The sequence below is a fragment of the Nyctereutes procyonoides genome, unplaced genomic scaffold (assembly GCF_905146905.1).
Source record: "Nyctereutes procyonoides isolate TBG_1078 unplaced genomic scaffold, NYPRO_anot_genome, whole genome shotgun sequence".
In the NCBI taxonomy this organism is placed as follows: Eukaryota; Metazoa; Chordata; class Mammalia; order Carnivora; family Canidae; genus Nyctereutes; species Nyctereutes procyonoides.
Window position 1 is genome coordinate 38,992,086 of NW_026575133.1, and position 70,814 is coordinate 39,062,899.

At 56.6% G+C, this 70,814-nt stretch overlaps 1 protein-coding gene across 1 annotated transcript; it reads right to left on the reverse strand.

The window, feature by feature from the left end:
• Positions 1 to 2,172: 2,172 nt before the first annotated feature.
• On the reverse strand, positions 2,173 to 25,724 carry SH3BP4 (SH3 domain binding protein 4). The gene is given in 6 exon segments (XM_055346374.1): positions 2,173 to 4,268; positions 5,306 to 5,494; positions 9,945 to 10,588; positions 10,591 to 12,300; positions 16,643 to 16,888; positions 25,471 to 25,724. Coding segments are annotated over 5 exon segments (2,886 nt in total). The 5' UTR covers positions 16,761 to 16,888; positions 25,471 to 25,724; the 3' UTR covers positions 2,173 to 4,043.
• Between the last annotated feature and the right edge of the window lie 45,090 nt (positions 25,725 to 70,814).

A 70,814-nucleotide genomic window follows, 5' to 3' on the forward strand; every position in this document is an offset into this window, starting at 1 on the left:
TGTGAGCACTGGGTTTCTTTATTTTATGCATTTACCTAATTGCTAGGACTCTACAGCTTTATCCGACTGCCACAGGGGTCCATGGCACAGAAGGGGTTAAAGCCTTGCATCACACCGCCCCAGCCCCACTCCCTGGTTTCCGTAACAGGATGACAGGCTTGCAGGCAACAGAGGCTCTTTCTTCACTTACAAAAAAATTGTGGCAAAAAACACACAACAAAGCCTATCAGCTTAGCCATTTTTAAGCGGTTCAATACAGTTCAGTAGTGAGGCACGTTTATGTTATTGTGCAACCCACCTAGATGAGCTCTTTGATGAAAATGACTGGATCTTAAAAGTGGAAGACTTCTATTATATGTCAAGTCCACCTCCATAAAACTGGAATTTTTTTAACAAAGAAAAATTGGGGCTAAGTGCAAATATTTTAAATACTTAAGGTTTTAGGGAAATGGACACGAAATAGTAAGGTTTACCTACTGAGCACACACTTTCCAGCAGAGGTCTGTGAGGGATAGAGGGACAACCCGGCTTGCTCGCCGCACCCAGCCTCCTCCCCAGTGGCACCCCTGGCTCCTGGTTTCTCAGGCAATGGCCTGTGTGTTGTCAGGTTTCTCTCTGCTTCTGATGCAGCAGCAGGGCACAGCCGGGGGTGCACAGAGCTCGTACTGGCCACTGCATCGGCCAGGCCTGTTTACTGCCTGCCCCCACCTCCACCCCCAGCTGCTTTCCTCATCTTTGAAACTGAAAACAAGGTCATCATTAATTGGAGCAAATCTTTCATAGACCACAGGTGTGAAGCAAAGCCTGGGCACTTGGCTGCATTCTTTCCCCCCCAAAATAATCCAGGTTACTGTTTAGGGTGATGCCATTTCAATCCATTTTACATGAAGTTGAATTTTATTACAGCACAAATCATGGACCCAACTGACAGTGTTTCCCTCGTGCCCAGAAATGGGAAAGCTGCTTTGATGTGTGTACGCTTGAGTTCCATCTCTGCCATGTTTTACCCTTCAAACACTCCAAACACTGAGCTGGCTCTGATGCCCTCACTGCTGGCCGCATGTTTTACATTGATTGCGAACCCAGGACGAAGCCCGTTCTATCTACCTCTTCCATAGCCACGCTATAGGCATTCAGGGATGCATTTCTCTCTCAGAGTCATGGTTGAGTCCCTCCCGTGATACATTCATGGCACCAGGCTCTGGGGATTCAGTGATGAGTTTAGACTTGATGACTTCAAGGAGCTCCAGGTGGTGTTTCAGGGTGGGGGAAGAGCTCAAAGGTATGAGTGTGGCGGATGAGCAAGGGAGTTCTGCAGCTGATGTGCATGGGAGGTGCAGCCAAGGGGGAGCATGAGCCCGGACGTGACCGTACAGCGGGAAGCAGGAGGGGAGAGTGGCCGGTGGCCCAGGTGGGAGGATGATGAGTAGTGAGTAGTAAGGAGAGCACAGGGAGAGAAGGCAAAGGTCCAGCAACGGTTGGGAGATACCAGGGTGCTGGATCTGGTGACCAATTGTGGGGAAGATCCTGGGGCCAAGTCTGGGCTTGGCTGCGGTGTCAGGTGACACAGGGGGTGGGGGCTTGGTGATCACAAGCAATTTGGCACATGCCCCATGTGACATGGATATATGACGGTCAAGTGAGAACCAAGGTAGGAATTTATTATGGACAAAATTGTCTTCCTGGGAAACTGTTTTCTTTTTTTTTCTCAACCGAATCTTTTTTTTGAATATTTGGTCCTCAAATACACCTGTGAATACCATAACTTTATATGCAAATTACTATTGTTTCAAATGTCAAAATTAACATCAACAAGGAACTGGAGATTCAATGCTGGGCCTGAACTCACCACCCTGAGATCAAGACCTGAGCTGAGATCAAGAGTTAGATGCTAAAAAAAAAAAAAAAAAAAAAAAAAAAAAGAGTTAGATGCTTAACCCATTGAGTCACCCAGGTGCTCCAATAAGTAGAGATTTTAATTGAGCTTCTTGGACCCCAGCCTATGGAATATTCAGTAAAAATATAAAAGTCATCTGCTAAACCAATGGTCACCTTGTCATCTAGGGGTGGCTCTTTAGGGGAGGGAGCCATCCATTATTCTATGCACAGATACTTAAACTAGGTTTTACTTGTTTTATTTGGGTACAGAAAAACACACGCACACTTAATAGGTTAAAATATCCAAATAAAATTTACTGCAACTTTTGTAGAATTTAATTTGTGCTACAAGACATGTTGCATAGGAAACTATTTAAAGCCCCTGAGGAAAAATATCCATGGTTTAAGGTGCAACTGGTTTTGTTTCTTCTTTGGGGAGAAGGCGAGAGATGATCTCTGGAAAGAATGAAGGTGGAAACGAGAAGCAGAATTTAAGGTTATTTCGTGTGATGATTGGGGAATTGCATGTCCTGGTTCTTGCAGCATAAAAAAAAAAAAAAAAAAAAGTAGTGTTTTTCTCTGTTGATTTTTTTTTCCCCCTAGCTGGTTGGTCTTCAGGATCTGAATCAATAGATATATAAGAATGTTTCAGCCCAACAGGGATCATACATTGATTACAGTAAGTAATTAACATAACATGTTTCAAGACAGCAGATTTCGAGCATGAGGTCCGGGAATCCCAATGGCCCACAATCACTTCACACAAGCCCACTGCATGTCCCGGCACATTCCTGGGAATCAACTCTTGATTTGCCAAATAATTATTCTTCAATCCTGCCCCTTCCTCCCCTCGGAGCTGCCGCAACCACAGTGCGATCGTGGAAGCCAACACTGCGTGCCCACACACAGCCACGCCGATCTACAACCGTAGAGGTCATCAATGCAACGCTCTGGCAAATCCCTGACTTTAGGTTGGGGAATGTTATTTTAGAAAACGTCCATCCTGCTCAGAAAACCTTTATATTGTACATAAAAAAAGATGGAATCCCCTCCGCTATTATTTCCTAGGACACGTGGGTATGACCAGAAACGGAGAGGGGTGGATTTCATATAGAATGAAGTGGAGAGTTGGCCAGTGGCGGCAGGCACTGCTGCACACACATTAGCGCAGGGCACCCCTCGTGGTGAAGTCTCCCTAGTGGCCACGGGGAGGAGAGCCCTGAGCTGTGCCCCCACGAAGAAACAGGACCGGCGGTGGCTGAAGCCTGCAGGGACTACCACACTGCAAATGGCACACAGTTTTCTTGAACAACAACCTTCATGCTGGTGGGGGCCACCAAGAATGCCAGCTCCCAGCTGTCTTTTCATCTCAAGGGCACCTGCTTGCTCGTGTAGGATTTTACTTTGCCAAATAAAGCTCAGAGAAGGCTTGCATGTGCTCTCGCTGACCGGTTACTGTAACATGAGGCGGAGGTACAGAAAAGAATGCAGGTGAAAAGGGACAGCAGGACCTGGGACATTCTCAGAAAGGATGGACAAGAGCTGGACTCATCTACTGAAAAACCACGTTCCTATTTGATTTACCCTTTTTACAAGTAGAGAGCAAAAGAGGTCCAACACTTGAACAAGCGTCTCTCCGTGCTAAGTGTTGAAATGCAAAGGGTGGCTGGGAATCACAAATGCCCCCAGTGACCTTTAAATACATATATACATCTGTAACATAATTTAAAAAGGTCTTTATATAACATAAAAACCTCAACAGCATCCGCCCCTATTAAGGTGGGTTTCTTTTTCTTTTTTTTTTAACCTTTATGGTCCATTAAAAAAATTAGATACCACCCTTCTCATATGCCTCCCCTCATACTTTAAAAAAAGTGACTTTTAAATTTAAATTTATACCTAACAAATAGAAAGCTATCTGATTGGCAACAACCTGCAGTAGAAATTCCCTTCAGGCCCCCCCGTGATGGAGGAGGACCGTGGAGCATTGTGTGTGCTTGGTCCTTGGGTGTGGGTCCAGCCTCGAGGGAGCCCGGATGTGTCAGAGCAGCCGGCCCTTCCTCCCTCCCCAGCTCCAGGTGACCATGCGCCAGGTGACCACATGGGCCTCCAGGACAGGCAGAGGGCGGGTGCCCCGGAGCAGCAGCAGGTGGACGTGAACCCGCTCAAATCACAAAGTCGTCGTGGTCCACTGGGCTGAAGGCAGCTGCTCTCAGAATGTCCAGCGAGTTCACAAGGATCAGAGTCCCTGTGAGGTGTTTCCAGCGCTTGGTGATGGGGTTCTTCATCTTGTCCAGGCCTATGTGTAGCTCCTGGATGACGTCCCGGTAGCTGTCCCCGATCTGGTGGCTCCAGGTTAACAAAAAGTCATAGGCAGGTTTCCACATGGCCTGGATGGTGGAGTCATCCCAAAGAAGAGGAGGGAGGGGGAAGAAAAGATGAGGGGACAGTAAGAGACGTGATCCTATTATTCGATCCTATTAACTCCAATCCCTTTGCTCATTATTTATGTTTCTCATTGGAGAGTGGGACAAACCCAGAGAAACAGGTGGAACCGACTCTGTCCAGAGCCAGCACGTTTCTGAGGGAAGAACGTGTTTTGTGCGAGTGCAGGAAGGCAGGAGAGTGTCTGAGCAAACACGAAGGGCTTCTCTCCTTACAGACCCTGCTGCGGGGTGCCTGGGTGGCTCAGTGGTTGAGCGCCTGCCTTCAGCTCAGGTCATGATCCCGGGGTCCTGGGATCAAATCCTACATCAGGATCCCCACAGGGAATCTGCTTCTCCCTCTGCCTATGTCTCTGCCTCTCATTAATAAATAAATATATCATGAAATATATATTTAAATATATATAAATATATAATAAATAATATGAAAAAAAAAAAGAGGAAAATACCTAACAATCCCTGCTGCATTTTCTAGGTGGGCCATTTCTTTAGAAATTCACTGTGCTAATAAAGGACGCTCTTATTCTGGGACATCCTCCTTCCTAGGAATCTCAGGCCAAACCCAGCTTTCCAGAAGCTTCCGGCCACCCTTGCCAACAAGAGAGAAGACAAAGAATCTCTGAGGAGGAACCCGACCGGCTCCGGCCAACGTTACCCAACAGAGCCCTGGAATGTCACCAACACAGACCTGGCCAGTGACCGAGCAGGAGTGGCCACCAAGGGCTCCTTGGCACTCTGCTCTGTCTGACGGATGGTCACTTAAGAACGGGACAATCAGGGACGGGCGGTTCTGCGGACACCTCATGCCCAGCGGCCTTGTCAGCGGCAGGGCCCGACTCCCAGCCAATGGCCTTGAGGAGGAGGAGCCGCGCCCCACCCGGGGGAGCCCACCAGGTGCTGGATGCACACTTTCTCAACCTCACCCCCATCGACACGCTGGAAAGCAGACACAGTCGTGACTGAATTCCACAGCCCAGGCTCACCTCACTGTCCACGACCCCGTTCCTGTCCCGGTGCGGGGACTCGTAGGCGTCCATCTGCTGCTTGGACACCTTGGCGAGCTTCTCGGCCAGCTCCCGCCAGCGCTGCGCCACCTCCACCGCCGTGGTCAGGAGCACAAAGTCCTGGATGAGTCTGACCACCAGGCCCTGGCAGTCCATCTTCAGTAAGGCCTGGGGAGGAAGGAGCAGAGCACGAGGCAGGTCAGAGGGCAGGCTCTGCTTTCAGAGGCCACACACGCTTTACCTCCAAAGTTCAGAGGCCTAGAAATGTGCCCCTTGGGCCCCAGCATGGCCGAGGCCCACAGAATGGAGGGAGAGCAATGATTTTTGCAGGGTGGACTGGGTTCGACTGTGCTCTCTCCCCAAATTCACGTCCACCTGCAAAGTCAGAATGACCATATTTGGAAATAGGGTGTTTGCAGGTGTCCTTAGTTAAAGCCACCTGTCCTGGTGGGTTAGGGCAGCACCTCATCCCGTGCCTGGTGGTCTTTATAAGGAGGGAGACAGAGACAGAGGGAAGAAGTTCACACAAGGACAGGGGCAGAGGTGGGGGTGAGGCGGCCCTAAGACAAGTAGCGTCAAGGACCGTAGGAGGAACCAGGAGCCAGAGGCGAGGCCTGGCCAGGCCGTGCCTCCCAGAGGAGGAAGCAGGCCCACGAACATGCCTCTGCTGTGCTGGGCCACCCAGTCCGGGGTGCGTCGCCTCAGCAGCCTGGGGATGCTGACCGACGGGGTGAGGGTGGACGCTACCCTCTACCCTGTCCTGACTCCTGTGGGAGCAGCTGGAGATGGTGATGCTTCACGGAGACGGGCCACACGCCCAGGGCTCAGAGGACTGGACCAGGAGCTCCATGGGCAAGAGGGCTCAGACTGGGGCCTGGGGCACACACCGACCCCTGGGCTCTCAGGTTTGGGGGGGGCGAAGGGAAGCCCCTGTGGAGGATGAGAACGGACAGGCCCAAGCTGAGCCCGGGAGCACCATCTGAACACTTTCTGGAATCGGTAGGACTGCTCCCTTGCCAAAGCTCAGAGAACTTTCTAGTGTGTCTTCAGCACAGGAGTCACCCACCAACTGCGGAGACTCAGGAGGGAAAAGAATGCCCGCCACCCTTCGAAGGAAGGAGGCAAGGGGACCGAGCCTGGCTCATGTCCCCGCCGGGCTCGCACCTGCAGGCGGCCACCTTGGGACCTGCTCCCCCCTCTAGGAAGGGGCCGGACTAGGCAGGCTTCCAACAGTGGGCTCAACGCTCCAACGTATCCCGTGTGACCTCGCACTGGGGGCTTGATGACACACAAATCAAATCAGCCTGTGCAAACCAGCGGCCCACGGATCTGCCCACCGTGAGATGCAAAAGGCTTGTCACCCAAGTCCTGTGATGGTCGCCGGCCGCTACGTGGGCCTCACACCGTGCCCAAGCCTCTGCCGCCCAGCGCAGATGCAGACGACACCCCAACAGCAGGAAAAGTGGGCCCCAGAGGCAGCCCGGAGACGGTTCCTCAGGTGCTCAGATGGGGGGCATAAGCCCGGAGAGGCCAGAAGCAGGAAACATCACCTGGTGTTCTTTCCGTCCTTCTAGGCTCCATCTGAGCACCTGCTGTTGTTGCGCCAAGACTCCGAAGAGCACAGGCTAAAAGCAACCCCCCCCTCGGTCCCCCGCAGCCCCTTCCGGACTGAGCCGAGCACGCAGCCCCCGTGAGAACCGAGCCCGCTGTTCTGCGAGGACGGCGAGTGGCCTGGGCTGAGCAGCTGAGGTCTGCTGCGTCGCCTGCTTGAAAGGGCGCCGCTCATTCAGCCGAGTATCCTCACCTCCGCGTCCCGTTTACACCGGGGGAGCTTGACGAGAGGGAGCAATGGGGGCTCTTCCAGCAACGTGCCGACTGCACAGCTGGACGCCCCAGCGGGGCACTCTCTGCAATTCAGAACAGGGGTGACGACGGGTCACGGTGGTGCTGCCGTGGGCCCGGGGACGGGCACCCGGAAGGGAGCCGGAGGGTGACCTCGTGGTCCTTCTCTGGTTTGGTCTGTGTGGTCTGAAAGAAGCTGCTGCGGGTGGGGAGATATGGGGAGCCGGGCCTGCGCTCGCGCACTGCTCACAAGCCCCAGCAGGCAGGTGCTGAGCTCCCCCATTTTGCAGAGTGAGGGAGAGGCTGCGGCACCTGCACGCACAGGTGGCCCGTCCTGGGTCTGCACAGGTGGCCCGTCCTGGGTCTGCAGCTGGGGCGGGGGGCTCTGCAGTTCCGAGGGCACTCACTGCCCAGCGTCAGGAACGGACTCAAATAAAACAGGGATCTGGGTTAGGCTGACACGTCAGCTATTTACGTTATTTCACAAAACGGTCTGTTCTTACTTGAATTTTGATGCGCTCCGGTGAAACTGTTTAAGGAATAAATACGTAACAGATCTATGTATCAGAACACAGACCACCGTCTAGGTCCACGTGCATGGCAGGGGGACGTCGGGATAAATCGGTAGAATTCCGGATTTAAGTTTCTGTGTAGTGGTGCGTCCCCCTGCCACCCGCTGTCCCGGGGAGGCACGTGGCCGCCACAGGGTGGGGACGGTCGGTCTCCTCCGTGTCCCCGCTCAGCACTGGCCCGCGGCTTCCCAGCGCACACAGGCCAACGTGCGTCCGTGTGCTCGGCCGCTGGGCTCCGGGGGCAGCCTCGTTTTCTAGGCAACAGAACGTCCCAGAATCACGCTTCTGATTCGGGTCGCCCCGGCAGGAGCGAGGAGGGCGTCTCTGTCCCCAGGAGCACCAGCAAGGGCCGGGGATCGCGGGGCGCGGGGTGAACTCAGGGATGGAGGCGCGCGGTTCCCTGCTAACTTCAGGTCTGCTGAAGGGACCGCCACCAAAGGGCAGTTTACGCGTTTTTTTTTTTTTAAAGGACGTAGCCTGGGTGCCACCGGGTCCTGGCAGTAGAAAGCTTCCTGGCAGGAGGCTCTGGCTCTGGCTCTTTTCCCCGTAGCTTCCTCCTTCACTTTCGCGTGCATGTGCATGCACACACACACACACACACACACACACACACACACACGGGTAATCCCAAAAAATCCCGTTTGAGATGATGCTGATTCCAGCAGCGAGCTCGCTCGCCCAGTGGACCGGAGTTGGAGCCAGGTGACCAAACCTGCTCTCGACCAAGGGCCAGGCAGGGAAGAGGTCTTGGCTCTGCGGGCCACGCGGTCTCTGCACCCCCCTGCCCCCCCCACCCCGAGTCCACCGGTGTGGACTGAAGGCAGCGTAGATGGTGTTTGAACCCACGGGCATGGCTCAGTCCGGCCCAACGTCACTGCCAAAAGCAGGCGGCCCAGGAGCCAGTCTGCCAAGCCCTGTTGCAGGAGATGTTCTCGTGAAAAGCCGGGGAGGTACAATTCCAGTTTTGCTGTGAATCCCACCGCGCTTCTATTCCCAAGGTGTGCAGACGTCCCGAGGGTCGTCCCCCCCACATGGGCGAGCGCAGCAGAGCCTCCTGCTCCGGGGCCGCCCAGCAGGAACCCCAGGAGCCACCTCAACGCCAACTAATGCCCCTCTCTGCGGGGTGCGGAGGCTTTTTCTCCCGACCCTGAGAATCCCTCCACACCACCCTCTCCAGCCCCCACCTCCCCTCCCCGAATCTCCCAGTGCACCCCTCTTTCCATCACCTTCCAAGGCTCCAGGGGTTTATTCCCCTCCTGCTTCAAACCCGAAAACAGCCGCCCTTCCCCTGATTCGTATCCTAGAGTAACTCTTTCTCAGAGAAACTTTTCTAAAGAGCCCGGCCCCAGAACCCAAAGACCCCGGCCACAGCCACCACCGGTGACCCCTGGTCGCCAAGCCCGGTGGCGTCACCCTGGCGGCTCCAGCACCAGCACCAGCTCTGAGCGCCGGCCCCAGACGCGAGGCGGGACGCCAAGAGGACGTTATGGGGCTTCTCGGAGCCAACCGGCCAAGACAGGCCAGCAGAGGCAGGTGGGCAGCTAAGAGGATGGAGAACCCGGGTCACGGGAGGCCGTGCGGGGTCCAGCGAATGCTTTCCCCGTTGGCTAGCGGCCCGGGTGTGCCCTATAGTGTGACACCGACGTCCCCCGTTCCACCTCTCACGATCGCGACTCCCAGTCGTGCCGGAGAAACAGAGGCCGCCCTCAATCCCTACTCACACGTGCCAAAAAAGGAGGCAGAGGAGAAACAAGTGAGTCTCAGGGAGAGAAAAACGCTCATCAAAATAAAGCTAGACTTTGGGCCAGCAGCTCTGAACACTTCAGAGTCGCAGATCCTGTCGGGAATCTGACGGACCAGGGATCTTCTCCCAAGAGATCAAAACAGAGGCAGCTGGATCGTGAGTGTCGCTGTGCCCGGGGATCCACCGGAGACCCCCCAGGAGCTTGCAAATCCAGCCAGAAGCCACCTGAACGGTGGGCACCCTCCATGCTGCATCCTGACCTGCCTCGGGGTCCCCCCAGGGGCCCCCCACAAATGCCCATCTCCAGGCACAAGTGCACGCCGAAACCCTGCCTGAGTATTTCGGGGAGCGAAGACGCGCCCAGACGCCGGCCCAGTGACTCGCCAGCCGGACCCACGCCCGATGCCCAGGGAGCGGCGGGGAGGCTGGACGGGGCCCCGGAACCCTGGGGAGCACTTACCATCATGAGCTCCTTCTGGAAGGACTTGCGGTCTTTGTTCTCCGTGTTGTTGCAATCCTCCTTCAGCTTTTCCAGAACGGACGCCACCCGCTCGGGCTCACTGTCCAGCTCCGCCCGGCAGAAGAAGGTGAGCGGCAGGTTCCCGTAGCCCAGGGCGTCGGCGAAGGAGCGCCAGCTGCTAATGTTCTCCATGAGCAGAGTCCTGACGGAGGCATAGATGTAGGTGAGGAACTTACACGGTCGCAGGATCTGCTCGAGCAGCACCGAGGTGCTCAGCTCGGGCCCCGCGAGGAGGCTGGGCCTGGCCTTGCCCACCACCAGCACGTTCTTGGTGTGCACGAGGCCGACCCTGCCCTGGTGGTAGCCGATGTACCACTCCTTGGTCCACAGCTGCCCCTTCAGGCGGATCTTCTCCTCGCTGAGCAGAGCGATGGCATCGCCCTTCTTGTACTCCAGCAGGTAGTGGTTCTTGCTCTGCCGCACCACGGTCTTGAGCAGTTTGCCAAACTTGAGGCTGGACACGGGGCGGTCCTGAAAAGTCGGGTACTTGGTGGTGGCAGCAAACGGGGACAAGATGATCTTCCCGACCTCGTTCTTCTTGAGAAACCGTCTCTGCCCGGAAGGCTTGATGGCACTTTTAGGGGTGGCTGGGGAGTCTGGACGCAAAACTGGGTCAGGATGGCCTCCTGGTCGCCTTTCACCTGAACCCTCAGGGTGAAGTCGGACAGCTCGCCGGGGTTCTGACAGGCGATGGGGAAGATGAGGCGGCTCACTTTGCCCAGCTTCATCTGGAACCCCCTCACCACCTTGGCCTGCTCGCTGGCTTTGACCTCGTAATTGGTCATGTTGGAGAACATGCAGACGTGGAGGTCCTGGGGCCTGGACAAGACGAACTGGTGCTTACCCCAGAGCTGCAGGGCCACGGGGGCAGGGCTGGGCGCCTGGCGGGTGACCTCGCTGACCAGGAGCGTCTTTGGGGCGCAATCATGCCCAAAGATGGTCACCACTGTCTTGAAGGAGGGGTGGATGTGTTTGGGGCCATAGAGCCCCACCGTGATCTTTTTATTGATGAAGTCCCACACCGTGGAAGGGTAGAGAATGTTCGGGCCGTGGGCAACGATGGCCAGGTACATGCAGGGCTCCAGGTTGTCTAGCTGCACCTGGACCGTGTCCCCGTAGCTGTAGGTCAGTGGGATGGGGACATAGGGCCCTTCCTTCAAGTCGCTCCTCAGGCACTGGAGACCCACCGTGCTTTTGCTAAAAATGTCGTTTTTCACCTCGGCCGAAACTTTCATCTCCAAGATGATGTAGGTCTTCACCTCCAGGGTGCTCAGCTTCACCTCCAGCACCGGGCTGACGCTGCTACACCTGTCACTGTTGAGCTCCAGCGGGGGGTCCAGCAGGGCTTTCATGGAGATTTGCTGCGTCTCGCCGGGGGCCACGTGGCCCTCGGGCACGTGGATGCTGATGTTGGTGTCGGGCAGCTGCACGGCACCCCCGGAACTGTCCAGCTTGCACGCGATGCTCGTCTCCACCGCCTGGGTCTGGCCCCAGCCGGGGCTCTGGCCCAGCAAGTCCAGATCGTGGCACGAGCGCGCCAGCTTCCGGTGGCTCAGCCAGGCGGCGCGGAAGTCCTCCCGGCTCTGGAACTGCTCCGGGGCCGGCGACTTCAGGCCCGTGAAGAACCCCGATGAGTCGGGGGCGTCGGACTTGGCCTGGAGCACGGACAGCTCGGACAGACTGTAGGAGCGCTTGCTCCTGAAGAACGGGTTGTCCCGCTTGCCCGGCGCCTCCGCCTGGAGCCGGTTGGTGGCCGGCAGCTCGTCAAAGATGTTGCCCGTGCTGTTCGTGGTCGCGGAGCTGGATTCCGTGAACGACGACGTGCCCGTGTCAAAGAGGAGCAGGTCCACGGTACTTTTGGGCATCAGCTCATCCACGCTGGGCATCGCCGACACGTTCCCATTCAGAAACGGGTTCGTCTGGGCCCCGTTCCAGAAAGGGTTGTTACTGTAGGTTTTGCTCGGTCCCTTGTCATCCATCCCCACCCCGAGCAGGTCCAGCTCCTTGGCCACCTCATCCGGGCTGTCGGGAAGGTTGTCAATCACCCCGCTGTCGCTCAGAGTGGAGTTCCGGTAGTTCAGGGGCTGCACGTAGGACGAGGGGATGTAGCCCATCTCCGTGGTGTTGTGCGCGTACCACCACTCCCCGCCCGACGTGTCCAGGACGTACAGGTGGTCCCCCTTGGAGAACTTCAGGGTGGTGAAGTTGGTTGGGCAGTAGTCCTTGATTGCGATCACTTCCTTTGCATTTCCAAAGGGCGTGGGATTGTCTACTAGCAAGGCACTGGGAGAAGGCACTGCACGAAACACAAAGAAACAGGTGGTGAGCGCGAGGCAGTTAGCAGAAACCAGCCAAGGCCAACGCCGGCGTGGACTCTAGCTCGCTCGGCGCCGCGGGGACAGCTGGCCCGACCCTGTCTCCCTGGGATCGCTAAACTGCCGTCCCACTTTTAAAATGTCTTTTAATCTTTAAAGATTTGATTTTTAAGTAATCGCTACACCCAACGTGGGGCTCGAACTCACAGCCCTGAGATCGAGAGTCTCACGCTCCGCAGACCGAGCCCGCCGGGTGCCCCAGATACCGTCTCATTCTGACCCGGGTTCTCTCACGTACCTAGCTTACCGGAGCGGCCCCTAGGTAGGGAGAGAAGCTGGATGTGGGCGGATTTAGAAACAGCGACGTCCTGAGCAGAGTGACCCACTGCCTGCAGCCAGGGACGGGGAAACGAGAGCCTCAAAGCAGCTCCCCGTGTTGGCGAGCCGGTGCCATGCTCTGGCCTTCAATGCAGGACACAAGAACGGGGTGGGAGGGTTCCCTAGACAAGCCGAACCCGTTCTTCATCGAAATCAGACTTTTGAGGCCAATCTCTTCCAGCCTCCTCTAAAGGCTCACTCAGACCAACCCAGGAGCACCCTCTCCCGCATACCTCGAAGAGCAGAGGCTTATGTCTGGTGCCGTTCACGTTGTTTCCGAGCAAACGTTGAAGTCTGAGAAACCCCAACACTTTAAAGAGGGACTCAAACTAATGTATGGTCCGTGGCGTTGAACTACGTACGTTGCCGGCGTAGACAGTACATGGAGCAGCGAATTAAGGGTGTGTGTGTGTGTGTGTGTGTTTTGAAAAGTAACGGGTAATTAAATACCTAAGTGTTTTCTCTCCCTCCCATACACGACAACGTACATCCAGGGGATGAAGAAAGTTCCTTCGGAAAGGACTAAATAAGCCCCGACCCCAACTGCGCCTTGTCTCACGGAGTTTGCGGATACTCTGGCTTCCTGTAACCAACGCCTGGAAGAAAGGACCGTGTTTTGAGTGGAACTACACCCACATCTTCTCTGCTGTAGGATTAAGGCAATACACATTCTAGCCTAAGACACTGGTCCTCCAAACACACCGTCTGCCAGCGTCCTCTTCCTTTGAAGAGAAATAAGGAACTGAACTGGATTTCCTTTGCAAAGTCTTGGAGAAGAAAGCAGGACGTGTCTATTTTATTTCCACGAACCAGGTTAGAGAGAGATGCTTGGTAGGAAGCTCACCGGGGCGCTGAAGGCCCCACCCTCTGTGCAGGGTGTTGGGGGGAGGGAATGTGGCTCGGGGTCACTGGGCCTGGGACGCAATCCGGGCCTTTGGAAGCCGTGTGGCTTCCGGAGCCTGAGACTCTTTCCCCAACGGGCTCTGGTGAAGATGAGGTTCTCTGATCATGTCCTTAGCATAATGATGCTTACTCAGCCCACGGTAATAAGGACTCACAAAGGGTGATGCTAAAGTGGACATCTCCACCCCCCTCCTCCTGATGTTATTTCCCCTGTGGCACTTATCATTAATCAATATATCACCATATATATATAAATGATAGGTTTACTTATTGATTTGTTGGGAGGGGGCTGTGTCACCCCCATTAGGGTGGAAGCTCCCTTAGGGTCTGTTTTGCTCACAGCGGTAATCCGGGAAGACAGCCTGTCACATGGCAGGTGTTCAGCCAATACTCGGAGAATGAATGCTCATCTCCCATGCACACGACAGAGAGGCCATATCTGCGTAACGGGGTCAGGGTGTTTTCCTTGGCTGTACCGTGCTATACAATTACCCCAAAGAGAAATCTCTCAACAGGGAAGGCCTGGGAGTGAATAAAAACAGCCAAGTCACAGGGAATGCCTTTTGAGCGAGGGGTGGGGAGGAGGATGGGTCAGGCTGGGGTCAGGGGACAACAAAAGATCTCTCTCCCTTTGTTTTTGAGCCATGGGCTCCAGAAATATAAGCCCCTTTTTTGTCTCTTTGGCACCTCTAATGAAAATGTCACATAAAAATTAAGACCAAATGAAAGCCAGAGAGCTTGCCAGCTATTAAAATCTTGTTAGAATCCCTCAGAAGTTATATCCCTATTATGTTCCCCAGAACAATCCCCTCAGAGGGATATTTTTAAAATTAAAAACCAAAAGCTATTAAGCGGGCTTTGTAGATAGCCTAAGAAAATGTATCAATGCAAATTATCGCTTTAGTTTCACCAGACTGAGGAATAAAAATGGTTTCACTTAAAATTCCAGGCACTCTCCTCAGCAGAGAAGGGGGTAATGTACTGCACCCCGAGCATCAGGCTCCTGAGATGGGAAACGGCGCTGCTCCCTGCCGGGCCGCCCGTGGAAGTGGGCTCTGGTGTGAGCTCCTGCCAGACGGGTCCCTCCATCAGTCACTGTCACAGAGCACCCGGGGACCCCCGGAGGGGCGTCCACCCCCTCAAAGGCAGGAGAATCCGTATCAAATCCCATCTTAATGAATTCTGGGGAGCACTGCCCAGACTCACAGCTATCCTTGATTTTAATACCAAAAAATAAAAATTAAAAAAAAAAATTAAAAAAATCCCTGCATGTCAGGGAGTTCAGTGCACTGCGTAATCTAATTTTTTACCCCTTTGCCTCAGTTCTGGTTAATCAAAGGGCAGAGGACTTTGCAGCAGATGTTTTGGCTGGAATAAATCACCACCTTGATGCCCGGCTGCAGTGCTGCCTGGGGAAGTGGGTCCAGGGTCTCCATGGGCATCGAGGCCTCGGCTCACCAGCCCCAGCTCGCATCCCAGATTGTCCCGTTTGTCTTCCCCCCCACAACTGGGGTGTTCTGTTAGGACCCTAACACCTCTCGGGTCATCGTGATTATTTAAAAAATTCAGCTCTCTCAATTCAAGAGCCCAGCCCAAATCCCACAAATGATGCTCACGTGTCCCAGCTTTCCCCATAATTAGCTCGCCTAGAAAGTAAGAGGACAATGCCCATGACTGAACAGTGAGAAATGAATGGTCCCACCATTTACAGCAATACCTGGTAACGCCGCCTCTCTTATTAATAGAATCTCACAACTTCCTTCTCCGTTCTGTTCGTGTGAAGAACATTTAGGGCGATGCTCAGGGCTCCGAGCATACAGCACAGACGGGAAGGGAGAGGTTGAGGATAAAGTGAAGGGAGAAGAGATTAGGAAGAGAGAGAAACGTGGTACGTGTGGTTTTTAGGACATCGGGGAAGAGGGTCACATCATCACCTGGGAGACTGCGGTTTGGTTCAAGAACTATTTATTTAGCACTGACATTGTGCCGGGGCTAAAAAACATAAAGGTCAAGATCAGCTCCCGCTGCTCAGTGTACCCGGGATGGCCCAGCGGGGAACCATGACCCCTTGGAGTAAATGCCATAGGGAAGGCACCTAATGATGACGATGCTGTATCGCGTGGCACCAGGAAGCACCTACCACGGTCAGAATAGACTTCTCAGAAGAAAATGACCCACTGGTACCCATTCTCACTGACTCCGAGGCTCAGGGCGATTAACCCCAGGTTCACCTCTAAAGCAGGGGCCAGCCAACAATGGCCCCTTTATTGTTGTTTTAATAAAGTTTTATTGGAACACAGCCATGCCCGTCGCTTACTGTCTTCTCCGTCCTCGAGCTGCAACAGCACATAATAGCTGGGATGGGACCCTTAGGGCCTGCAAGGGTTAAAATATTTCCTGTGTGACCCCTTACAGGAGAAGCTTGCTGACCCTGGCCCCAGACCACCTTTTCCTCTCTAGCAGTTCTCACTATTTCCTCGGCTGACCACTCTCTCTCCTCGCCCCCCAGCACCCTACCTCAATGTCACCAAAACTCTCAAAAAGAGGAAACACAAACACATCCTGTATGAAAAAGTTGCATTACCAAGGGGAACATTCAAAACCTCCCAATACACCAAACCCCCTCCCCCCAAAACCCCCAAAACAAGTGGTTATTGCTTTAGGATTGGATTCACCGTTGACGAAGTTTAGAGAGCTAAACTTGAATTATCTGGATGGGAACTTGGCAGCCTTTAAGGCGGAGGAGTCCTTGGGTCTCAGAGCACTTGCAAATCTGTGCTCCCTGCGCCCAGCCATGGTTGTGTCCCCATGAGCTCACCCTTCTTCTTTTTTTTTTTTTTTTTTTTTTACCCCTAAGATTTTATTTATTTATTTGAGGGGCGAGGAGCACGAGCTGGGGGAGGGGCAGTGGGAGAGGGAGAAGCAGGCTCCCCGCTGAGCAGGGAGCCCATGCAAGGCTCGATCCCAGGACCCTGAGATCACCGCCTGAGCTGAAGGCAGACGCTGAACCAGCTGAGCCACCCAGGCGCCCCGTGAGCTCACCTTTGACATCATTAAAGCTCGCTTCTGAAAACCCCTCGCTCAGGTCAATCAGGGTCCCCTCGGACTTGCACCGAGGGAGGCCGCTGGAGTTGGCAGCTCGGATCCGTTGAGCTGCCATCTCGAAAACGCTCTTCCGGGGAGGACGGCTAAGGTTTCATCTCCTCCTCCGGGTGTCCCAGCGCTGGCTGAAGCTCTTCTCAGGCAACCATGCTGCCCGATGGGGTCGACTCGGCAATGTGCTTCTTCCTGAAGGCGGGGGGAAGAAAACACGAGAATCTCCCTTGAGCAAGTGAAACATGGGCTGAAGAGTGATTTTAGGGGAAGTGGGAATCCTCTTTCTTCCAAAGGCCGCGCCAATAAAGACAGACCCACGTGACCTTTCCTGGCCCAGGAGAGCAGAGTAGGGCTCACCCCCTGGAGCCTCTGTGCACCGACAGCCTATCTCCTCCTCAGTTCTGCTGCTGCGCAGGGCCTGGTGTCTGCACCCCTTCGTCCTGGGGCACGATGGGGTTTGTGAAATTTGTGACATTTGTTCTCGCACCTGGCCAGCCTGTTCATTACAGTGAACGAGGAGGACCAACAGGATCTGCACAGCCCACGTAGCCAGTTTCGGGGTTCAGGAAAGGAGAAATGAATCTGTCTGCCCAGGCAACGGCTGGTCCCTTATAGGCACAGCCCCAGCTGCGGCTGCGACACCCAGGAGAGCAGCGCTCAGCGCGCGCCCCTTGGAACCCCACCTCGGTGGGGTGAGAGAGGAGCGCTCCATGCCCATGCTCCCCTGAAATCCTCCCTGGCTCCCCAACAAACGACCATCCTGGATAAAATACACAGGCCGCTTTCTGCCTCTAAGTCATCCTTGTGTCCCGTGCGCAGATGAAGCCGTGATATATGCACCGGGTGTTACCAAGCCGGCGCAAGAAGGTCCTGGGGACAGAGCACAAGAATCATGACTCCAAGGCCTGTTTCTTTCCGGAGGCATTTGGGGGGTTCTGGAGATTGAGACATGACTGGCTGTGGGCAGGAAAAGGAGCAGCCAGGAGCCAAGAGCAGTGAGTCCTCCAGGCTCTTCGAGGGAAACGGGGAGACACACCCCGGCCGGCAGGGGCAGAGAGCAGCCCGAGGCCAGGCGACCCTCACTCCCCCATCGCAGCTCATAGAACCCGGGCTCAGGTCCCTTGTGCCTCCCTTCGCTGTGCTCTCCAGAGATAGCTGGAAAGTGCTGGCCCAGCTGTGCCGCCTTCACTCCTCAGAGGCACCTGGGGGCCCTACCACGGCCTTCTGCACGGGGGTGGCTTAGCCCCTCCGGGGCTGCCCTTCCCCCAGGCTCTGCATGCAGCTTCCCGGCCGAGCACCCACTGTGTAGTGAGCACCCCCAGCTTTGCACCCATGCTCCACCATTCGCGGGGAGGTCTTGGGTTCAATGTCTGAGTCCAACGCCCTCACCTCCATGCCCACCCAGTGGCGAGGACAGCCCTGTCCCGATTGATGTGTGTGAATCAATAGGATGATCCATGTAAGATGTACGTCGATGTAAGATCGACGACTGTGGATCCCCGCACCTTGGCCACCCCAGCCAGAGCCCGCCAAGCAGCCCCGGTCCTGGCTCCGAGCGACCCACTGGCAATGGCTCCAGGCAGGATTTCTTTCCTTCTCTGCCACACACCACCACATTCCTCACTGGGATGCTCTTGGAGAGAAGGGGGCGTGGAGCTGGACGCAGAGCCAGGCAAGCCTGAGGCCCAGGGTGGGAGCCCGCGGGCACCAGAACGCAACCCAAGCCCACCTGCCGGGCGGCCCGGCTTCAAAAAGGAGCCGTGATATTAAGCTCCATCGCTGAGATGAGAGAATGAGAAAACCCTTTGGATCTGAAAGACGAGTCTCACCTTCTGGAGAGAACCAACACAGAGAAAATGGGACTCGTAGATGGGGAGCGGGGGGTGGGGAGGACAGGCCGCGGGGGGGGGGGCTTTAGGATGGTCCTGAGCCCATAACCTGTGTCCGCAGAGTGGACTTTCAAATTTAATGACGATTCCTTACCCCAGATTCTAGGTCGGACTGTGCCTCCCGGGGAAGCAGCAGACAGACAAACCAAAGAAACGGGGGGCACAGAGGGGTGGGGAGGGTGCTGTGAAATCTGGCTGGCACCCCCTGCCCATCCCGTGAGGGGCTCCCCACTTAGTGCAGAGCTGCTCCGAGGACTCGTGAGCACGAGGCCGAGGACTCCGGGTCTTGCTCAGGCCAAAGGATGCTCTTCCCACCGAATCCACCCCACAGCCCTCCACCCACGTGCACGCCTCGGGCTGGTGTCCCGGTTAAGGACACACGGACCCCAGCACCCATGTGCTTTGGGAAAAGGGGTCCAGGAGTTTCCCGGGAGAAGCCATTCTGCCCAAGCTTCAAGAATGACCCAGAACAAAAAAGGAGGGGCAGTACCTGCCATCCCACCTCCTCTTCAATGCATGTTACCTGATTTCCCCCTCACAGCAAGATGAAATGGTTTCATGGAGGGTTTAAGAGAAAAGGCAAGATGGGGATCATCATGAGGCATAGCATACTGCCAGAGGTGGCTTCACTCCCACGCTGGTGGGGCCCCGGGGACCCCGAGGCCGGCTGGGGGAGCCCCGTGCTGCAACACAGAGGGGCTGGAGAGCCTGGCTACTGCCTGGCAGAGGGAAAGAGGAGCAGCCGTGCTGGTACTGACCGGGCAGGAGAGGCCGTGGGGGCTGGTGCAGGGAGGGCGCGGGATGTAGGTGCAGGTGGCGATGGGCAAGAGGCCCCTGGGCAAGCCCCAACTCCCTCAACGTCCTGTAGGGTAGGTTGGTGAGGTCGGATGAGGCTGATGTGATCCGGGGATGGGGGAGGAGGGGTGGACAGTGGGAGCCAGTTGTGCACCTGAGACACCTACAGAACACGCCAAGGCTCTCCAACGAGCACCTGCAAGAATCTGGAGGCTGGCAGATAGACCAGCAGATAAACACGCTCAGAGCGATGTGATTCTTGCATTCCCTGCCACGACCAAGAAGGTAGCGTGGGGTGAACCAGGGCCTCAGGGGAGGGCAAGGAGAAGGCATCCTCTGCATCTGGATCACTGTTTAAAAGTTGTTTACTGTTGATGGGGACGTAGTTTTTACCCTGAGCCAGGGCAGAGCCAAAAGGCGTGTTAGCAGTTCCACAAAGAGATCTGCAGTCCTTTTAGAAACACAGATTACCCCCCCCCAGGGGGTGCCGTTCAAGGAGCAGATAAGCCACCAACTGTACGGTTCTGACAGCCTCACGTTATCATCAGCCAGACCGAAGTCGAGGCACCGGGTGGCCGCCGAGCATCAACACGCTCATTCATGCCGCCTCTTCCGCGGGACGGGGGGCGTTTGTCCCGGTGCTCAATGCCCTGTGTGAAGCCCAGAATGGCAATCTTTCTTCTGGGACGGCAGGAGACGGTCCTCAGACAAGTCCTGACACTCACCACTGCCCCTTGGGGATGCTATTTTACAGCAAAGAGGGCAGACTCTCCTCCTGGAACCTGGAAGCTTCCCTGAGGAGGTACCATCAGGGGGACGGCTCACAGAGCAGCTGGCACCTCCACCCACCCCAGAGCCAGGCGCCGAGAGATCTCGGGAGGTTAACTCGCCCGGGAGGAGGCGGCCAACACCACGCTCCGTGCTCGAGCACCCTGCTAAGCGCTTCTTTCCAAAGCCAGAGTGCAGCAGGGCTGATTCCTCCCGCCACCCCATCCACGGGCTCCTCCCCAGGTCAGGTCAAGGTCACTGCCCAGCTCCAAACTCGGCAGGGTCGCTCACTGCTTTTTTTTTTTTTTTTAGATTTTATTTAGTTATTCATGAGAGACACAGAGAAAGAGGCAGAGACACAGGCAGAGGGAGAAGCAGGCTCCCTGCAGGGAGCCCGATGAGGGACTCGAACCCGGGACCCCAGATCACGGCCAGAGCCGAACCCAACCTCAACCCCTGAGCCCCACCCCGGGCGCCCCTTGCTCACAGCTTTCAAATCAGTGAGGTTCGATTTCCCTGGCCCGGCCTTTGGAGCCCCCGTGTGACTCGGTTCCCACCTGCCCTTCCAGGCTTGTCACTCACCTCCACACCCACGCGAGTCGGTGACTGCACGTGGGCCTGCTGCCTCTCGAGCATGCTCGGGGCGGCTGGGCGTCCGCACCCTGAACACATGCCCCCCCACCTGCGCCTCCAGGGAAACGGTCCTCTCCCTCCACCCTTCCCGCCCCACCCGCCTCCCCTCCGGCCTGCACGCCTCCTGGGTGACTCATGTGCTGGGCCCACATCTGCAGTCCGCGTCCTCGAGCTCCAAATTCGAGTCGCCGGGGCTCGAGGAGCACGGCCCCTTGAATGGGTCCCTGCCGTGTCCGAAAAGCCACGGTGGGGTAAGTGACAGCGATGCTCCAACTTGCTTTACAATGAGTGTGTGAAGGTTCGAGACTGTATCTGGTGGTACCGGACTCGACTGCTCCCTGTTACTACATTTGCTGCACGTCAGGCTGCCTTCCCTCTGCATTTTCTACCCTTTTCCCTATTTTAATATTTTTAGATTATTTACTACTTTATTTTTACTCTTCTCCTAATTACGTACATGGTTCAAAAATGCCTGCAATCAAAGAGACACTAGGAGAGTAATATCAAGGAACATCTGCCACCTGCCTTCCCAGACACGGATCAGGAATGACGTGCAGGCGTCTCCCTCTGACTAGGGAAGCTCTAAGGAGCCACAGGGTCACACGCCCGAGCAGCACAAGGAGACACGGCCCGGTTCTTGCTCAGTTGACAAGTGACCCCCGGACCCCAGACCCAGGTCACCGAGGGGCCCTTCAGGGCTAACGGTCGTCCGTTCTGAACGTCCTGGGTCCAAACACAGCTCGAGCCCCTGCCAGGCTTCACCAGCTCTGAAGGTCACATGCAACCAGGCAAAAGCACCGCCCCCCCGACCTCACCCCACCACACACACCCCGGTCAGGACCTGACCTCTGCCTGACCTCGGCACCCCCACGGTGGCAGGCATCAGCTCAGGAATCAGCTCCTCCCCGCAACTCCACTGTGCCCGACTCTGCCCTCCGGGAGCCCACCCCTCAGCAGTCAGAATGTTTCTAAAAGTCCCGACCGTTCAAAACCCTCTGAAAGCCGCTTAGTGCTTAGTGAGCTTACAGTGGCCTCAAGGCCCCACACTGTGGGTCCCTGCTGGCTCTGTGGACCCTTCTGAAGTGCTTCCTCAGGGCCTTTGCACCTGCTATACCCACACCTGTAGGCCCATGCCTACATATTTCCCAGACGCGATGCCCCGTCTCTATCCAGGGCCTGCTCAAATGTCACCTAATTGGCAGGGACAGGCGTCTGCTCCACCGACAAACCCTGATTCCACCCTCTTTCCCTACTTCCCTTATCAACACGACAGATCACGTGCTTTCCTGTCACCAGCCCGATTTCTCCAAGAGAGTGTACGCTCTGAGAGCCACAGGACTCACTCTGCTTCCGTTCCTCCTCTGCTGTGAGACCTACACGGACCGTGAAGGACGGAAGTCTATTTTTTTAATATTTATTTATTTATTTATTTATTTGAGAAAGAGAGAGAGAGTGCACGAGCGAGTGCACATGAGCAGGGGGGAGAAGGAGAAGCAGGTTCCCCGCTGAGCAGGGAGCCCGATGTGGGGCTCGATCCCAGGACCCTGAGATCACAACCTGAGCTGAAGGCAGATGCTTAACAGACTGAACCACCCCTGCACCCTAAGAATTCTATTTTAATAAAGACAAAGGCGGGGGGGGGGGCACCTGAGTGGCTCAGCGGTTCAGCTCAGGGCGTGATACCAGGGTCCTGGGATCGAGTCCCGCATTGGGCTCCTTGCGGGGAACCTGCTTCTCCCTCTGCCTGTAATCCCACAAATAAATAAATAAGATCTTAAAAAAAAAAAAAAGAAGACAAAGGTGGGGCGCCTGGGTGGTGCAGTCAGTTAAGCATGTGACTCTTGATTTTGGCTCAGGTCATGACCTCAGGGCCGTGAGCCTCGCATCGGGGTCCACGCTCATCGTGGAGTCTGGTTGAGATTCTCTCTCTGTCTCTCTCTCTCCCAAGAAATAAAATATTAAAAAAATAAATAAAGATAAGAGCTTCGGAGGTATTTTAACAGGTTATCGCTGCGATACTCTCCTCTAAAGAGCCAAAATCCCCAGTGAATGTCTAGTGCCCCCCAGATGGCCTCATGACTTGATTATACAAAGCAGGATGAATTCCGGAACCCTAGCCTCTGGTGGGAATCTAAGTTACACGTTCCTAAGGGCTGATGGGTTCCCCGGGTGGGGGCCTACAAGTCCAGCCGCCCTGCCCTCCACTAGGGTCGTGCGCTGCTGCTCTCCGAAGGGCGGGGGGCAGCCCCTGCACGCCCCCCCCCATCTTCCCCAGGCCACGCCTGCACGCGGGAAGCCCCCCTCCACCCCCCTCGCTAGAAGTCAGGTCTGGGAAGACAGGAAGGGGCATTAAAGCTTGCTTGTGCCTGACTCACAACTAATGAGTTTTTCTTTTCCTTAGTATAAAGGCTGATTCATGCGCGGAGAAAAGAGCCCGCTCCTAGCTCCTCCCCGGGAACCAGAGGCTGGCCTCCGCACACGCAACATCGCTGGACACGCACAGAATTGTTCACGGACTCCGGTGGCCAACTCGGGAGCCGCTACACAGCCCCTGGGCCACCTGGGCCCGCCCGCCCCTCGCCTCGGACTCGGGTGGCTCTGCCGACGTTCCACCCGAGAACGTTTCCAAAGACAAAGGCACCAAGGAAGAAACCAAAGAACCTGAGCGTCTGTGGGGTGCCAGGTTCCCCGGGGGCCCCCGAGCCGGGGGGCGGGGGGAAAGCTGCTGGGTCTGGGCCCCGCGTGCAGGAAGCACGGGACCCGCAGACCGCTCTGGGCTCCTCCCCGGCGAGGTCTGTCCGTGCCTCATTGGAGATGACTCATCTCCGCATTTGATTTTAATTTCTGGAGTAAGAGTATCGTGTTGATTGCATCAGATTTCCTCCGGGTTCAAAAGCGGGCATGGGTTTCAACCCGCTCTGGGTGATTCCAATCACCAGACTGTCGACAGAAACTCCATCCCGTCTGCTCACCTGGCTCGCTCCCCAAACAGCAGCGAGCTCAGAGAATCAAAATAATTCAAAGACGCCCTCCCCGGCTGGCCTGTCCCCCCGCCTGCACCCCCGTAAGCAGCAGCCGGGAGCCCACCGACCCGGTCCCGGTCCCCCGGTGCCAGCCGCAGAGAAGCCGGCCACATGCCCGCCAGCCTGCAGACCCGTGGGGGCTCCCAGCTCTCAGCAACCACACTGAGGACCCCGCAGGGGGAGCCGGCTGCGACCCGGCCAGGCCAGAGGGCGCCTCTGTGTGCTGCCAAGTCTCCAACATCCCTTCCCTTGGAGCCAAACGGCCCTGGAGGCCGATTCCTCAGCCTGCAAACTCCCAGCTCTCTGCATCCTGACCCTTGCCCCGGACCGGTCTGGGCAATACCCCAAGAGGACAGCCAGCACGTGACTGGTGTCCCCTTTCCAGGCCCACCCCGTTGGCAGGGATGGCCCTGGCTCCCGTTACGAGGACCAGCCCCAGCCGGGCCCAGAGAAACACGAACCTTCCCCACCACCCACCGTGGCAGGAGGCTTCCTACCTCGGGAGTCTCATCTCTAGAAACCGCTGGGCGCCCCTGTAGCCCGAGACGGAAACGCTGCCCTGCGGCCTCCAAGGAGGGCTGCCTCCTTCTGGGGGTGCAAAGGGCATGGCCCCCCTGGAGGGGGCCCCGGGGAATCCGCTTCATTCACCAGGGTCTGGAGTGAGCTTCAAGTCTGACGACTGAGTTTTAGTTTCGGGCAGCGGCCTGCTGCCATTCAGAGCCCCCAGCAGACCGGCTGTGAGGATCACGCACCCCAGTCCCGAGCCCGTCCGAAGAACATGGGCATCCCCCAGGCAGGGGGCCTCGTCGTCTCCGTGAAGACCCTCGGAGCCCAGCGTCCAGGAGCAAGGCTCTGCGCTCAGCAGAAGGAAGCAGCAGATGCGTCCAGGGAGGCCAGGCCCGAGGCAACGCGGAGCCTAAAGCTTGGAGGAGAGAGAAGGTTCTGTGCGCCGGACACTGGGCTGGGGACATGCACGCACTCAAGTCCTAATCTGTTCATCCAAAGCTCAAGAACCACCACCCAGGGCCCCAGGGGCGGCGGGGGTCCCGTGGTGCGGCGTGCCCACACGGGTCAGCATTTCTGACTCGCTGTTTCCACCCCCCGAGGGGCGAGGGCTGGGGGAGCCAGCAACACCGTGGGAGGTTTCACGGGTCAGGGACATCGGAGGACCCTCTGGTGCAGGCCGTCCCAGGGCCCGGCCCCCGCCCGGCCAGCCGGGTCCAGCCCCACAGTCTCGGCTCCTCTCTCCAGGCCGCAGAGGAACATCCAGAACCCCCGGCTCGCGCTTCCAGACGCTCCGCACACGCACCCCCCGTGCACACCGCATCCCACGTCCCTTCGTCTTCCCCAGACTCTGGCCAAACCCGGCTGCTGTGCCCTTGGTCTCCCTCCCAGCCACCTCCTGAACCCTGCCGCCCCCCACCCCGACCCTATCTCGAAGACCCAACAGGGCTCCTACTTTCTCGCCCATTAAAACCCGCACATCTGCGAGGGACCCCGTCTCACGGTGCCTTTGCCAACGGAACCCCATCTCTGTTCCGAGCCCCGCGGGGATCCGCCCACCGTCTCCTCTGGGCACCTCTGGGCACCGAGGGCTCTGATCCCCAGCACCACAGCTGTCACCACGCACGCGGTTTCTTGGGTCCCTAACAGGTGCTACACTCACTTCCCGGAGAGCTGGATACGCGGCTTCTCTCGCGGCCCAGCACTTGGCCCACGCTGTCCGGCGCCACCTGCTGAATGGACAAACGTCTCACCCGAGCAATTATTTGGCACCACGGGGCACCGGGGACCACCAATGGTGCAAGCGGATGGAGGAGCTCGTCCCTTCCCTCTCTTGCTTGCCGTGGGGTGTCGGGCGCGTACAGGACCCTGCCACGGCGAGGAGAGCGAGGTGGGTCCCCCTCGTGGGTCCCTGGCGCGACGAGACGGGAGCCCGCGGACACCTCGCTCCGCCCGTCATACCGTGTGTGCTCCGACGGCTGCTCCTCATCTGTCCCATTACCCGCGGCTGAAGGCGGCGGGGAGGTCACGCCTCTGGCATGGGGTTCAGGAGGCCGGGCGGTTTGTGGTCTGCCCCACTGAGTCACACGGGAAGGCCAGCTGCCCCGTGTGACCGGGCTGGCGGCAGACAGGCTGTGAGGTGGGGCCTTGTGATCAGCCCGGCGAGAAAGGCTTACCAACCCTGGTCCCCTGCCAGTGACCTCGGGAAAGACCGAGGGTCATTATCTCCGAAATGGTCTAACGGCAACGAGAAGGGAGGTCCAGTCGCTGGACTGGGGCTGCTGCTCCGGGGCGGGAGGGGGGGGACTCCCCTCCCACACCCTCATCGAAACGGCGAAACACCCGCACTAAAAAGCAGCTGTGATTTGTAGATGTTAGTCATCGATTTACTGTCTTCCAAAAGAAAAAAGAAGAAAAAACCTAAACTCAACCCAAATAGATACTTCTCTTTAGATCAACACATTTTTTTTTTTATAACTGAAGTTTATTTAAGGAAGTTCTTTTAAATGAAGCAGCTTTCTATTGCTTTAAAGAGGAAGCCAGTCTATACTTTAAAAAAAACCTTCCTTAGATACGCGGAGACCTTTTCGAGTATATGTGAACTTAAAAATGCCCTTTAAAAGTTCACGTTAGGGACGCCTGGGTGGCTCAGCCGGTTGAGCGTCTGTCTGCCTTCGGCTCGAGTTGTGATCTCGGGGTCCCGGGACCGAGCCCCGCGTCCGGCTCCCTGCTCAGCTTCTCCCTCTTCTCCCTCCCCGTCCTCTCATGCTCTTTCTCAAATAAATAAAATAACTTTAAAAAGAGGTCCTCTTAGGTAGCACTCTGGGAAAGCCAACGCTTGGCTGGTGCCACCCATGTCACAGATGAGTAAACTGAGGCTTGTCTGGTTTTAGCGAGAGGGGTGTTCCCCTGAGGTCTGTTTCTGAGACTCAGATTCAAAGGCCAGACTGAGACAAGGAAGGGACGGGGCGCAGCTTCCAGGGTTCTCCGCCGCCTGCCGCCCCCGACCGCTCTCGTTGATGACACACACGCGTGCCATGTGTCTGAGGCTCAGACCATGTGTCTGGGGGTGGACAGAGCCAGTGCTCACCCCCCCCCCCGCCGGCCTTTATGCTCCAAGTAACCCAGAAATGCAGGCTGCCTGACGGGGGGAGCGTGAGAAGGGAAAGCCAGCCCAGCCTCGTGACCGGGCTCGCCCCGAGAGCACCCTGACCCCGCTCCCCGCGGGAGCCAGATCGCGGCTGCTATAAACACAGGGCCGGTGGTAGAGACCATCCTCCTAACCCGACTTCCTCCGCGTTCTGGATTATCCTCTTAGGACGGCTTTCTAGCAGAGGACGGAGCATTGCCAAACGCGTTCCTGGAAAGTTCCAGCAATACAGACTCTCGGCAGCCGTGGGTGCCTGGCCCCTGCTCCGTCACGGGGTCACCGGCAGTTCCAGAAAAGCCCTGCTCACGGGACCAGCGGGGAACAGAATCCCGAAGTTCCAAGTCATATCCTCTGGCCGTGACACTCAGAAATTTCTCAGACACCTACTGCTACTTTTTTCTTTTTTAATGAAAATCATTATTTTATTCTTTCAAAGATCTTATTTATTCATGAGAGACACAGAGAGAGAGAGGCAGAGACCCAGGCAGAGGGAGAAGCAGGCTCCCTGCAGGGAGCCCGATGCGGGACTCGATCCCGGGACCCCGGGGTCACACCCTGAGTCAAAGGCAGATGCTCAACCGCTGAGCCCACCCAGGCGTCCCCCCTACTACTTCTTATTTCCTGTTTTAGGACCATGATTTCGTATCCTTTGCTCCATTACGAGTCTACAATTTCACGGTCCCCGCTGCAAACACCTGCCCCACTCCGCTGCCCGCACACACAGAGATCCATCTGCTAACTCGATCAAGTCTCCGTTACGCAGCCCCGTGAATCTTTCCTTCGTGATTTTGCCTCGAAACACAGAGAGGCCCACCTCCATGAAAATTCGGATAAACATTCACATCTATTTTCCTTTATCTAAAAAAAAAGGGGGGGGGTGTCTGTATGCCGACATGAACGTACAGAACTTATTTCGATGCTCAACGAGGAACTTCACGAAGTTCCTTACCACGGGGCGAAGCAGTCCCGCCCTCCGCCGGGGCCCGACTGCACGGACGTCGCCCCGATGCCTTCTGCACGCGGGACGTGGGCAGCCGTGCGGGTTTGGATCGGGCCTCTTCTGTGTCACTGGTCTGCAGGCTCTGAGAACCACATGGGCCCCAGTTCCCGTGGTGGTTTGACCACATCTGCTTCCCTGGTAGGACTAGCACCTTTATCTCAAAGTCTCTTATCAGCTATTTTCACCTATTTTCACCTATTTTTTCCCCCTTCTACATGACCTTTAAAATAATTGAAAATTAAAGTAATTGAATAAAACGTCTTCCCCCCACCCCCAGAGGCAACCCCGTTGGCCGGGCCCTGGTGAGAAGGGACACCCACCGTTATATACTTTATTCTTTTCTTCCAGAAACATGGTAGGTCTCATCTATTTAAAAACGGGCCCCAGGGCGGTGGGTGTAGACCAAAGACCGGCAAACTCTTTCTGTAAAGGAACAGAGAAGAAGTTGGACTTTGGGGAGCCACACATTCTCTTGTCATGAGGACTCCATTCCGCCCTCAAGTCCAGGCAATCCTGCCTCCAGAGTGAGCTCATCTGACCCCCTCTCTCTATTGTCGGCCTCTAGCTGAGCACCTTCTCTCTCCCCTGGTCTCCCACCTCCCATTCCCCTCACCCCCCAGCCCCAAACACACACGGCTAAGCCCTCTCCTTCGAGCAGCTGGGGGGCCTCTTAACAAGTTAAGTCTCTCCAGCGGCATCTCCCCATCTCCCTGTGCTTAGAATAAATCTATCCGGCCAATTGGGAGTCCGTTAAATCTAGCCTCGCACCCTGGACTGACCAATCTGGCCCCGCCCAGCCCTCCATGACCTCCTTTCCTTCTGAGTATATTCATTTTCCACGTGTAACTCATTTCTGCCCCAGGACCTTGGCACTGGCAGTTCCCGCTGGCTGGCAAGCTCTGTCCCCGCAAACTTCACTTTGCTGACAGCTTTTGCCACTCTGGTCTTGCTCAGTGCTTCGGGAAGGCCCCAGCTAACCGCTCGCTCACCACCGCGGCCACACTCAGCCGGATCTCTCTGTGCCTGACTGTCTCCACCCACAAGAGGAAGGGACAAGAGTATTGAGGGCTTGCACAACAGATGATGCCCACACACACCGTGCGCAGGGCCTTGGGGCACAGGAAACGGTCCGCAGAGGCAAGAAGCGATGCTGTTACCATGACCCAGCGCCCACACAAGCCCCGTGTTTGCACAGCAAGTGCTCTGAGTTTGTGCAAACCACATCCTTTTTTCTCTTTTTTTTTTCTTTTTTTTTTAACACGGCCTCGCTGCTTCCCAACTGCACCACTGTGGTCCGGAACGCTGAGATTTTGCCGCAGCAAAGAATTGCATCTAGTTGGGTTCACAGGTGCTTTATTAAAGGAGCCGGGATCCTTTGTCTATCAGCCACTAATCGCTTCCTGAGGTCTACCTCCGCTGCTCTAACCCCGGGTTCCGCGGAGTGAGGGTTAGACAGTACTCCATGCACCTTACTTCCTTTTTTTTTTTTTTAATTTTTATTTATTTATGATAGTCACACACACACAGAGAGAGAGGCAGAGACATAGGCAGAGGGAGAAGCAGGCTCCATGCACTGGGAGCCCGACGTGGGATTCGATCCCGGGTCTCCAGGATCGCGCCCTGGGCCAAAGGCAGGCGCTAAACCTCTGTGCCACCCAGGGATCCCCATGCACCTTACTTCCACCGCTGGAGCTACCGGAGGCCCAGCAGGGAGTTCAGGTTTGGGGAGGACACCGCCAGTCGTGCACAGCAACAAGCATCTTTTGGCGAAAACCTAAATGCCACCAGGCCAGGGAGGGGATGACACCGTGAAGCCCTATCGATATGTCCCCATTTTTCTAATACCCCCTGTAAAGAGGCTGCACTGAGCACGGGCCCCTTTGAGATGGACCCACCTCTCCTACCTGCAAATCTGACCTTATTTGGAAATAGGATCTTCGTGGAAGATGGAGGTCGGATGAAGTGATTGGGTGGGTGGTGGGTGGGTGGGGCTCGTCCACTATGACTGGGGTCGTTATAAAAAGGGCAAATTTGGACACAAAGGGAGATCACATAAGGACACAAGAGGAGGTGGCCGTCCATCCACACGCCAAGGAGAGAGGCCTGCAACAGCTTCCCCCTCACAGCCCCAGAGGGAACCAGCCCGTAGACAACCAAGGTCTCGGACTTGCGGCGTCCGGAACCCTGAGAGCGAATTTCTATTCTTTTCGGCCGCTCGGGTTGTTAATACTTTGTTACGGCGGCCCCAGGAAAATACACACACCCGGCATGCCTCTCCTCCGTGTGTGTGTGCGTCTCTCGATCCGTCACATCTCATTAAGACTGGAACGCCAAGACACAAAACAAAAGTCAGGCTCCCAACACAGAGAGCCACGGCCGCCACTGAAAAGTGTGACCTTGTTTCCACACTTCTAGAACATTCCAGCCTAGGCTCCCAAACCACCAGGCCAGCACTGATGGCTGCTCATCTCACACTCCTGAAGGAGTCTGATGCTGGCAGGCGACGCATGGGTAACTGGACTTGTACATCCTGAGCGTTCCTATAAAATTCTTGCCAAGTCACCTCAGGGCCCTTGCAAAGGCTTTTCCTAGTGGCGTCCAAGTAACTGGGGCTTTGCAACGAGCTGCTCTCACTAGGACGCTGGAGGTGCCTGGGCATCAGGGTTAACGGAGAACATGCTCGGACCCTTCGAAAATAGGAGGCGAGGGCAGAAATGGGAGGGCGGATAGAATGGTGGCCCCTCGTCCACGGGCAAGGCCGGGGAAGGGGAGGCTCCTCTCGTCACCCAGGGCGCCACCTCTGGAGCTGGCGGCCAGTGTCAGGTGCCTCCAGGTGGGCCTGAGCAGGCTGGAGCCGTCCACACCACCTGACACAACATTCAGGAACACGAATCAACACCCCAGGGGCTCACGGCAGCTGAGGTCAAACGCACAGGCAAAAGCCCAGACAGAAACTTCCAGCAGCTGCTGGGAGCCGAGGCCCCCCCGACTCGGCATTTAGGGCTTCAATGTCTTCTGGCCCAAACTGGAGCTCGCCTTCACTGATGCATCAAGAGACAGTGATTCTGGAAAAAGACCAGGGAAGAAAGGGCTCTCCGGGAACATCTGCTGTTCTGGTGAGGGGATGGGCCCCCCCGGAGGCCCCTCTCTGCAGCCTGGCACGCCAGCGGGGCCTCCCTCCCCTCTCGGAGCAAGGCTGCCGTCTGCACGCCCAGCAACCTGCCTCCAGCCCCACGGCATGCACCAGCCCATGGGGCCCTTGCTCGCTCTTGCACACGTCCTGCAGCTGCACCATTAGGTGATCACTCGTGTCTTCCTGCTCCCCCCTCGGACCACGGTGGGGACTGCACTGGGGCCACGGCACGGGGCCCTGGGGTCGACCTGAGTGTAAAGGCCAGCTCTCGCTGTGCGCTCCGGGCCCAGTTACTTAGCCTCTCTGAGCCTCTGTCCCCTGCCCTGCCAGATGAGCACACGGCAGGCGCTCAATGACCACCGTCTCACCGCCTTCCCCGCAGAGTGCAGACACGTGGGTTGGGTCCCCCCAACCGCTCTGTACCGGGGACTCGATTCATGGTCTCCCACAAACCACAGACCACAAACTCTCTGCATTTCCACTCGGAAACGTCATCATTTACTCACCACTCCCTCACCTTGGATGACCTCCTGTTTCATCAGCGGTGCCCCTGCCTCCAGCTCCTTTCTATAAAACGGGGATAATGCTACCCACCTCTGCACCCTGGGTCGGGGTCCCCATCCTGGCACCTGGTTAACCCCTGGACAGGATCATCCTTGTCGCATGCCCTGGGGGACGCATCCCTGGCATCTCCCCACTAGGAGCCAGGGGCGTCGCGCCACACCCATGCGCCTGTGCCCCCAAGGGCTCCCCACAGCAGCTTCTCCACCCTGATGCTGATGACAGGCACCTCTGGAGGTGTTGCGACAATATGTCCCAATCCAGAGACGGGTCAGGGCTCTCACAAAACCCTGATGCATGGACAGGACAGGATCACTGCACAGCCCGGGCCTCCCGTCACCTGCCAAAGAATTGCCTGCAGTCCCTCCACATAGAGCCCTGATACCATTCCCTTCCCCTTGACTGCAAATGGCGGGCTGCGGGGTCCCCGCCTGGCCTCCCCGAGACGGAAACAAACTCGACCTGTAAGAACCCGGCTCCTCTCCAGCACCCTCTAACCCCGCCACCACCTGCATGGCCTCATTACTGGGAAAAATCCTCACTAGTTCAACCCCAAGATACCATCCTCATCCTCACCATCCCCCAAGTGTGACAGTCCTCATGACTGGCCCTGCCTGCCTCAGTCTACCCTCTGATCCTCCATGGGGCGTGCTGCTTCCCTTGCCTGGAAGGCTCTCCCCCCGCCTCTGCTGGCCAAACCCTTCAAGCAATGCCTCCTAAGCTGCTCTGCTGTCACTGACCACACAGCCCCCAGCTGCCCCCCCCCCATCACAAAGGCACCCAAAAGCAGCAGCAGCTTCCCAGTGTTAGACACTGGCCCTGAGTCTACACACCCGCCACCCTCAACTCTTGGAGGGGGACTTCTTTTGCAGTTTTGCACAAGACACGCACAGAAGGACTCTTGAAACGACTGGTCCCCCAGGGGCCGCAGACCCCGACCGCCCAGGTGACCTGAGCTCTGTGACCCTGTCTTGAAAAGATCGGTGTGTGTCCTGAGAGCTAAGGGACACAGCGGGCCCCTGCGGAGCAGCCCAGGAGGCCTCGGGAACCCCGGGCCCCTCTCCTGGGGTGGTGACTGCGGTGCTCAGATGAGCCTGCCATCCGCCTGCAGAACAGTGCGAGCCACACTTCCCGGGGTGTGAGTGTGAGCCGACCCACACTGCAGAAAACACGCAATCAAGCAGTTGGGAAAACTGTGTATCACGGGGCCCGGAGGGCCTTTCATTTTGAGAAGTAGAACCCGCTCTTCAGGGCTTTGCAGAAACCCAGAGCAAAGGCGAGGTAAATATGAAGAAATTCAGATCTCCTTGAAGGTGGGAAGGGGGCACGCGGACGGGCCTGCAGGAGGAGTCGGGTCCCACCCACTCGCCCACCTGCCCAGTGCCTCCCACTCCCACCACAGAGGGAGGAACCACTTAAGAGCCACCTGACTGGGGGCACCTGGGTGGCTCAGTGGTTGGACATCTGCCTTGGGTTCAGGGTGCGATCCTGGGATCCTGGGATCGAGTCCCGCATCGGGGTCCCCGGAGGGAGCCTGCTTCTCCCTCTGCCTGTGTCTCTGCCTCTCTCCATCTCTCATGAATAAATAAAATAAAAAAAAAAAATCCACCGACTGGAAGCATGAGGCAGAGCCACCCCTTTGGAACACTTCACGTGCACCACGTGGGGCAGTTCCACCCCCTGGCACACATGCCCAAGAGAAAGGATGGGTCAGTCCATAAGGAGGTGCGTACAAGGATGTCTGCACCGGTTTTATTCATAATAGTCCCAAACTGGGAACGACCCTTGTGTCCACCAACAGGAGGATGCACGAACGGTGGTACATCTCACAGCACCACTGACAGGAAACGCTCATCCATGCGACAGCACAGAGGACCCCCACAGGCATCGTGGGGGGACAGAAGCCGAGCACAAGAGAGGACACACGTCGCATGACGTGCAAGAGCAGGTGAAATGGACCTCCAGAGACCAGAAGAGCGGTTGAGGGGGGAAGGTGGGATTGGTGGTGGTGGTGGGGGGTGGAGAAGGTTCCCCGGGGACGAGAATACAGCTTGATGGGAGCGTATCACGCAGGTGGAAGCGTGTGCCCAAGCTCACGCGCCTAGGACCTACCCACACGTGTGGGTACAAGACCAGCATATGAGGAAGCAACCAGAGCAGAAACACGGAGCTTTGCCCAAAGTCACTAACTAATCACACGCAGAGCTGGGCTGAGGATGCGGGGCTCCTTCAGAGGGAGCTGAGCCCCAGCATGGCACCTCCCATGCCAGGAGAGTTCCCCTGCAGTCGACAGGGTCCTCCGGTATCGCCTAGAATCACCTGCGGCTGATGGCCCGAGCCCGGCCCGACTTGCCACATCCATCAAGGGCAGCGGTCAAGGTTGAGGGGTGAAGGCTCCCTAACCACAGACAAGGGCTTACCTGGCCAGCACGGTTAGCACCCCACACCCCACACGGCCCACGCTGTCCCGTGGACGGCACCACCCTGGGCTCGGCGAGGCTGGGACACGGTGGGTGCGTCTAGAACAATCACCACAAACAGGGCGGCTTTAAACGAAGGCGCTGCCCTCTCCCAGTCCTGGACGCTGGCAGTCTGGAGGCAAGGCGTCACGGGGCCACGTCCTCCCAAAAGCTCTAGGGAAGATTCTTTCCAGGCCCCCCTCTCGGCTTGTGGGGTCACGGGCAATCCCTGTCTCTCCGCGGCTTGTGGGTGTTGTGCTCCACACGGCCTTCTTCCCCGACTTCACACGGCTGCCTTCGAAGGACACCACTCACGGGGTCGGGGCCTCCTCCACTCCCACAGGCCCTCGGCGTAACTGAACGGAGACCCTGCTTCCAACTAAGTTCACGTTTCGAGGTTCCTGGTGGACGTGACTTTTGAAGGACCCTAGTGCGCCTTGTCCATGCAGGTAGGGGGAGGCCTCAGGTTGGCTCCTGTCCGAGCAGCCGCGTGGGCTCCTGGGTCCAGCAGGCCCGGCCTCGCACCCACAGGGGGATAAAAGCAAGAGCCCACGTTCCTGGAGGAGCAAGAGCCCACCCTCCTGGAGCATTTAGGTGAGAATACAGTAGGTGAGACCCGACAGGGAGCTCTGGTTTCTCCTGCAGCTCCCGCAGGAAGAACTTTGGGGAGCCCGCTCCTAACTGGCACCTTCTCAACTGGTGCAAACGGGAGACCCTTCTGACGACCTAACTGGGTCACCCACCGCGGGGCACGTGCTGCGATGTAGGGGACTGCGCGGGACCCGTCTGCAGAGGCTGGGGAACGTTCCCATCCCGGTCACCGTCCTTGCTGTCTCCTTCGGCCGGTGGCCAGCTGTCCCTTGGGGGGCTCCGAGCAGCTGCCAGGGGCTGGCCCAGCTCCTTAAGCCAGGAGGCGTCGCTCTGAGTCACCGCCTCCTCTGCGGTCACCAGCCCTGGCGCCCGGGGCTCCCCTACAATAGGACCTAATCCCTGGACTGTGACTATATTTAATTGTGTGCCTCTCCCGCCAGGCTGTCACCCTGGGCCGGCAAGGACGGTGTCCTTCGGCAGCCCCTGCCGTGCCCGGCTCACGGAAACCATCCCTCGGTAGATACGGGAACCAGCGGAGGGCCCATGGGTGGTCCCAGGCTCACCGTCCAGGAACGTGGCTGCCTCTCCAAAATAAGACACCCTTTTTTTTTCTTCTTTAAATTCAATCAGCCAACACATAGTACATCATCAGTGTCCCTAATCCATCAGTTGCCTATAACCCCCAGAGCTCATCACATCCCTGTCCCCCTAATGCCCACCCTCCCAGTGACCCCGTCTCCCACCCACCTCCCCTCGAGTGATCCTCCGTTTCTTTCTAGAGCTAAGAGTCTCTCATGGTTTGTCTCCCCCTCTGATGACTTCCTATGGAGCTTCCCCTCATAACGGTCCTTCTCGGACTTATTTCGCTCGGCGTGCAATACCCTCCAGTTCCACCCACGTCGACGTAAATGCCGTGTTCGCCCTTTCAAAGCCAGACTTATGTTCACAGCCTTCCTGAGGTCTGTCCGGCCCCGACTGTTGTTCTGGAAACAACGGAGGTTCTCGGAGGGGGAGTCTTCCCTAAGTCAACCGCGTAGGTACGGAGCACCGCCACGTTCCAGGGCAGCGGCTGCAAACGCATAGCAAGAGGCCAGACCCTTCCTGCTCCGAGCCAGCTCACAGAAATGCTGAGGACAAGGACGTGAGCTACAGCAGAAGCCGTGACGCAGGTGACACGCACACCCGCAGCCACCGTCGGCAGCCGGGCGGTCTCCCCGGGAAAGATGCACTAAATCCAGCCGGATTCCCAATGTCCGTAAACTTGACATGTGCAAACAGGCTCTTGGCAGATGTCGGCAAGTTAAAATGAGGTTTTTCTGGATTAGGGTGGGCCCTAGATCCAAGCCCAGGAGGGAAATCTGGATGTAGAGACCCGGACACACACTGGGAAGAGGGCCAAGTGAAGACGGGGACAGATCGGAGACACAGCCCCCGGCCGCCGATCGGGAAGACTGGGGGGAAAACGTGGACGAGGCAAGGATGGGTTCTTCCTCGGGACGGCGGCCCCGCAGCCTCCAGGCCGGGAGAGTTGATTTCTGTTGTTTTAGGCCGTGCAGTCCTTGGTCACCGTTCCACGGCCCTGGGAGCGGCACACACACGTCGGACCCTGCGCGTGTGTCAGGCACTCTCCTAGGGGCTTTCCGTGTACGCGTTCCTCAGACAGACGACTACTGCCTCCACTGTACAGTCGAGAAACTGAGGTTCAGAGAAGCTAAGCAACTGGTCCAGCTCCCGAGAGGCAGCGCCAGGGGTTCCAGGGCCCACGGCAGGAGCCCACATGCCCTCCTCCCGAGGCCGGCGTGAGCCAAGCACAAGGACTGGAGGGATCAGCTCATTTCTAGACAATTCCAAGAACACGAGCTGCCTCTCCACCTGTCCCACTGGGCAAACAGCAGCCCAGCCCCTGGAGACCAGAACGGGATCCCCAACACCGTGCTGCTGTGGCACAGCTTACAGGATGCTCAGGTCGCTGCTCCTATTTTTTTATTCTCATTTTCTTAAAAAAGATTTTATTTATTTATTCATGAGCGACACACGCAGAGAGAGAAAGGCAGAGACACAGGCAGAGGGAGAAGCAGGCTCCCTGCAGGGAACCTGATGCAGAACTCGATCCCAGGACCCCGGGGTCATGCCCTGAGCCGAAGGCAGACGCTCAGCCGCTGAGCCACCCAGGTGCCCCTTTATTCTCATTTCTTTTTTAAAAATGTTTTTCCTTTTCTATCTATCTTGTTTAATCCGAGCACAAATTAGCAAACCTCGTGTGACTCCTTCTCCATCTGCCCGCAGAGCCGCTGTACAAGCCTGTGCCAGGCACTTCCACTGACCTGACAGCTTCCTACGGGGAGAGGAGTTCACCAGAGGCTCTGGAAGCCAGGCCCACGCCTCTCGGTAATTCACGGCTGGTTCTCCCAGCAGTTCCGATGGGGACACAAGGAGGGGTCCTTGCACGGGGAGCACGTGACCTGTGCCAACAGCAGCTGGGAGCAGCTCTTCTTTGGCCTCCGTCTAAAAATAAGAAGTACCTGAGGAGGAGTACTCAATGCAGAGGCTAAGAAAGAGGATCGGGTGCAGAAAGAAACCACTCCCGAGTAGAAAGGGCACCGTCTGGAAGTCTCTGTCCTCTGCTTTGCTTATCATGGCCCGTGCCGGGACGTCCAGCTGCTGCTGCTTGGGGCATCTCCTCCCCGGCCCTCTCTGCCCTCTGCAGGGAGGCTGTGCCGTCAATGGTGACACGGCCCCGAGCGCCCAGGGGCCTCCTCCCCTACAGGATTGCTGGCCCCACCATACGGGGCTCTGCACTGGCCGGCGCTGTATCGGGGTGCAGCCCCCACCCTACCCTGGGCTCCTCGAAGGGACTGGCTCCCCCCTGCAGGCCCGGACACCATTCTCGCTGGGGTTGGCAGGGAAGGCCACACGGAGCCCAGGCCCGACGGGTGCTTTCCCGTGGGTCTCTCCCGGCAGCTTTCCATCCGCGCCCCATGCCATGACCACTCTCTCCTTTCTCTCTGGGCTGCCCTTCGGGTGCATCCTGCAGGTGCCTCCCAGCCTCCCCATCGCTGGTCCTCCCATCTTCCTTCACAGATACTTCCTCCTCCCCCTGCCCAGAGTGTCCAATGTCCTCACTGTCCGCCCCTGTCCTTCTGCTCTTGTCGCTTGGGGCATTCCCCGTAGGGGGCTAGCCACAGCCAGGCTGTGGGGTATGGGCCGCCTGGTCTCTGCAGGTGCCCAGACTCGTGTCTCTCTGGTAGCCCTTATGTGTGCAGGGCCGCCCTCAAGGAGAACTGCCTCCCGGGCCCACTCAGGACGGCCCACAGCTCCCTCCTTCAAGGCAACAGGCTGGCCTCACCTCCCCCGACCCAGTGGGCCCGCCCCGCACCCCCGCATCCCCATCCTGGCAACGGGCACTGCCCAGAAATCACCCATCCTAGACTCCTCCTCCCTCCAAACCAGCCGATTCCCCAGTTGGAACAGAAAACTGTTTCTGGAAAGCAGTGTTTCTCAAGCTCGGCACCACGGCCACTTGGGGCCTGGACATTTTTGCGGTGAGGCTGCTCCGCGGATCGTGGGCCGGCTGGCAGCATCGCGGCCTCTGCCCCTGGATGCCCACAGCAGCTCTGAGCCCAGCTGCGACCACCGGTCATGTCTCCGGGCCCTGCCGCGCGTCCTCGTGCCAGCACCGCCATCAAGGGCCAGGTGGTGAGGTTTCCAAGCTTCGTGGGCTCAGCTATGCCTAGAAAGGCTGAGACAGCACAGACACTGAGCAACTGGGCGCGGATGGGTCCCCAAACCTTTACAAAACCAGGGTGCACGCAGGGTTTGGTGTACCCCATCCCAGGGCCATACTTCACTGGCCGCTGCTCTGGACTGCACCTGCTCCCCGGCCAGCTCCCCCTCCTTGTCCTGCCTCTGGCCTTCCTTCAGGCATCCCCTCGTCTCAGCTGGACCTCCACCCTCGCCTGGCCGCCCCAACACGTGATTTCTTAGGTATGGCTTCACCCCGTGCCCAGAAAAGCAGAGCTCACGTCAGCTCTAACTAGGAGGGCTGTATCTCCGGTCAGGCCCTGTGCCCAGTGCTTTAACAACTAATTTAAATTTCCCAAGCAGGTTCCATGAGTAGAGATGATGAAACTGATTCGGACAAGCAACTCGTCCCAGGTCACGCAGGTGTGCGCGGTAGGTACCCCGAGCCTTCGCCTTCACCTTGATAGCACACAGGCCACTTGCCGCCGACACTGCACCTGCCCAAGAGCCCTCCCCCACTACTTCCGTCTCTGCCCTTTCTCTGGGGCCCTGGGCACAGTCGCAGGATGGAGAGGTGGCCCTGGACGCCTCGGGCAGCACAGACCGGCCCACCCATCCTCGGAGGTCTGTGCACTGGCTGAGCAGGAATCCAGGCTGACAGCCCCAGGGGGCAAAGTGGAGTGAGGTGAGCTCAGAAACAGAGACCACTGGTCCTGAGGATCCTACAGGACTGGCTGCCTTCATCCCACAGGTTCCTTTCTGTATCACACTTAAAAATCCGTTAAAAATTAAAAGGAATGCACGTCATTTCCCATAAAAATGCTGCTCTGCAGATTTCTGATTGATCTATTCTTTACCCAAACCTGAGAATGTCAGGATACTGCCTAAAGCAGCAAGGAGCCCTTCCGAGATTTCTGTGGACACAGCATCTCCAAAGGAGGGGAGGGGAGGGGAGGGGAGGGGAGGGGAGGGGAGGGGAGGGGAGGGGAGGAGGAAAAATCGCTGCTGGCACGAAGCAGGACAAGACAAAGGAGGCCAAGTCCAGGGCCACGTGGCCTACCTGCTGTCCCGTTTCCATCTGTACCTGCGTCACCTGCCCAGCGCCGCCCAGTCCAGGGCAGGCAGCATTCTCGCCTCCCGGCTCGGGCCAGCCCGGGATGGGATTGGTGCCTGGAGCCAGGCTGGGGAGAGCTGGACGGCTGCAGGGGCCTTGCCTGCTCCCTGCCCACCCAGGGGGCAAAGCCCCGGACACCGGGATGCACCCCTAGGATGCCGAGTGCGGCTGCTTACCGGAAGCTAAGTGCTCAGACGCTCGGAGACCCCGAGTGGCACATCGTTCCGAAAGCCAACAGGCCCTGGCTCCCCCTTCTCCCTTCCTGTTCAGCCAGTGAGATGTGTGTTAAACCTGCAAAACCTGGTTGTCAGCAAGGGTTCGGTCCACACCTGCTGCTTCTCTCCGGTCCTCCAAGAGGTGGAGTCAGGACACGCGTGGACACAGGCAGCCAACAACGGCAGCGGATGGCCAGGTCGGGCAGTAGGGTCTGCGGAGCGCAGGGTCCTGGGCCGGCCCTGGCGTCTCACTGGGTGGGGACAGGCTGAGCTGTCACTCAAGAGTCCAGCCAGAGGGGCCGGTGGGCTCCGATCAGCATCATCTAAGGGAAGGTTAATAAAGACGCAACTGGGTCCATCCTGGCTCTTGGAGGTTTAATAAATACTGGGGACTGGCCGGGGGGCTGAGGGGAGCTGGAGCCCAAAGCCAGGGGCCCCCCCGAGAACCGGGAGACCAGAGAAGACAGCTCGTAGAATTTAGTTGGAACAGCAACATCCGGTGGGTTGTCGCCAAGAGGCAGACACGGTCCAGTGTCCGGGAACGGAGGAGCGGCCAGCGCCACATGGTCTAGACACACAACGGAGTCGTCCTCTCCACACGGAGGAGGAAATTCTGACCCACACCACATGTGACCCCTGAGAACATCACGGTAAGTGGGAGACGACCGTCACAGAAGTCACACATGGTAGGGTTCCAGGACGGGCCACCCCAGAGGGCAGCACAGGGGTCACGGCGGCCGGGGGCACGGAGGGGCGTCGAGGGACTGCCCACAGGTCTCTTTTTTTGGGTAAAATGCTCTGGAACCAGATAGAGGTGGTGGTGGTTGCACAACGTCGTGAATCTACTAAATATCACGGAATCAGGGACACTAAATCGTGCCCGTCGGAATCCCGGCTGGGCTAACGCGCTGTGTTAGGGGCACAGTGAGCAGTCAGAAGAGACACCTTCACTAAAAAGCTGGTACACGCTGTACTTCAGGTACAAGCAGGAGTGAACGCCTAGAGGACCAAAGGGACCTATGTGCAGTCAGGGAAGGGAGAGGAGGAGTCGGAGGAAGAGGGGGCGATGGAAGAAGCCCATGGAAGACGCCGTGAGCAGGAGGGATGGGTGAGCAGGAGGGAGGGATGGGTGAGGAGGAGGGAGGGAGGAGGGATGGGTGAGGAGGAGGGAGGGAGGGAGGGAGGAGGAGGGAGGGATAGGTGAGGAGGAGGGAGGGATGAAGGGGGAGGAGGAGGGAGGGATAGGTGAGGAGGTGGGAGGGAGGAAGGGGGAGGAGGAGGGAGGGATGGGTGAGGAGGAAGGAGGCAGTACTGGTCAGAGGCAGGGACCGAGAGCCCCGGGCAGGCACTCCTGCTGCAGCAGGGCACCCAGGGGAGGGTCGGGGTGGGACTACCCTGGGCACTTTTTAGGGCTCTAAAGACCCAACTCCAGCTCCCTAAGCAAAACCAGAACAGACTGGGCGCTACCCCAGGCAAGTCGAGGGAGGACAGGGTGCACCGGCCCTGGAGCCCCCTGGATGCAGATGCTCAATGCCTTCTGGCTCCAGCCCGGGTCACCGTCCCCGCGGGTTGGGCCCGAGCCACTGGCGCACTTGTGCACAGCGTGGGAGCCCAAGCATAACTGTGAAGGCGCCACCCGCGTGCAACTGCAGCTTCTCGTTCCCATTTTACGGAGGAGCAAACTGAGGCACCACCGAGGGCCAGCTGGTGGGGGCCGCAGGGCTGTGAGGCACTCTGACAGGCTCACTGCTCACCGCGTGCCTCCGGGCAGGCAGCCAGGGTCTGGGTCTGTAGGATCTCAGCCGGGCCTGAGCCAGCACCTGCGGGCCAGGCCCGGGCTGGGAGACACCGTCGGGGTCCCGCTGGCCCAGGCTCACCGGGGTGCTGCCAAGTCGGGGTGCCGCTGGCTCCTGCCGCCCGCCACTCCCCGCCACGGGCCGGGCCACCCCCACGCTCGTTCACATTCACCCTGACGCCCGCTCACGTGTGGTACCCAGAGGAGTTTCCACCATAACCTGGCATCCCAAGGTGGGCGGACGGATTCCTGGTGACCTCTGCCCACACCTGCCCGCGACGAGTACGTGGGCCGGCGGGGGCTGGATCCTCAAGCCCCTCCGCCGAATCCCTCTGAGGTCAAGGGATCCAAGGCAGGTGGGGCCTGGTGAGCAACATCTCTGTCAGGTCCAACCAGGCGTCAGTGGACTCTGCTATGCTTGGGTCACTTCTACTGATGGACGATTCTAGAACCCTGTTCAGCCCGGCACCATCCGACCCCAGATGGCCTGCTGGGGGCCCCTGCCTGGGGGTGCTGGGGTCAGAACTTTGTCTGACCTGGCTTTGATCACTCTTCGGCTTCTCCGAGGCCCCAAGCTCCCTCCCCTGAGCCATGAAGTTAGCGACTAAGGGCAGGCTCGCCCCACCTCTCCCCGAGAAGATCAAGGACAAATCTCCAGAGAGCGCCTGAGAACTAACTGTAAAGCGCTGCGCCAAATCTAGACAGAACACGAAGCTACGGAGAGGAGCTCTTCAAACGCTGCGCGAGGACATTTCTCTCCGGGATCTGACCCGGGCCCCAGAACCTCAGGCACCCTCCGTTAAAAAGCCAGCCTCCTTTGAAAGCGGCTTCATGAACTACGCCGCTTCGAGGCTTCGAGACCTCAACACCGTGTGGCCTGAACAACTCGGGAGGCCCCGGGGACGGCCTGTTAGGTAATGTGGGCGCCGGGCCTTGGCCTGGGTGCTGGGTTCCCACTGACCACCCGTGGAGCGCCTTGGGCGTGCAGGTGTTGTTCCGAGTAAGCCCAAGTTCAACTAAAATCTAAAAAGTTTCCAGAAGCCAAGGCTCCCTCATTCTGTCAATGGGCAAATGACCTCTGGGTTTCACAAAAAGCCAAAGAATCTATGAGAAGGACATGGAAAGAAGAGATTTAACTGGTTCCTGTCCAGTTCTACGTGGGTTTCAGCTGAGCACTGCACCCCCGGGGGACATTCGGTGCCCCCGTTGGGCTCTACCCTGCTGCTCTTACCGCCCACTTATCTGCAAGCCTGTCTCGGGCCTTCTTACCTGTCAGGAGCTACCGCCTCCTGGGAGGATGCAGATACTCTGCGAGATGCAGCAAGAGCTACATTTTCTTTGCAGAAAACCACCCGCAACTGTGAAGTTCCGCTGGGACCCTCCAGGAGGACCTTGCTAGGAGGCCCCGGGCTCCTGGGTAACTACACCTGCTCGTTCTTGACAAAACAAATGACGTTCGGCAGGACAAGGCACCACACAGAAGGTGGACACGACCCGAGGACACCCCGGCCAACCTAAGGCATCAATCAATGACCATTAATTTCGCCCACAACCGAAGGCAGAGAGAGGGCTGCACATTCCAGCTCCTATGGGGAAGAGGAACGGTAAATAGTATTTATGGTGACGACAAGGACAAAAGGAAAAAGGATCAAGTTGTGTTTACCGAGCAGAGTCCAGGGCGGCCCAGGGGTGGATGGGGGTGGGGGTGCGGGCTCCCTGTTCACAAGCAGCCAGGGCGACAAGCACACCACAAAGGTGCGGAGCACGGCAGGCCCTCACCGGGGTGGACAGCCGAGGGGGCAGCCCCCTGACCTTCAGGGACAAATGATGGCCAGGTTGTGATGGGAAGACGCTGTGACCTTGGGAAGACGCTGTGACCTTGGAAAGATGCTATGACCTTGGGAAGACGCTGAGCTTGGACAGATGCTGGCTTTTTAAGTCTCGGCTTCTCCTTCTGCCCAGTGCAAAGCTTTGCCTCTCTTGATAGAATGGAAATGGGGTTCTGGGTGCATCACAAGTGGGAGCTTCTCAGCCTGGCAGCCTACAAAACACGGCTGGAGTGTGCCGGGAAGACGCAGGCTGGTCCCTCCACGCAGCCATCTCGCAGGCAGCTGCTCACCTCTTGGAAAGAGGGGCCCCAAGTTATTCACTCTGGCCAGCGGGGCATGTTAATCCATCTTCTAACCTTTGGGACCCCCCCAGGACGGCGTGAGGTGGGGAAGGCAGGGTGCTTGGCATATGGCACGAACCGAAACGTCAGCGGAGGGCCGTCCCCCTGACCACATCACCCACATGTTCAGAGGATTGATGCTGATGCTCAGGGGGCCCTCAATCAAGACACATGAGAAGGAATTTCCAGAGACACTAAATGGCCTGCCCAAAATGATGGGGAGGTACCAAATTCCCAAGGAAGGAGGGGCAGAGGGAGGAGGGGAGGGAAGGAGCCTGCACACAAGCCCAGGTGAGGATGAATGCAGGTCACCAGCTCGGTGCCCCGGAGTACCAGGCAGTACCATCAGCTGTCACGGCCTGGCTCCAGGACACCCCTGCAGCCCTAGATCAGCAATGGACACCCCTCCAGGGGAGCCAATCCACAGCCCACCTGCTGACCCAACCCCAGAGGATGGGGCTCAAAAGGGTAACCTGGCCCCAGCTGCCTCTGAGTGCTGGAAGCCCAGGAAATGCAAAAGTGAACTTTCAGCTGTGGCAGGGGTGAGGGGGTGAGGGGGGGCAAGTCCCACAAAGGACTGCTACCTGTTGGCTGGCAGCCATTCCTGGGCCAGGTGCATAGGTGTGTGGGGGGGGGAGGAGACAGGGACGTGCAATTCTTGAAAAGCAGCTGCACTGCTCAAATCCTGGTTCTCTGGATGCCTAGGTGGCTCAGCGGTTGAGCGTCTGCCTTCGGCTCAGGGTGTGACCCCGGGGTCCCAGGACTGGAGTCCCGCATTGGGCTCCCCCAGGGAGCCTGCTTCTCCCTCTGCCTGTGTCTCTGCCTCTCTTTCGGTGTCTCTCATAAATGAAATATTTAAAAATAAATAAATAAATAAATAAATAAATAAATAAATAAATAATAAATAAATATAAATATAAATATAAATAAAATAAAATAAAATAAAATAAATAAAATAAAATAAAATAAAATAAAATAAAATAAAATAAAATAAAATAAAATCCTGGTTCTCAGGTCCTCTGGGACCTGCTGTGCTCGGTCTGGATCCTTCCAATCACCCTTCTCTTTCTCTTGAGCGAGATCCGAGAGCCTATTGAACTCCTGTGGATCTTTAAGAACTTTCTAGACACGGGTGCCGTTTTTACAGACAAGGAAACCGAGGCCCAGGGAAATTAATTTATGCAAAATATGCTCATGGACTTGAAATTCGTCCACACTTAGAAAAGACCGAAGGGCTAAGCTCTTTGCACACTTTTCTGACCCAAGAATAAAATACAATCGCTCTGCCCCTCCCAACGCCCCATCGGCGTTAAATAATGAAGTAATCGGGAAAGATCCAGCCGGAGAGATAGGCAAATTGGGGTTTTCTGATTAGACCCGGGGAGCTCTTTGTAGACCGAGCCGGTTTCAGCAAGAGGCTGGGAGGCGCTGGAAATAAACAATGGTGGAGGCTCCCTTCACTCACACTTTTATCTCCAAACCCTCAAGTATGTCAAAAATTTCTCATCTGTCCCCAAGCCCTCCCTGCTTGCAGCTGAGGAGGGCAGGCGGGGGGCGGGGGGGGGGGGCGGACAGGACGGGGGAGGGGGACAAGGGGGACGAGGCTGACACATGGCGGGGATGGGGGGGGGGGGACAGGGGACGAGGCTGACACACGGGGCCTCAGAGAACGCAGCCCCCGTGGCCAGGGCAGCTCAGCGCCCGGGGGAGCCAGGCCTTGTCACCTGTCCGCATTCCCCAGGCTCCACGTAGCTGCCCTGTGACCTCGCTCACAGTCAACTGCACTCGCCGCTTAATGAGGTGGCGCTGATGGCAGATATTTTCAGGCAGAGGTTTTCAAAGAGGCCGAGCAACATCTCAGGTTCGACGCCTGGCTGGGGGGCTGCCCTCTGCCGGCTACTGGGTGACCCTGGGACGATGTGAGGTCAGACCTTGCCCCCGGCGGCATCCACGCAGGCCTCAGCAGGTGCAGACTCGGAACCTCTGGGTCATCTGGCCAGTGAGGGTGCAAGCAGGCCTGGGGGTCATGCCGTGAGGGATGCTGGACTGAGCTGCCTGGCGTCGAGGACATCCAAAAGCAGGATCTCCCCACGTACAGCCCGGGGTCCAGTTCCATCCTCTAAAGTCACTGCTTCGTAGTTGCCCAGGGGACGGGCGCAGGGGCCATGGGAATAATTGCTTCACGGGTACAGGGTATCCTTCTGGGGTGCTGAAAAGTGGGAAACCAGCAGAGGTGGTGGCTTTGGGCATCCAATGTGGGCTCCAGGACGGGGATTCTCTACTTCCCAATGACTCTACTTAGAAATAACCCTGAACTTGAATGAGGTGCTCCCTGGAGCCTCACCTCTTCTCTGTGAAATGGGCAGGACAGAAGCTTCCTCCCCCGGCGGTGGCAAAACTGTGGGAAGGAGCCTCGGCCTCCCCCAGGGAGGAGGACCCGGGCTGTGGCCTTGGCTGGCACACTCCCCGAGGAGCTGCAGGGCCGAGCGCTGGTATTTGCCGCTCACCCAGTCACTCGAACTGGTCTTCAAGCCGAGAGGAAGACTCAGGGCTCCTTCCAGCTGCCTCACGTGGTCCGTTTTTAATTTTTTTAGCAGCGGCCTTAAAGCAGGTGTTTTTTTATTTTTTTATTTTTTTTCAGGTGTTTTAATAAACTATTTCTGGTGGTGGTTAACAAGGAGGTCACTAATGTGGATGCTCTAACCCAGAATTTGCTGGAAGTACATGCAAATCACAAAATCAGGTACCAGCACAACTCGGGACGCACACGTTGAAACCCTGGGAAGCCTCACCCACCTCACACTGAACTTGAGATAAATCAGATCTTGACTATTAAGGATGCACAGAGAAAACTGCATTTATGTTCTTGGTCGGGCGGGGGGGGGGGGGGCACAAAAACTGGCCACATGTCACACGTGTCGAGACGAGATCTCTTTTTTTGCCACAGTCAGTGGACGATTTCTTTAAGCACTGGAGGACACATGTCTATGTCCCTAAGATTTCAGCCTGACAGCACATCTGCTACCCCCAAACAAGAAAGCTCCCTCCCTCCCGCCCGGCTCCTGGGAGCCCTTTACACCAGGATGGAGACAATGGGCACCACTCGGGCTCATCTCCAGAGAGGAGGCCCTGTCCCACCAACCTCTTCCTCTTCCCAGGCATCTTGCCACCCCGGGAACCCTGGTTCAGTGCCAGAAAAAACCAGCCACATAAATACCGCTCAGGTTACTGCTGGAGCAGGCGACGCGTCCCAGGCAGACGCCCCCATCAACCTCCTCCAGGCCTGATTCGGGACGGGGTGGCCTGCATTGCCAAGCTGTGCCCTAAATCCAGACACAGTGGGGAGACCACATGGGGGTCGGGCAGCGAGTCATGTTGTACAACCCCCTGGTGTCGTTCAAGTTTATCTAGAGAAGAGGAACCAAGGCGCCGATCTGCTGGTGGATCTCAGAAACCCTGGCACTCCGGCCTGTGCCAGGCCAAAAGAATGCGAGGAATTTGGATGCCTTTCGGCTGGGTTTGCCTTCAGGGCAAGGGGCTGTACTTATAAGGCAAGGACAGAAGTATTTTAAGTCCTGAGACCTCAGTGCAGGGCAGGGAGGAGTGACCCGGGACCAGAGAGCTCCTGAATTCCTCACATCACTATATGGAAAGCCCCCAGGGCCAGAGGCGCAGGCATCCCAAACATTCCGTCCTAAAGCACAGGCAGATCCCAGAAAACAATGAGACCTACTAGAAAAGGTGGGGAGGGGAATAGGATCCCAGTCATCTGTCTGTCAAGGGGAACAGAGGATGCAGGAGACTTAAAGAGAAGCCTGGAACAATCCAAGCCCTGCTCACTTTATTTGAAGGGCTGTTATTACTCAAACTTGATGGGGAAGGAAGGGGTAACTGAGCTGTTCCCCGTGACCTGCCCCTCCTCTACCCAGTGTGTGCAGAGGATCCATTTAATTTTATCTGATCCTTTCACCCAGTGAGGATGCATGTGTGTGGCTTTTCAACCCAGGAAGGCTGTGTAGACGACCCCACTGAGGTGAGGGTTCTATTGCTGACCAAGGGGGTCAGGATAAGAATCAAGAGCCGCTACGATCTCACCTGTGGGGGAAGTCCGGGCCACGGGGCCACGTACAGACTTGTCCCGTCACTAGGTTGTACCCGAAACCAACGGAATGTAGGTCAACTGCCCTTCAATCATAAAAGGGGGGTGGGGAACAGCCAAGAAAATCCGCGAGAACATCCTACGAGGACACCATTCACTCTTCGGGGCCGCTGCACAAAGCCTGTTCTGCTGCTGTGCTGTGTTCCCGGGACAGACGTCCTCCCAGGGCCCCGGGGTGGGTGAGCCGTAGCCGCGGCCGCAGGGAGCAACCTGCACCTCGTCACTGGTGGCCATTGTTCGGGAGCTCGTAACCCCTTGGGTTGTAAGAATAACTCCTTTGTGCAAACACAAAAGGGACAGCCAACCTGGGCTCTGCCCCATGGCGGTTGGGGCTCAGAACAAGCTGCCCGTCTGGTTTCTGGGTAGAGCCAGAATGTTCCATTGGTGGCACCAGAAAGGGAAGTCACTGGTGCCATCTGACCTTTCCGAGTTGGGGACATTTGAGAGCTGACGAGGATATGAAGACAGAGCCATGAGGGAGATGTTTGCAGTGCCCTAAGAGGCCAAGAAGCTTCTGGAAGGGACTCCTCCCTTCTGAGCCACTGTGCAGGCGTATGGGGTCCATCTCCCCACTCGGGTCTGTGCACATTGGCCACAACACAGCGGTCCCCACGCAGCAGGCCGAGGGCAGCTACTCAAGCCAACACCCAGCCCGCCTGGCTTACCTACGACAGGCCACCGGCTTCCTGACGTCAGAGCGCAAGTCCCAGGACCCGGCCTCCCGTCCACAGAAGGCAGAGGCTGCAAGAAGAAAGGGGAACACAGGCTTCAGAGCCTCGGTCAGCAACACCTCACGTGGGTGCCTCCCCGCTTCCACGTGTAGAGTGAACCGCGCCCCGAGCCGCGTTGTCACAGTAAGGTGGGGACCCGGGTGCTATGATGGGGCCCCAGATGCGCCTCCCATCCCAGCTGCTGGAGTGAGGCCTGCAGAAGGGCCCGGGTCTGGAACCACCCCCTGGAGACCGGTCTGGATCGTCAGTCCCCAGCTCATCTCTCCCTTCCCCAAACCCTTCCCCCCTCCCTCCCCAGGCAGGGCACCCTCCCCACCCACCCCCACCCTGCTGATAACATGCAGGGCCACGGGCCTTCAGGGTTAGGGTTAGATCCGGAGCTCCTGCGGGTCTCAGAGGCCTGCCCAGGCCTTTCAGGGGCGCTGGCCCCAGGCACGCACCCCAATAAACGTCTCACGCAAAGGCCAGTGTCACAGTCAGCTCCCTGGGCAGCCCAGCCTGCCACTAAAGCTTTTTTTTTTTTTTTTTTTACTAATTTTTTCCCCACGGCTGTGTCTTCCCTCACCTGCTGTTACCTCTGCTGCAGAGACCAGCAGTCTTGGTTCAACAGAACAATCTTATCAGCTAAACCCCCAGACACACATTCCAGTCTCCCCGCCAGCAGTGGGGCTTCCTCCTCGCACACCACACGCCGTGACTGACTCGGGAGGGGGTTCGGGTCCCACTTAAGGAACGTGACACTACAGAGGCCACACCCCTGAAGGAGTCTGTAAGCCAGGACGGCACCACAGAGGAAGGGGACTGAAGGTCACCACTGCGGGACGCCCGCTTGGCCACCGGATCCCGGCCCCCGGTGTGGACAGGAGGATCTGCGGCTCTGGGGCTTTCCAGGCATCCTGGACCCTTCACATCGTGAAATGTGCGGCTGAAACTGCCTTCTGGATGCCCTCCCGAGGGCAAGGCCACCGGGCTGGCGACACTCCCACCCCCTCCCCTCCCAGGGGACACAGCCCCGAATGGACCACAGACCCTCCTCCGCGTGAATACTTCACATGCCTTGGGAAGGAGCACCGTGAAGCATCATCCCTGGGACGCCAGGGCCGCTGGCTGGTTTTCAGGACGCTGACCCCCCTGCACCCCCCCCGCAGCCCCCACCTCGGGGCCTCAACAGTAAAACGAACTCCAGATGCACAGAAAGGCGTGAGGCCGGGACGGCAATCATCCGGAAGCAAAGAGAAAACGCGGCCCGGACACAGTTACCGTCTGGGTGGACGCGGCTCCCTCTGAGATGCGCACGGCGCCAACCGGCAGAGGCCAAAAGCTGCATCGAAGTCAACGGACGCCAGGAAAAAGGCAACAGCGTGACAAGATAGACGCGAACACGACAAAAGACTCAGATCCCAAAGGAGACAGAAAAATGCGGACTGGAGACCGGATGTTCGAGGCGCAGGAAACAAGAGGCCGCGGTCCACCGGGCGTGCGTCTCTCGAGGACTTGGGGACTCCGGGACAGCTGTCGGGGTGCTCCCGGTGATCCGGAGGCAGCTGTCACCTAGGGCCCTCGTCACGGGTACAGAAGGGGAAATGGGCTGCAAAGGGGCAGGAGGCGGTGACAGTGTTGCAGACGTGGCCCCTCAGAAGTGGGTTGGTGGGGGCTGCTGCCTCTCTGGATTATCTCCCTACTCTTTCTAATCTGTTCTGCGGTGAGTGTGGCCCGCACTTCTTTTTTTTGTTGTTGTTTGATTGTAAAAAGTCACTTTTCCCAATTCACAACACCAGCCTCTGTGAAACTGAGGTGCCTCCTTCCCCCGTCCCACCCCCACCCAAATGTCGGCTGGGGTGGTGGGACTCTCTCCTCTGCTGGGCGTGCTCCCCCTTGCTCTGGTCCCTGTGGGCCCCTCACGCCGGGCCAGGTGGTGGGGGAGCTGGAGACGTCAGAGTTCCCTAGAAGAGCACCTCCTACACCCTTGCTGCTGCTCACCCCACCCCAGGCTCCCCAAACCCATCTCCCGGGGCATGAAATAGATGTTTGCTGAGAAAGCGCAGACCGCTACCTCGTCCAAACTCCAAAAAGTTGCCAGGTTTCCTTTATGGAGACCTTAGCACAACACTCGTATCACTGTTGCTTTAGGGCTGAGTCAACTTGGCATTTTTCGCAAAGGGCCTTGCAAGCTCTCTGGGGCTTGTCACTCGCTCCTTCCAGAGGATCATTTAGGTGGAGTTTTTATTTCATGACGTGAATCTCTGGCAGGTTCCCCAGATGGGGGTGGGGAGGGTGACTGGGTCAACTCCTACCTCATATCTAATATGGGATGACCCAATGTTGCCCAACAAGCTTAGACATGGCCATGCTGGACTTTGGGCAGGTACGTACACACACACACACACACACACACACACACACACAGCCCGAACCCTTTGGTAATTCAGTGTTGCAAGTACAGGGAGGACAGGGGGTCTGGCTGTGAATGGTCCCACCGGTGAGGTCCAGGGTGGGTGGATTAGGTGGACAGAACCCGCTGGCCCCTCTCCAACCTCCTAGTTCCATGGTCCACATCTCCAAAAATGTACAAAGACCAGCTTCCCTGAGAAGAGAGCAGATGTGTTCTTTTGGCCAAGCACCATCGTCCCCAGCGAGCAGCCATACACCGGTGTGGGCTCCCCAGTCCCCAAGGCCCCCGGAAGAAACCACAGGACTTAATGTAGGCTCATTACGTTAAGGTTGGCATCAAGTCCCAAAGTCTGGAAGATGCCTCACTCCCTGATTTTGTCTCAAGAAACATCAATGGTGTCATTGGACGAAATTAAGGGAAATCTCCAAGAACCACCAAGCTGTCAAGGAACAATTAGGAGAAAAAAAAAAAGGAACAATTAGGAGAAGGCAAGATGCTGTGGTCTCTGGGAGTCTCCGAACACAAGGGTCTTTGCCCGCAGCCCAGTGTCCCCTGCACATCTGTCACCGGCTGTTTTAACAGCTTATAGTCTCAGCTGAAGACACAGCTCTGGAGGGTTTACCCTACTTGAGGAGGCCTGGAAGTCTGGGTGCATAAATCCTAAGGAGAGGCTCCCGACATTTAGACAGGTAACTATATTCATACGAAGACAGCGGTGACAGCTTTGTCCTACTTTCTCACTCCAGGACAGCGACCAACAAGACACTCAGCCGGGCTTTCCAGATCCCCAGTTACAAAGTGTCAGAGTCCTGCCCTAGCCCCCAGGACCCCAGAACGTGAGGAAGTGGGGTCTTTCCTGAGGTAATGGAATTGAAATGAGGTCCTTAGGGTGGGCCCCGATCCTATTGGACTGGTGTCTTTACAAAGGGGGAAATCTAAAAAAAATAAAAAATATAAAAAAAAAAAAAACAAAGGGGGAAATCTGGAGGCGCACACGTACATGTGGGGAAGGATGTCGTGTGAAGATGCAGGCAGAGATTGGAGCTCAGGGATCGCCAGCAAGGAGCAGGAGATACACACGGAGCAGATGCTCCCCAGAGCCTCAGAAAGAACCAGCCCCGCCGACGCTCGATCTTAGACCTGTGAGACGACACACCTCTGGTACTTAAGCCACCCAGCGTGCACTCTGCTAGGGCAGCCCTAGGAAACGATTACACTCTATCTGCAAAACGGGAAAAGGAATTCTCATGATCCTGCCCATCTCAGGGGCTGCTGTGGGGATGACAGATCAATTTTCAATGATCAATCAAGCCCCCATGATGGACATGCACGGATCCATCAGCCAAAGGATCCCTCCTACGCTGTGTCTGCCAACCTCTAGAGTCTCCCCACACATGGGGGAGAGGATCTAGGGGGCTCCCTCAGCCCCGCCCCTGCCCCGAAAGCCACCAAAAGCGTAGGACAAGAGTAGAAAGTAGAACCAGATAAATTCTTGTCTCTACCAGGGCCAAACCTGGTGCACCATCTGTCTTTGCACGGCGCCCATGAACAAAGAATGTTTTGATATTTTTAAAGAGTCGGGGGGCAGGGGGGTAAAAATATTTTGTGACATGAGTATTATACGAAATTCAAATCGCAGTGCCCGTAAGTCAAGTTGTGTTGAACAGAGCCAAGCCCACCTGTTTCCGTCTTGTCTATAGGACGTGTGTCCAGTATAGAGTAGCACACGAGGCCGGAAATATGCAGTCCGACGTTTTGCAGAGAGTTTGCTGACCCTATTTCTATACCAGCCCACTTATGCAATGGGGCAAAGGGCCAGGTGTGGTAGGGTCGGGGCACGGGGAAGTGGGCACGTAGCCACAGGTGCCTGGGTAAATGCCAGACGTGCCGGCCAAGACGGCAGGTAGGATGACAGGTGGCAGGGAGGCAAGGCCTGTCAACCCACAATGGCTGTCTAGAGATGCTACCCCTCAGGAAGGGAGGCACTCCTGGCCTCACCCAGGCAGCAGTGCCCCCCCACCCCACCCCCAAGAGCAGCTGAGCACCATTAATTAGTCTTCATCTCATGGGATCTCATGCCCAGACTTCACCCTGCATTTTTCATTGTTCCGAGAGAAAAATCAATCCACTCTAAGAGAACCAATTAATAAAACTAAAAAAAAAAAAAAAGAAATTAATATTTTGGTAGACTGGCCATCGCCTTCATCTGGAGTGTTAATCAAAATCCACACACACCACACTGTTAATTGCAAACCTATTTCGGCAGGTGGTGGACGATTACAGCCAAGGGAAAGTGTCTGAAATCACACCTGGTTGAGGTGGCGAAATTTTCTCACCCCGGACACACGCAGAGCTGGTGCGCTTACCTTCTCCAGAATTACGCAACATCTCAAATTTTACTGACTACGTACGCGGTCAGGAATACCCTTTCCCCTCTCCTGTATCACACCTATGTTGATAATGAAGCTCAAGGGGAAAGGGGTGTATTGAGACGGACACGCAGACACCCACGGTGGCTTATATACGTGCCCTCCCCGTCTGTGGGTTCCGTGGGGTGCCTGATGCAGAATGAGCCGGTGATTTTACTCACTGCGTGCAGCTGGCCGGCCTTCCTGGATGCCCTTCCCCCCGGGGGGAGGCTTCTGTTTGCCTGTGTGTGTGACAGAGGGACTCGGTGCCACCTGCCTGTCTTGGGCACGCGGACTCCCTCCCACACCTGCGGCCAGACGCGGCTGCTCCCCCCCTGGGTTTCTGACCCCTTTGGTTGCAGCCAGTGGGCCCTGTTCCAGAACTCTTTTTTTATGTATCTAGGTATTTATGTATACGGAACTCTTCATGTATTTAATTAACACAGGAACAAGTGGTCACATGTGAGGCAAGAGCGGCTTCCCCAGCCACCAAGTGGGGGGTTTTGCGGAGTCTCGATTGAGGAGAATCGCTTAAAAATGGGCCGCCGCCTTGGACAACATCGAACTGTTGCGGGAAATTTTTTTAGAACCTGAACACGGACGGCCTCATCAGCATCTTTGTGCTGTTACTTGACTCTAAGGTAGAAATCAGAAGGACGTGCTATGGTTCAAGCCAGACGCTGCTCTCAAACACTCAGAAAAGACCTCCACCCAACCAAAGAGTCACAGACATGGCTTTTTGCATTTAAAAAAAAAAAAAAAGCAAAGTTTTAGGGCCTCTGGGTGTCTCAGTCAGTTAATCATCTGACTCTTGATTTCAGCTCAGCTCATGATCTCAGGGTAGTGGGATCGACCCCCAGGTCAGGCTTCACGCTCGCTCGGCGCGGAGGCTGCTTCTCCCTCTCCCTCTGCTCCCCCCACTCCCACACTCTCTCTTTATAAAATTATTAAGTAAATAAAATCTTTAAAAACTCAGCAAAACACAGGAACATTATTTTTCCAGGCTTTGACTAACTTTTCCAGCTAGCGGGTGGTCACTTAAGGATGTGGGCCATCTGACCCGGCTCTCAATCCTGGGCCTCCCCCGTGGGGCTGGAAGTCCAAGTCCAGCGTCCAGACAGTGAAGGAGAGAGCTGCCCACGGGCGGCACCCTGGGGCTTTGATCCTGACCCTATTAACTATACCTTTAACCCTATAACCCTTTGATTTTGATCCTGTAACATCTCCCGAATAAACGGGAGATGACCCCAGTCAGGGAGCTGTGTGTGGGAGCGAGCCGCACGGCAGGAGGCAGCCAGGTACATGGAGGACTTCTGCGGGTGCACAGGTCACTCTGCCCTTTGCAAGCTCGACGGCCTTGGCTGAGTGACCCAAATTGAATCTGGGCCTTGGTTTCAAGTAGAAAACACAAAACGCTCAGGGAATGAATAAAAGGTTGAGAACCTAACTGCTAGCATGGGCATCAGGGGGTGGTTCTCCTACTAAAACCCTGATCCTCTCGCTGGCTCCCGGGTGACAGTGATGCTGCTGGTCCCTGGCCCACACACTCTGAGAACCACTGTACGATGCATGATGGTCAAGAACGTATTGAGGAGACAACTGAGACCGGACCCTCTCGGCCACCGGCCTGAGGTCAGGAAGTGGAGAGCCGGGGTCGCCAGGCACGGTGCAAGGTGAACAGAGACCCCACAGCAGGCTGCAGCAAGACCAGATGTCCCGGAGTGAGCCCCTAAGACGCCACACTGGGCTCCAACATCACCCTTCTTCCTTCTTTCCTTCCTCCGAGACATAAATTATAAAACCTCCTCAGGCTTTTAAAGGCTTTTAAAGCAGGAGTTAGTCACCCTGCCCTGTTCAGGTGTGAGTCCCGGGGAGAAGGTGCAGAGTCAAGAGCCACCCCACAAATGCCGACAAGCCTGAAGATATTTAGGACGACGTGGTGTGAAGGCTTAGAGCCGGTTAGGACGGGGACTGGAGTCCTGGCTCCGTGACATCTGGGCCCACCGCGAAGTCTTGCCCTCTTTCCTCATTGGGGTCACAGAGGGGGGACCACAGGGCCTGGGCCTGAGTGCTGGGGGGGCCTTTGCCCAGAGCCCCACGGTCACCTCTGCCCTCCCCACTGGCAGGGCCTCCAGCCGTGTGAACTCTTGGGTTCTCCTTCCTGGGGTCAAATCTTCACCCTGGCAGCCTGTCACCTGGGCAAGGGAGGGAGAAATGTGGCTGGAAGCCCCCTGCACCCCCCAACCCCTGGTCGGCTTTTCCAACTGATCCCAAACTCCAGCCCTCGAAAGCCCCCTCCCTAGTCAGCTTTGTAAAGGGGGTGTATGGGGGGTGCCCCTCCCCGTCCCCCGCCAGCCTCCCTGCTGGAAGGTGGTGACATTTGAGGTTTAGAAAACCCAGCTGTCAGGGCAGCCCCGGTGGCCCCGCGGCCCAGGGCGTGATCCTGGAGACCCGGGATCGAGTCCTGCATCGGGCTCCCTGCGTGGAGCCTGCTTCCCCCTCTGCCTATGTCTCTGCCTCTCTCTGTGTGTCTCTCATGAATAAATGAATAAAATCTTTAAAAAGAAAACCCAGCAGTAGAGCAAAGGGAGGATACGGAACGTTCTAAGAGCATGAAAGGATTCCTGATGCGTTAATCTGACTTCGCATCGCAGACCACTGCCCCCCCCCCCCAGCCTCCCAGAACAAGCCAGACACACAAAGCACATAGAAACTGGGTCAGGGATGGAATCTCTGGAACAAACACTTTCTGAAGCCCAAGTCCTGAATAAAGTAAAAAAAGGGGACCATTCTGTATTTTTTTAAACTCTTCATCCGAAATGAATCTGCAGTTTCTAAATCTCTTTGTTGAGATAAGCACAATGTTATCCGGAAATGCAAAGGAGTCCCCAACCTCGGGGAATATCCTACTTTTTAAACGAGGCCTTTTTTAAAAAAATGCAATCTTGCAAAAAGTGAATAAAAGTCACCAAACCCCTGCGGGCTCAAGAAAGCCACTCTCAGAGCGGTGCGCACCTGGGGAAAGGTTCCCGGGACGGCCACAGCGTTGGGTGACCCCCCACCCCCCCCCCCCCCGACCGCCAGCAAGGCCGGCCAAGGGCAAGGGGGGGCGGGTCACGTCCCTTTGGGTCCCTGCTGCGGGGCGAACGTGTGGCGCCAGGTCCTGGGCAGAACAGAGCAGTGCAGGGGGCACTATCGGGGCCGCAAAGGCGGGTTCCACGTCTGCGTCTCTCGTTGCCAGCCAAGCACGTGCAGCGGCTGCTCTGGACTCCGGATATCGACTCAGGCTCCCTTTTGTCATCAACCACCAAAAACGAAGCATGAGAGGTGAACAGGCCTCTCAGCACAGCTTCCGTGGCCGCTGCTCGTTGGGTTCAGGCGACAGGAGGTCAGCGAGAGCCAGGCTGCGGCCTCCCCACCGGGCCTCTGCTCCCCGTAAAGCACAGAGGGACAGCAAGGCGGCAAGACACTGGGCTCCTGCCTTCTGGAACTGGAAGGAGGAGAAAGCAGGCGCCGAGAGGGAAAATGCTCGCGGTGCCAGGACTCTCGATGGGGCAGGCGCCACCCCGCAGGTCTCGAGGTCTGCACGGGACAGGAGGCCCTCGGCGGGTGAGCGGCCCGGGGTGTCCGTGCGCCTTGAGCGCCACATGTGCCCAAACGCTCACCTGCCACACTGGTGGCCGACAGTCATTAAGCCAGACCCCGCCGGCTGTCTCAGCTCCTGCTGGATGGGCTGACACAGTGGCCGTCCTCATTCCCCGGGACCAGTCACCGAGCCTGGCCTTCACGAAGGCAGCACCGCATTGGCTCAGTTGTCCCCTCGCTGTGCCGTCAAGCTGCTCTCCACATGGGCAGGTGCAGGCCCCCATCCTCACTCTGCCTGTCGGAACACACTCCCCAAGGCGGCCCTGGGGTCAGGCCCCCAGCCTCCCGTCCTCCAGGGGGACAACCACAGCATATCCACATGGCTCCCAGGATCACGGTAGCCCTGAGCTCAGAAAGTCACCCTGCATTTGCCTTCCTCCTCCTCATCTTCTGCCCTCACTCCCCCGCCCCTGCTCCTGCTTCCAGGGACCAACCCTCACTCCCCCACCTCTCCATACCAGTCCCCAAATCCTTACCTCAGGCTCTGCATTCAGGGCCAAACCAGAACAGATGGCTATTCTATAGTGTTAGATATTCCCAATTTAGAAAGCCAAGGAAATATTCTGTTCCATTAATAAGATACACTGATGTCTGGGTGGCTCAGTTGGTTGAGCATCCCACCCTTGATTTCGGCTCAGGTCATGACCTCAGGGTTGGGAGATGGAGCCCGTGTCCGGCTTTGCCCTTGGCGTGGAGCCTGCTTTAGATCCTCTCTCTCCCTCTCCGGCCCCCTGCTCACTCGCACACACACTCTCTCTCTCTCAAAAATAATCAGATACATTTACACTCCGCTAAACTGGAGAATAGCAAATGGTATTCACGCTCCAACTGACATTTCACATTAAAAATAAATACATTCGTTGAGGCTCACGTCCAGGCTGAAGACCAAAGCCGTGAGAGCTCGTGACTCCCACAGAGTTCCTGAGCCCAGGTCGGGCCTGGAACCCGGCTCAGGTCCCAGGCCACGTGTCAGCAGGGACGCCCACCCCCGCCTGTGAAAGCACCAGGAGCTACGACCTCCAGTCCCCTGCACTCGGGCCTCTGCTCAAATGTCACTTCCTCGACCCTTCAAGAGACCTTGGTGGCCCAAAACACCAACTCATTCTCTTTCAGACTGGAGGCCAGTCCTAGAGTCCAGGTACCAGGAGGTCTGGTTCCATCTGGAGGCTCTAGGGAGAGAATCCATTTCCCCAACTTTTTTGGCTTTTAGTGGCCCCGGCCTGTGGCCCCTCCATCCTGATCCATCTCCCTCATCACAAGGCCTTCCCTGAGGTCAGGGCACCTTTGCCTATCTCTTAAAATGACACTTGTCATTACATTATATGTAGGATAATCCAGGGTAATCTCTCCTTAAACTAATCATATCTGCAAAGTCCTTTTTCCATATAAAGTAACACGCATAGGTTCTAGGATTAGGGTGGGAATATCTGGGATTATTCAGATTAGCACATACTGCATCCAAACCAGCTTGCGTTCACCCCCCAATCCCTCAGCTGACCTCACTTCTCACTCCTCACATTCTCCGAGGATGGTTTTGTTTATTTCCTTTCCCTTCTACTAGAAAGAAATGCTCCGTGAAGGCAGGGACTCCATCCTGTTCACCTGGAACACAGCAGGTGCTCAGGCGACACTGTAACAGGCTAACCTGCTCGTGCTCGGGGCAGGGATCCACCAGTCTCGCTGTCCCCAGCCCCAGGCCTGCACCTAGCCCAGAGTAAGATGCTCCATTACTAACTAGCACCTGTCGCCTGAACGTAAAAGAAAGTCCCCCAGGGTACCTGAGACCTGCAGTTTTATTTTGGAGCAAAGTGTCAACTCCCAGGGGGTCCCAGCTGCCCTGTTCTTCCATCAAACCTACCCTCCCGCTGCCTCCCCTACTTCCCTTGGGTCCCCTGCTTCCCTTGACTCACCTGCTTCCCCTGGCTCGTGAACACAAGGTGCCCTGCTTGCCCTGCCACCTGCCCATCTGGGGCCTGGCTTCCCTGAGCCATTTCAAGGCTCTCCCTCCTTAGTACCACTGCCAATTCCCTTCACCGACCCGTCAGCCACCTGGACCCTAAAACTCCTGCACACACACCTGCTTCCCTCTATAGGGAATGCCTCCTTGGTACCCGCCTACCCCTGCAAAAAGGACTCAAGGTCCAGCTCCTATCCGCCCCTCTCACAAAGCCTGTGACTTGGGCTCTTGGCAACAACCCCCCCCCGCCCACCGCCCCTACTTAGAGGCTGGCACTTCCAGGCCATTTAAGCACAGGTGAGCTCCTTCCGGTTCCCGGGGGTGAGTCTCTGATGGGCACTTAGGCTCTCCAGAGAAGATGATGCTACATCTCTCCAGTGTCCTGCTCCTGGGCCTTCTCTTGGACAGACCAATAAACCAAGCCCCCACTCAGCGGTTACCTGCCGTACCTGCCACAGGGCGGGCTGTGAGCCCCACCTCGGTGCTGCCAGCAGCCAGCCTGGGGCCAGCACCCGGGGGGGGGGGGGTGTCCACGCACGGAACGGAACAAAACTGGGGAAGCCACAGGTATGTCCCCAGGTGCCACAAGTCAGGCAGCCAAGAGCAGGCGATGCCCCTCCTCACCTGGGAGAGACAGCCAGGCACGGAGAGAAACTCAGACTGAGGCTGCAAAGGATAGAGGGCCGGGGGGGGGGGGGGTGTTGCCAAAGAAAATACAGGACGCCCAGTTAAATTTGAATTTTGAACCATGACAAATACTTTTATGTGTGTAAATGTGTCCCAGTCAAATACACCTGGATGCCGTGCATTTTTGTTTGCTGAACCTAGCACTGTGAGGGGGTGGAAGGATCTACAGGGGTGGTCACCCCAGGCTGTGCACCTCCAGGGAGGAGGGGGGTGGCCTCCCAGGGAGGAGGAGGGATGATCAGCAGCCAAGCCCGCTGTGGTCCACTCCTTCCGGACCTCACTAACAAAGATAGTAACTTCCCACTAAAGAACTTTAAAAAAATAAAAATCAAAAACGAGTCTTGCTGCCTAGAGAAAAGGGTTGTTTCAGTAATATTTTTTCCATTGCCGCATAATCCGCAAGAACTCACAAACAAAGCAGTCACTCTCCGACCACAAAGATCGCCATGGAAACAGATCACCTCCATCCCGAAAATCATGACTTCACCTCACATTCCACCAGAAACCGACTACAGATTGTTACCAGAAAAATCCTTGTGCAAACAAACACAAGCCAACTGCCACTGAATGGCAGGAAATGGAGCCGCTTTTTCTAATTTTAACATTCTCTAGAAATGCACTTGTTCTAAACAGGCAGGGCACAGTCTCCCCGGACCCACATTCCAGCAGTAGCAATCACCTCCAGGGCACAGAGCAAAATGCAGGTTGAGAGCTGCTGGAGGGACTCGAGCCCCAGGCCCAGGGCTGACTCTCTCTCTCTCTCTCTCTCTCTCTCTCTCTGGCTCCTAGAACAGGAAAGTAATCCCAGGCCAGGGGGTGCCCCACAGAAGGAGACCCAGGGGGCAGGCTGGTCAAACGATTAGGGTGAGTGTGGGCCTAATTTCACAGGGACAGCCGCGACCCAAAGACTTGACCACAGGCCACACCTGGAACCCTCCAAAGTAATCTGCCTGGGACGGGATGCAGAATGGGACTTTTGGGGGCCGTGAAAGACTGCGTGGCCAAGTGACAGCCTGCCATGGAGGGCTCATTTTTCCATAAAATTCAAAGAAATCCTGCAGTTCAATAAGGAAAAGGAGTTAAAAGCCATGAACAAAGGACCTTCACCTTGGAAGAACCGAGAGTGCTGATAAACATGGGTTTATGGCCATCAGTCAAGAGGAAAGCATAGGGGCGCCTGGGTGGCTCAGGTGGTTAAGCATGTGGCTTCGGCTCGGGTCCTGAGATCGAGCCCCAGGTCCTAGATCGAGCCCCGGAGCTGGCTGGCTGGCTGCTCAGTGGGGAGTCTGCTTCCAATCTCTCTCTCTCTCTCTCTCAAAAGAAAAAAAAAATAATAATAATAATAAAATCTTAATAAAAGAAGAAGAAAGCATACACTAAAACAAATCAGATGGCCTTTTCCCTTCCATCAGGAAGCATCTGGCTTCGGCTCGTGTCATGATCTCCGGGTTCTGAGATCGAGCCCCGGGGCTGGCTGGCTGGCTGCTCAGTGGGCAGTCTGCTTCTCAATCTCTCTCTCTCTCTCTCTCATTCTCTAAATAAAAAAATAATAAATAAATAAATAAATAAATAAATAAATAAATAAATAAATAAATAAAAATAAATAAAATCTTAATAAAAGAAGGAGAAGAAAGCATACACTAAAACAAATCGATAGCCTTTTCCCTTCCATCGGGCCTCCTCCCAAAGTGAAAAGTCCGACCACCGGGAGTGGTGGTGGGGATGCAGAGTAACCGGAATGATCCGGAACGCTGCCTGTGGGAAGTGATGCTGGACACCCACCGGCCCCCTGCTAGAGGGCTCCCCGAGAGGCATCGGCGTGCTGGCGGGCCCTAACAGCAAGGGTCGGAAACCAGCTCTGGTCCTCGAGAGGAGGCGGGGGCAGTAAACGGAGGTGTTAGTGCACAGTGGAAAACCTGCAGCTCTACCCATCAACCCCGGTGAACTGCCGGAACAGGAATGTGCAGGAACCCTGGGAGGGCTACGTGTCGCTTGCCCGGCCCCACATCGCAAATGACCACACGCAACACACCTGCGTCGCGGTTTCTGCAGGTGGGGGATCCAGATGTGGCTCAGCCGGGTCCTCTCCTCCCGGCCATGGTCAAGACCTCGGCCAGCGCCGGGCCTCATCTGAAGGCTCAGCTGCCATCGGCTGGCTACTGGACCGCAGGTCCTTGCCAAGTTGGACTGCCTGCGTGGCATCGTGCTGAGTCAAGGCAGACAGGAGACAAAGTCTGTCATCCAGAGGGAAGTTAATCTCCTACGTAACCTAACCATGAAGGGACGTCCATCCCTGGACGAACTCTATCAGGGCTGGCTTGCCAGGCCGGCCACAGCAGGGGGAGGGACGACACAAGGGTGGGGACCACCGGGGGCCATATGGGGCTGGCCAGCCACAGGCAGAAATACATGCTTCCACGTATGTGTACGTTACATACGTGGAAAACAATGGACAATGCTTAAGGACCCAGTGTTTATTGGCTACGTGGAAAAACTATAAATAGCAGGGGGAAAACCACAGAGTTCAGGTTAGGGGCTACTTAAATGCTTACACTAGATTGGAAAAAAAACCCACACTGGGGGCGGGGTGAGAGGACCCTGGCGTTGGGGAGGGCCTCAGGGCTTCAAACGTGAAGTTCCACTTCTTGGCACGGCTGGTGGCTACACAAGTCTATACAGGCGTTTGTCGTTTGTGTGATGTTCTGTTCATCCCCCTCCCCCACCCTCCAATGTTCTTTATATTTCCTCAAGGTTTAGGGACCACAAGGCTGGCCTTCCGGCCCCTCGTGGAGGAGCAAGGGCAAGTGTCCTGCACGCCACAGCCACCTCCCCTTCACCCTGCCCTGCAACAAAATAGACCAGCCTCGAGCCAGAAGCAGGGCCCTCCTGGAAACCCTTCCCTCCCCAGCTAGCGAGCCAAGTTCAAAGGCCTCCAAAGCTTTACCTGGAAGGACTGGAGTATGACTCAGTTCTCTCTACCTCCTCCCCAACTCCCTTCCCAGCAGTTGAAGGTGGGATCGGCGGCCCTTCAGAGCTCAGGCCCCCTTCACCAGGCCAGGGGCTCTGTCTGGGGCCTCAAAGTGCCCCATGCTTGGTGGTGGTGGTGGGGTGGCGGGTGTTACCTCTTGAGACAACTGAAAACAAGAACCATCGATGGCTGGGAGCTGGGAGTCACCCAGACCACATCCTGTTTGGCTGCAGCGTTGATTCAATCGTGCCAATATTGGCAAACAAAAGGACTTGCTACGCAGGCTTACAGAAGAGGGACGTGATGTCTGAGGCAGGGAAGCAGCCCGGCCAGCGTCCCCGCACTGGTCAGCACTGGTCAGCACCGGTCAGCGGGCGCCAGCCGCCCGAGCGCACGCCAGCTCGGCCTCCGAGGCTTACGGGGGGTGCAGGGCCCGAGCACCTGGTCCCCGGGCCCAGGGCCGCGAGGGGAGGCAGTGCCTGGGACCTTGCCTTTTGCCGGGCCCTCCACGCCCTGGCCCCCCCACAGCAGGCTCCCCGGTAGTAGTGGAGGGAATGAGTGAGCAAAGCGCCGCTTCTCCAGGCGGCGTGAGGAAATGCAAGCTCTCACTGGAGTAGCTGAGGACCAAACGGTTGCTGGGAGCAGAGCAAAACCTCCCCCCACATTGGGAGGCCCACGGCGGCGGTGGCGGCCACCCTGCTCTCCGGACTCCTGTCCCACAGCCAGGCAACATCTTGGAAGGAAGGAAGGGACACAAAGGAATAACGAACTCTGCAGTCCACCCCCCTTAAAGCCTGGCCTTCCTTGGGAAAATCCTCTACCAATCGCACAGCCTGTTCCTCCTGGAGAAGGACCCAGAAAATGTGTTTTCTCTAACATACGCTAAGCATGTAGGGAACCTAGACGCGTTTCTTCCACGACCATACAGGGAATGTTGAAGCTTCTCCCTGAAAGGTGCAGGGAGTCTTGGTTGGGGATGGAGAGACACCCATTGGGCATGAGAAGCAAAGGGAGGGCAGGGGGAGGACCTTCTGGAGGGCCTGGCCAGCCATGAGGGGGTCCCCGGTGCAGTCAGGACCCTAACGGGGCCATCCAGGCTGTGTCACCTCACAGGAGCCCTGAGGACCCCGGTGGTCACCTCTGAGATGGGGGACCCCCCGAAGCACACAGGTCGCTGGGGCTCACCCAGTGTGGGACCCCTACGCTCTGGTTCGATACACCTGAGTGCCAACAGGTGGGCCAGGCAATGGCACCCGTCCCACCTGAGCGCTTCTGCACAGACTTGGGGCGGCCCAGGGTTCAGGACCCAGGGTTCAGGACCCAGCTCCCGCCCTCACTGGCCTGCAGGGCCTTGAGCAAGCAGGAGAATCGCCCTCATCTCTGAAAAGGGGCAAAAACGGGGTCCACCCCACGGGGCTGTTGTGGGAGCGAACCATGCGTGTGAGGCACTTAGAACAGAGCCAGGTCTGCCGTCAGAGCCACCTCGGTGCTCACAGGACGGACCCCACGTGCACACACACGTGTCATCTGCTCCTCCCAGCCGCCACGTCCTCGACTCTTCCAGGCTCAGTCTCCTCCCTCTACTCACGCTCAGGCTTATGCCCCAATTCATCCTTCTGACCATATTTCTGACAAGTTGTGAAGCCCGAGCCCTCTCCTCCCCTGGGCACACCCCTGCCAGCCCCGCCCAGCACTCTGCCCATCGCGGGGGGCCCAGCCACTCAAAGTGCAGTCTCCGGTCAGAAACGCAGCTACTCTTCACCGACTGTGCCAGAACCTGCATTTTAACAAGATCCCGGGTGATTCCCGAGCACCTGAGATCTGAGACACCCTGGGCTGGGGGGACGGCAGGTGCAGCCGGAGACCAGCATTGGTCCCCAAGCTCCCCTCGAGTCGGGTCCCATAAGACTTCTTGCCTGAGATTCTGAAACCCCTGCCTGGGAGCCAATGCATGCAAATGTGCACGTGTGCAAACGTGCTTGGTGGCTTCCTCAGTGCCAGGCGTGTTAGCAGGGCTTGCTCCCTGTGCCCAGATTCAAAAACCGAAAGCATGTAAAGGAACAGATGCCTGGAAGCAGCCGTGTGTATTCTGAACGTGTTTTAATCGGGCATCTTCGGAGGAGACGATCCCGTCCTGTCGTCCATGAGTCCACCTCGAGTTGCTAACAGGATGAGCGGGGCCCTGGGCTCCCACCCCAACACCTGCTGCTCCGCTCTGAAGCCCAATGTTCCCGACTCTGAATGTCAGAGCAGCTTATAAATGGGCCCATTGTCTCCGCTGCCCTGCTCCCTTTCTCGAGTTCACCTGGCAAAAAGATGATCCGCGTCTGTGTTCAGAAGCCGGCTCCCTCATTGGCCGGGAGAGCGGCTCACCTCTCGATGTCTGGTCCAGGAGCAAACAAAGAACGGGCTGACGCAAAGAGACGGGCCATGGCCTGACCCGGGGTGGACAGGGCCCACGGCACTGGGCTTTGCAGAGAAGGGCTGTTTCTGGCCAGGGCCTGGGGGCCCCGGGCTCCTCCTGGCAGGGGGTGCCTGGTACCACTGGCGGCCCTGGCAGTCCACCCGCACCCTGACACCAGCCGTGGTGCAGCCTCGTGACGCAGACACGCATGCAGAGGGTCAGTCGGGCGTGAGAGCCACTGAGGGATCCCCCGCTGCCCACCCACTTGCCTGCCACTCTTTTGTCAATGCTTTTTTTTTTTTCTTAAGATTTTATTTATTTATTCATGACAGGCACACAGAAAGAGAGAGAGAGAGAGAGAGGGAAGCAGAGACACAGGCAGAGGGAGAAGCAGGCTCCATGCAGGGAGCCCGATGTGGGACTCGATCCCGGGACCCCAGGGTCACACCCTGGGTCAAAGGCAGACCCTAAACCGCTGAGCCACCCAGGTGTCTCTCTTTTGTCAATCCTTAAAGATAAGCTTTCTTTAGAATAGATTTAGAGTCATAAAAAAGCTGCGAGGAAGATAGCGCAGGGAGTTGCTACATACCTCCCGACACCCAGTTTCCCTACTAGCCTCCTACACAGGGGTGCCTCATTTGTCCCAAGGATGAACCCACGTTATAATGAACTGAAGTCCATGCTTTATCCAGACTTCCTAGGTTTCTTCCCCTGATGCCCTTGTTCGGTCCCAGGATCCCATCCAGGACACCACGAGACACTCAGTCTGGTCTCCCGAGGCTCCTCGTGGCTGTGACAGTTGAATTCCTGCACCACAACCCCCAGCCTTCACTTCAGGCCCCGAACTCTGCAGAGTGCGAGGCAGCTGCTGGCAGGGCCACGCGCGGCCTGCTCCCAGAGGCGAGGCCAAGATGCGTGCCAGGCGCATGTCACACGCGCCGTAATCGGGCGAAGTTTTATGATTATCCCCATTACAAATCGCCACGTGTCCCAGCCAGGCAAGGCCGCCGTGGTTAACGACGAACTGTATCCCCCTCTGGGTGTGGGCACACGGACTGGCTCCAATCCACCTCATTATCTCCCTCCTCCCACTTGACGGCCAAAAAGCACCCCAACACCACCCGGTGAACACACGGGGTGCCACGGGGAGGGGGGATGTAGCAAGGAGCTGGGGAAGCTGTGCCCAGCAATAAACCCCTTGTTTCTCCTGAGCTGGGAAAGCTCATCCATGGGGACAAGGGTAGGCACCCCCCCAACCCTGGGTCTCCCCAAGCCCCAAGGGCCCCCCTGAGCATGCAAGGCAAGCCTGTCACTACAGCAGGGGCCCCAGGGCTGAGTCGGGCTGAAGCTGCGGGATCCTGACGCCTCAAAGCTGTGACTCAGGAGCACTGTTAGCCAAGGGCCCCGTGTCCGAGGGCGAGCCACCCCACCCACTCTGCCGGGCGCCGTGTCCTACGGGGGGCACGTGGAGTCAGGTTCACTCCTCTCACGGCTCTCCCAAGGCGGGTTCCCACGGCTGGCGAGGAGCTGACCCACAATAAGGGAAAACATTCCTTCTCAGGTTCAGGGGAAGCTTCCCAACCACACCTGTCAAGCCAGACCCAGAAAAACCCTTTGCAAGGGCTCACATTTCCACGTGGGCAGTGCCACCCGCAGTGCCCCCCAAACCCAGGCTGCAGAAAGGGGAGCAAGGCTGGGGGAAGTGACACAAAGCATCCAGCCTGCTCCCGCGGGCCCAAAGTGTGTATTTGTTCCCCCAAAGCTGGGATGGCTGCTAGGCTGGGGCCTGGCGCACGAAGGTGGCCTCGCCGCCCTGTCCGCAGAATAGAGAGCACCGACGGCTTCTGCCAGACGAGGCTATGGTCTGGCTGGGGATGCTCGCCCAGAGCAAGGGGGACCCTCGGGGGGTGCGGGGGGTGGGAGTGAGCTGCTCCTGCTTCCAGTAAACACGGGGGCCGTGAAGAGGTTCCTCCCATGACACCCCCGGGAGACAGCATCCCACCTCACGCCACGATGGCTGCGTCACCCAAGGACATACAGGTGACGCCCGTGTGGCCAGCGCTGTTCCCACCACCGCTGAGTGAAAAAGCAGGTTTGCAGAACTGAGCGCAAATGACCCCATTTCTGAAATAATGTCCGAGTGATTTATCTCACGGTGATGGAGCGATAGGCAAGTCAGATGACTTAATTTCTTCTGCAGGCTGCGTTTTTCGAAGTCTCTGATAAGCACGGATCGCTCATAAACAAACAGCTCCGACAGCGACCGGCCGGCCTTCACAGGCACCGGGCAGCTGCGACTCTCAGGTTCCAGGTCCCCAGGGCGATGTGGGTGTTTGAGATGTTATGTGTCACAGTGGACTTCCCTTAGATGGGTTCCTTAAGCAATCTGCAAGAGGGAAGGTGGCTTTCTGGGAGTAATGTCGGGGGAGGGCTTGTTCCCTCTTTTCACAAAGAAACTCCTCCTTCTACGTGGTCTATTCAGAAATAAGCACCCCCAGCAACTGTGTGATGGGAGAAAACCCCAGACATCCAGAACAACTCAATGGAGTCTTCATTTTTTACCCTAAGCAGTGTCTGTACCCATCTAATAAAGAAAAAGCCTTGTCACGGAAACTCTCTATGGAAAAACCTAAGTAAATGCCACTTAGAAGGAGCGGACGAGTCAACAAGCATGAAAAGACACTGCAATAATCACCAAATGCAAATCAAGGAGGCATCACGTCGCCTGCATTAGGGTGGCTACTATCAAACCAACAGGTTTGATACAGCAGGTGTTGGGGACCCTGTGGAGAAACCAGAACCCTGGTGCCCCATTGCTGGGAATGTAAAAAGGAGCAACCATTGCGCAAACGGTCCGGCAGTGCCTCGAAAAACTAAAAACTGAACCACCAATATGATCTGGCGATCTCACCTCTGGGTATACGTGCAAAATAATTGAAGGTCTCAATAGATATTTGCACACTCACGTTCATAGCAGCATTATTCACAATAGCCAGGAAGTGCAACTTAAATGTCTGTGCGTAGATGAACGCATAAAGAAAATGGAATATTATTTTGCCTCGAAAGGAAGGGGATCCTGTCACATGCCCTAACACGGACGAGAGCCTTGAGGACTTTATGCCAAGTGAAATAAGCCAGTCACAAGACGACAAATGCTGCGTGACTCCACCCATAGGAGGGAGCTATAGCAGTCAAGTCCATAATAGAGCTGGAAAGTATTAAGACAGTTACCCGGCTCTGGGGGAAGGTAGGAACCATCTTTCGGTTTTGCAAGACGAAAAGAGGTGTGGGATGTTGCGCAATAACGTGCACATACTATATACTATTGAGCTGTACACTTAAAAACCATTAAGATGGTGAATTTCATATGTTTTTTTTTTAATCATTAAAAATAAGATTTTTAAAGAGAAGGAGATGATAGAGGCGCCTGGGTGGCTCAGTTGGTTAAGTGTCTGTCTTTGGCTCAGGTCATGATCTCAGGATCTTGGGATGAAGCCCTGCATCAGGCTCTGCACTCACCATGTAGTCTGTTTCTCCCTCTCCCTCTGCCCCTCCCTCCACTCTGCGCTCTGTCTGTCTCTCTCTCTCTCAAATAAATAAAATCTTTAAAAAGAGAAAGAGGGAGGTGTCTCAGTAGCCTACTTTGCTCGGGTTGTTTCTGAACAAATGTTTGTCAACATCCTACAGCAACACACACCAAACTCCTTTCGATTTGGGCCTGGTACCCAAGACAGGTCTGAAGCTGTTAAAAAAAAAAAAAAAAAAAATCTCTACTCCAATTGTTTTATGTGGCAAAAAGTGTCCCCGGTCCCCCAAAGCTAATATACAAAAAAGACAACTGTGCCTAAATGCCACTTGGGAACACAGAAAATGAGAGGTACAGGTCAGCAGAATCCACGGCAGCCCAATGGAATCAGCCCCAGAAGTCAAGGTCAGTGAAGGTCACTTGACCGAGGAAAGTGCTCTAGACCCTGAGAGATGGGCCCACTCCAGTGGGAGAAGAGAGACTCACTTTTCACCCTCTGTGGGTCTGTAATATTTGAAACTGTTACAAAAGCACAAAAGCACGTGTCACTCTTCTAATACGGATTCAGGCACACCAAATGCTTAGAAAAAACATCATCTTGGGAATGATAACCAAGACATGTATTGCAGGGGGTGGGGGTGGGGGGGAAGGTCATTCTAACCTGGTGATTTTCCGTCTCAGCTGGGCAGAGAGCCACTTCAAGTTGCTTTTGAATTTAGAGATGCAGGGGCACCCAGGTGGCTCAGATGGTTGGGTGTCTGACTTTGGCTCAGGTCATGATCTCAGGGTCCTCTCCCTCAGCAGCCTCCCCTGCTCATGCTCTCTCTTTCTCTCTCAAATGAATAAATAAAAAATTTTTTAAAAAATAAATTAGAGATGCAGAAACCCCAGCTCCAGTCCAAATGACCCTCTAGGGGAGGGACCTGTGCAATAGTTTTAACCCTCACAGGTGCTATTCTAAACCTGCTGAGGTTTAGAGATCCACCAAGACCTCCCTTATGGTCACAAGAAAAGTAAGGATGCTGCCTGCATCAGGCCTCAGGGCTAACGCCAGTGGCCCAGAAGTCTGCCCAGAGCAGCTGGAACTGAGATACCAGGACGCCGAGGGTTACTGTGTGTGTGTGAGACAGAGAGACAGACAGACAGGGGTGGGGGAGGGGAAACATTTAGCCTTAAGGCCTCAGAAAGAGATCCCACGGGGTAGAAGGCAGCGAAAGCAAGGATCAGGGTTGTGTACAAACACACATCCCTTAGGGGACCACTGTGGACTCCTAGGGACTGGCCTGGAGGATGCAGGGCAGAGCAAGCTGAAGACAACTGCTCAGAGGCCAGCCTGCAGGCCCTGTACGCACGCCACACAGAGAAGTCCAGGCTCACTCTGCGAAGCCAGGACAGCCTCAGAAGTCTGCAGGCCACATCGTGGTTTTGGTTCTTGGGAAAGATCAAAGGCCGCAGGAGAACCATGTCCAGCAGGCTGAAGCCACCGATGCCCGTGAAGGAATCGATGAATGAATGGATGGGAAGAAGGAGGAGGCGGCCAGGGTCACAGAGCCACACTGCTCACAGCTGACGTCCGCACACGTGGGACGTGACGTGACTGTGGAGTCCCACAGAAACCCACCAGCACACGCATCAGATAACATCCCCAGTGCAGAGAAGTGGGGGGGTTGAGCCCTGGGGCGGATCATCCCCCGATGAAAGCATTAAACATACACAATCAAAACCATAGGCACACAAGACTGCAAAACTCAACTAATTAGATATCCCCATGCAACAAAAATTGGGTACAGCAGACACAGAAACACACAAGTCAAACTTCTCAGCGAAAACCAGGCCGTGGGCCCCAGGAAGGAGAGGGATGGGGGGCGGGAGCCTGGCCAAGTGTCTCCATGAGAACCAACCCCATGCACACCCTTAACACTCATCAGGTGACTCCAGTGGGCATGTTCTCCCTTATTGGCTCCCAAATCAAGGAGAAGGAGCTCACCAAGAGGGCTGAGAAGCAGACTCTTCAGATCAGGTGGTGACAAAACCAACGGGGACGCCATTACCCCAAAGGCGAACATTCCAGAAAGGAGGCTTTCAACCCAGTGAAAAGAATCGCTCACCATGGCATGACATTCATCTAAAAAACTAAGACGACCCATGAAGGGGGACAGCGGAGTATCAGAAAAAGGGGGGCCGGAAACGCTGAACACAC